Source organism: Juglans microcarpa x Juglans regia, chromosome 1D, assembly GCF_004785595.1.
Source record: "Juglans microcarpa x Juglans regia isolate MS1-56 chromosome 1D, Jm3101_v1.0, whole genome shotgun sequence".
Taxonomy (NCBI): Eukaryota; Viridiplantae; Streptophyta; class Magnoliopsida; order Fagales; family Juglandaceae; genus Juglans; species Juglans microcarpa x Juglans regia.
The window spans coordinates 19,047,313-19,117,359 of record NC_054594.1 but is presented as its reverse complement, the minus strand read 5'-3'; the positions used below and the strand labels follow the sequence as shown (position 1 = coordinate 19,117,359).

General features: G+C 38.3%; 6 protein-coding genes across 10 annotated transcripts; 4 read left to right on the top strand and 2 right to left on the bottom strand.

The window, feature by feature from the left end:
• The first annotated feature begins 2,517 nt into the window (after positions 1–2,517).
• On the top strand, positions 2,518–6,195 carry LOC121238611. The gene is made up of 13 exons (XM_041135566.1): positions 2,518–2,593; positions 2,673–2,818; positions 2,941–2,989; positions 3,088–3,234; positions 3,787–3,923; positions 4,020–4,089; positions 4,293–4,383; positions 4,726–4,795; positions 4,913–5,008; positions 5,357–5,456; positions 5,552–5,638; positions 5,736–5,827; positions 5,932–6,195. The coding sequence occupies exons 1-13, from the start codon at positions 2,545–2,547 to the stop codon at positions 6,079–6,081; spliced, it is 1,284 nt and encodes a 427-aa protein (XP_040991500.1). The 5' UTR covers positions 2,518–2,544; the 3' UTR covers positions 6,082–6,195.
• Positions 6,196–14,675: 8,480 nt separating this feature from the next.
• LOC121238581 (ATP-citrate synthase beta chain protein 2) lies at positions 14,676–20,965 on the top strand. 5 transcript variants are annotated; one of them, XM_041135522.1, is made up of 17 exons: positions 14,676–14,828; positions 15,645–15,763; positions 15,900–16,002; positions 16,550–16,615; positions 16,704–16,827; positions 16,915–17,049; positions 17,667–17,727; positions 17,833–17,909; positions 18,190–18,345; positions 18,465–18,593; positions 18,755–18,887; positions 18,969–19,096; positions 19,242–19,347; positions 19,467–19,543; positions 19,638–19,708; positions 19,843–20,127; positions 20,641–20,965. In XM_041135522.1, the coding sequence occupies exons 2-17, from the start codon at positions 15,664–15,666 to the stop codon at positions 20,714–20,716; spliced, it is 1,827 nt and encodes a 608-aa protein (XP_040991456.1). In that variant the 5' UTR covers positions 14,676–14,828; positions 15,645–15,663; the 3' UTR covers positions 20,717–20,965. The 5 variants fall into 5 exon arrangements, with proteins under 5 accessions (XP_040991456.1, XP_040991464.1, XP_040991489.1 ...); XM_041135530.1 differs by having other exon boundaries at positions 15,642–15,763; XM_041135546.1 differs by lacking the exon at positions 14,676–14,828 and adding an exon at positions 14,919–15,117.
• A 2,811-nt stretch (positions 20,966–23,776) lies between these two features.
• LOC121238143 lies at positions 23,777–24,989 on the bottom strand. The gene is made up of 2 exons (XM_041135000.1): positions 24,618–24,989; positions 23,777–24,118 (listed from the first exon to the last, which is right to left on the bottom strand). The coding sequence occupies exons 1-2, from the start codon at positions 24,987–24,989 to the stop codon at positions 23,777–23,779; spliced, it is 714 nt and encodes a 237-aa protein (XP_040990934.1).
• Positions 24,990–39,475: 14,486 nt separating this feature from the next.
• On the top strand, positions 39,476–47,546 carry LOC121238574 (phytochrome B). Its single transcript, XM_041135511.1, has 4 exons — positions 39,476–42,171; positions 42,936–43,743; positions 45,213–45,512; positions 46,753–47,546. The coding sequence occupies exons 1-4, from the start codon at positions 40,095–40,097 to the stop codon at positions 46,970–46,972; spliced, it is 3,405 nt and encodes a 1,134-aa protein (XP_040991445.1). The 5' UTR covers positions 39,476–40,094; the 3' UTR covers positions 46,973–47,546.
• A 2,561-nt stretch (positions 47,547–50,107) lies between these two features.
• On the top strand, positions 50,108–58,038 carry LOC121238521 (probable serine/threonine-protein kinase roco5). The gene is made up of 13 exons (XM_041135436.1): positions 50,108–50,865; positions 51,393–51,813; positions 51,891–52,554; positions 52,738–52,778; positions 53,275–53,343; positions 55,750–55,850; positions 56,017–56,095; positions 56,282–56,380; positions 56,465–56,533; positions 56,653–56,702; positions 56,816–56,897; positions 57,114–57,208; positions 57,785–58,038. Exons 1-13 carry the CDS (start codon positions 50,468–50,470, stop codon positions 57,909–57,911), a joined length of 2,295 nt encoding a protein of 764 aa, XP_040991370.1. The 5' UTR covers positions 50,108–50,467; the 3' UTR covers positions 57,912–58,038.
• Positions 58,039–59,000: 962 nt separating this feature from the next.
• On the bottom strand, positions 59,001–61,284 carry LOC121238568 (huntingtin-interacting protein K-like). Its single transcript, XM_041135497.1, has 4 exons — positions 61,029–61,284; positions 60,788–60,843; positions 59,401–59,467; positions 59,001–59,311 (listed from the first exon to the last, which is right to left on the bottom strand). Exons 1-4 carry the CDS (start codon positions 61,158–61,160, stop codon positions 59,231–59,233), a joined length of 336 nt encoding a protein of 111 aa, XP_040991431.1. The 5' UTR covers positions 61,161–61,284; the 3' UTR covers positions 59,001–59,230.
• Between the last annotated feature and the right edge of the window lie 8,763 nt (positions 61,285–70,047).

Sequence of the window (70,047 nt, the reverse complement as noted above, 5' to 3'; positions counted from 1 at the left end):
AACGATCGTGGGTTTCCCCCAATGCGCTCGGAGTTCGAACGAATTGCGTTAAAATCCCCTACCACCAACCATGGAAACTCATCAACATGAACATTTTCGATCTCCTCCCACAAGCCTCGGCACTCTAACTGAGTGCATTTTGCATACATGAAGGTCACCAGAATGCGAAAAGAATCCAAATCAGCCAACTCGTAAGCGCTTAATTAGACATATGCACTACTCCAACGTCATAAGCATCCTTAAAAAAAATCCAGACTTTCCCACCCGAGGACTCATTACGGCAATACTTAGAGAAACTCAAATAAGAAGCCAATCGAGGCATTTTCCTAGCATCTTGAAAAGGTTCCAAGATGCCCAAAATACCCACACAGTATTTCCTGAGTAAACTCTTGAGGCGCCTCCTAGAACTTCCCAAACCCCTTAGGTTCCACATTAAAATCGTATCAATCATAAATTAAGTTTAGAGGTGCGGGTTGCAACCTGTTGTGATTGTCGAACACTTTGCAAACATTGATCTTTAGGATTGAATTTAGAACTATGAAGATTTGGATCAGAGTCATAGGCTTTTTCTTTCATCAATGCTCCCACGGTATCATCCTATTCCCCATCTGACGTAGACTCTCTAAAATTTGCAAGTTGTAAACCCCTTTCAGAAATCCCACCACGACTCTCCATTTCCAAAACCTCCGAAACCACATCACATTGACCACTATCAACCACCCCCTCCACAGAAAATCCTAGTGGGAGAAATTTTGATTCGAGCATATTTGGAACAAGAATTCCATCTGTCTGTTTTAGAGCACCACATTGACCAACTCTCAGATTAACTTCACATTCGATCTCCTCGCAAACCTCCTCATCCTCCAGATCATTTACAGTCAATATTGTTTTATTAAGCAAGGCCTCTGCATTCTTACACCCCTCCTCCACAACATCAACAGATGATGAAGTACCACCCTGCTCCTGCACAGTAATCATCTCAACCTTGTCATTTGCAGACACCGCACATTCCCCTTCCTTCAATGTGTCTTCCGCATTCTTATTTTTCTCCTGCCATACTTGCTTTGACAAAGGTTTCGAAATCTGCTCCCCCTCTAATTTCCTCACACTAGTCCTGCAAACCACCGAAGTATGACTCTGTCGATGACACTTAGAACAAAAGAAACTATGTTTCTCATACTTAACCTTTTGCCAAATCTTCTATAATAGGAAACCCCTGCACCGGTTCCTCTGATAAATCCACCTCTACACACATTCGTCCCCCAGATGCCTTGGTTTTATGAAGAGTGGCATTATCAGTCCCCAAATAACGACCAAATCGAGAAGCCAATATTTGTAAACAATTCGTACGATACAGATAAAGTGGCAGCCCTGGAAGAAAAATCCACTAAGGACCAAAAGGAGATTCCTTCGACAAATCAAAATCCTTTTGTCCATCTGAATAACCAAAAGGTAGTTCCGCACATTGTACGTCGTTCACGAGCCCAAGCATGCAAGAAATCACGTTCACATCATCTTAACAAGGATATGCAACTCATCCATAAAGCTAACAATAGGAACCTCATTCAATCGCCATGATTTCGCAAGATTGGAACGTATAACATCAATGGACAGTTGCGAACATGAGAATTTCAAAACCAATGCATATTTGAAATCATCTACAGCCTTTGACATTTCATCCTCAGAGAAAACAAACCCCTATTCACATCAATCTCCACTGGATATCTCCTCGGAAGTCTAAAAGAAGACTGCCCTGTTGAATTAGATATGACTTGTGCAAACACTTGCACGCCCTGAACCGCCTCTACAGCCCCCGCCAAGGGAAGGGGAGGGGAGGCCTCCATGACCTCGCTCTAGCAAACTTACCAAAGTTAACCAAAATTGGCAATTTCGTAAATCACAAACTCACCAAAAAGGGCTTCAAAACATAATTTGAAAAAACGCCAAAACCAGAGTTATAAGGTACTAAATATAACAAGGACTTGAACTTTGTAACCCATAATTAAGTAGTCTTGAAGCACGGTCACACGCCATTTTAAGAGAAATGATATTTGTTGTCGTGGAATGCGCAAGCGCTACACAATTTTTTCGAAAAAAGTGAATAAATACGGAATAAAAAAAATTATTCTTTAATAATGGACCATATTTTTTTCCAAATCGATTGTACAGCATTTGTGTACTTTACGACTATATGTAACATTACTCTTATTTTAATCTTATTATAGAATATTATGTTATTGAAAATTATTTTTTATCTAAATAATATTTATATTATAATATTTTAAAATATACGAAAATATTACATCTTTCATATTTTAAGAATTAGTAAACTCTTTAAAATATCAAAATTCCAGCAGAGAAATTCTTTTATAAGACTGAGTTTGCAGCCCAATGTAGAGAGAAGCCCACAATCAATGGCAGAGCAACAAGCAAAGCCCAATTGACTGACCGCCGAATTCGCTAAAAATAAAACCGTTAATCGGATAAAAATATCACACTCTTGCCTACTCTTGCCTCTCGAGAGTTTTTACAGAGAACTTTAGGATGGCTTTCAGCTTTTCCTGCAGTTTTACAAGCTTCCCTCGACATCAGGGTCTGTTCTCCTTCTCCTTCTCCTTCTTCGTGTTCATTGTTTCATTCATTCTGTGTCTAACATCTCTTTGTTTTGATAGTGAGAGCGAATCCTAGGAGCAACAAATGCCTTGATAATGTTAGAAACCTTGTCAAAACGGTTGCGATTCCTTCTGTTACGTCCTCTCCGCTTGAATCTCTCCGAAAGGGAAACTGGGTCAAGCTCATATGTGGTGCAAGTTTCGAGGTACTTATCTACACAACCCCCAAACCCCGTGTGTGTGTGAGCGCGCGCTTCAAATTTGTGATTTTTTTGCACTTGTAGGCAAATAAAAACAATGAATGTAACCAAGTTTCCCCTCTCTATAGGATGTTGTTGATATCAGGAATCTATCCCTGGTTTACACTCTTGCTGGAGGTGAAAGCTCTGCAAAACTAGAATCTTGCTTTGAGCATGCCCTCCAACTATTTGTCTGCTTGCGCTTGCGTATCAAACAGTAAATTTGAATTTTGCAGTTGACTGCATTGACTGTGCTGCTGATGGGGCGGTGGTGAGTGCGGTGAATGATGGAATTGAGGCGGCTAAAGAGATCGCGGGCCTTAGAAGGCCTTGGGTAATGGTCAGTATCAATGACGACGAAGATCTTCACTTCCGAAAGGCTGGTATACATTCCTCTTTGCTTTGGTTTGATTAGCACTTAGTTTTATCAGCATTCCCCAATATAGTAGCCCATACGATATAATTTGATTAGTATATAGAGTGCTATCTGCCGTTAATTGTTATTGGTTAAGATTTGCATTTGTTTTTACAAGGTATTCTCAATCATCGTCATCATCAATTTAAACAATCAGAAGTGGCTTGATACGTTTTTATGACTATTGGATTAGCAGATTTGTTGAGAATGAGTTAATTCTAGTCAGCAGAATCATAATGAAGAAAATTCTCTTGATTTTGTTTTCCTTGACGAGCAAAACATTGGGGCTAATGAACCTTTGGATATGTACAGATAAGAGGGACCTCATATAGTTTAGTTTGTGAATACAGTTTGGATGAAGGCAACCCTAATCCATGAGGTTCAGCCCAGGTGTTAAGGGGGTGGGATAAATTAGGGTGGCTCTTGGTCGGTGGGTTTAAATCTTACCAATATGTAGAAAGGCCGATTCTATGATTTCTTTTGCAACTTTGTTGAAGCTGACCCCTGGCCATCCTAACAGAGTTTGATCCAGAGGACTGTCCGCTTGACTGTTCTAGGCCTTGTGAGGTCGTTTGTCCAGCTAGTGCAATAGCACTCAAAAAAGGAAACTCATCAGCAGAAGTTTCCCTTGGTACCAGTACATCTGGAGTTTTAAAGGTATGCTTACTCAATTTCTTTCATTAGTTTGTAACCACACATCCTATTGTTCATCATGGATCCTATTTGGCATTTCTAATCAACAAAAATGTTCAGGGTGGAGTTATAACTGAACGCTGTTATGGCTGCGGCCGTTGCTTTCCAGTTTGCCCCTATGATAAAATAAGTGGGTGTTATATTACCTTGTTATAGTTCTTCTTTTCCTCTATGATATATTTTCTTTTTCAATCTTATTCTTTTTGAAGCCTCGGTGAAGCCCCAAGCCTAATTCCATTTCAAATCTTAAATGCATATATGCTCCATCTTCTATGGTATTTAAATTCAGATCTCCATATCTCTTTTCACATTCAGTCTAATACATGTGTGTAGGGGCGGTCGCATATAAAAGAGATACTACTGCAACTGCGGAGCTTATTACAAGAAATGATGTCGATGCTTTGGAGATACATACAAGTGGAAGGTACTGTTTCATGATTATACTAAAGAAATTATAGTACAAAAAATAAATAAAATCTGATTTTGTGAGTCAAGAATGGGTATGGACTGTACCCTTTTTGTTTCTTAATACTTTTGGCCCCAATCTGTATCCTCTTTACTCGCTCAGCAAAATAATGGAATATTACCCTCTCAACTGTAGCCACTACAGAAGCTAATGGGAAATAAATATTCTGCCTTGTGCAGCACAAGAACTTTTTACCCCTCGATGTCTTGTGCAGTATCCAAATGTGGCTATTTGTAATTGAATTTTATTCAAAATCCAGGCATTGACACCATCCTTGAACTAACTCCTGTTTCCCCGCAGGCAGACTTCTCTCTTTAAGGAACTTTGGGATGGCTTGGGAGATTCAATTTCATATCTGAGACTAGTAGCAGTAAGCAAGGGACCTGTCCTCCGTTGTGTTCAGTTATATAAATGTTAGATACTGAGCTCTAAAGCAGTTTTGGGTTGAGTATCGTGAGGATTGTGATACAATACTTTCTGGTTCCAGGTTAGCTTACCTAATACTGGGGATTCGACTATATCATCAATGAACACAATGTACTCTATTATGCAACCGAAGCTTCGTTGCTTCAATTTATGGCAGGTGCACTCTCTTGTTACCCAAAACCCATTTGAACTGCTTGAATAAATTTTGACTGATATTTAAAAAAATAAAAAAAATAAAAATCCAAAATTTAGCAGTGCAGCTAGGTTTTTAGAACTTCCTATTTTGGTACTCATGGGAATAAGGAAGGACGTTTTCTTCCTTGCCTGAATAAATGTTTTTTTCTTCCTCAAAAAAATCTATTCACTGTACTTATGTTTCTTTCCTCTGCTGTTTGAACCTCCTATTAATTGGAGTTTTACTTAAAATGGAAAAAAAAAAAACCCCATTTATAGTTTCTCTTTTAATCAGTCCATCTAAATATCTAATATAGTTCGTGAACTGAAGCTGGATGGTCGCCCCATGAGTGGCGATATTGGACGAGGTGCAACAAGGGAATCAATTGCTTTTGCAGTCCAACTGGCTGCTGTGAAAGATAAGCCTCCTGGTTTGTAAAAGAAATATCTCTGTTGCTAGAGAATGTGTAAAGTTTGTATTTTACCATCAGTATGACGATACCTCTTTACTCTTTTCAAATGCTAGGTTTTCTTCAATTGGCGGGTGGCACCAATATTCACACAGTTGATGGGTTGAAGAAAATGGGACTTTTTCGAACGACATCCATTACTAGTAATCTTATCATTCTATGTCATATATACTTTTGTCTGGTTGGAGATATGTTACTTGTTTCTCTTTCTTTATTTTAACGATTTCATTCTAATCCTAGATAATTCAAATGATGAAAGAATGATGGCCACTTCGCCTAGCTCACTGCATGCCTTAGTCGGTGGCATAGCTTATGGTGGATATGCAAGGAAGGTTGGTCAATATATACACAGAAATGTATCATCTCTTTATTTCAATCCATTTTCTAAGTTTTCTCATAAGCTTCTGCTCAATCATTGTTTCATATCATCATTCAGATCGTTGGGAGGGTCTTGAGATCCTTGCAATCACAGCATGGTGTTGCTCGTATTGAGGATTATCCGGATCAACTCTTGGAGGCACTTAGAGAAGCCCTTGCTTTAGTTGGAACTGCCAAATGTTACGATCCACTTCTAATGATGTCGTAGGACTACTAATTTTTCATGTTATTCTTAACCACAGATGCCCTGGTCCTTCTCAGTTGCCGTGTTTGGTTGTCTGCAAACTCATGAGGCTGAGAAAGGTACCATTTTGAATTGTTTCAAACACAGTTCTAATACAGTAGCCCACTGGGGGGCCCTGGGGCAAGGGATTTATGATCTGAGTTCAAGAATATACAGAATAAAAGGCCAAAATTTTCAACCTTGAGTGTTATTTTACCCAGATGTGAAGTATGAAAAGGGACTCTTATAATATGACATGGTGGGACTGATGGATACACGCCAAAAAATTTTGAATTAGGGGATGAAAAAGGTCTACTATGGCAAGCAGTAGACCAAACTTGTCCCAGAATATCTAATGCAATAGTATATTGTCTTTAGTCTACTTGATGCCATTCAAATTATAGGCGCAGTCTTGAGTTGAAAATGAGAATCTCACTCCCATCAGCAACTTGGGTGGACAATCCTGTTAAGCGTACTGAATAAACCGGGTGAAAAGGTTGACATCAGTGATGGATTGAAGCAGGGCAGCCATATACCTGCGTCAGCATTCACAACGGGTCAAATAATGATATAATTTTGATTAAGTCAGAAACTCGAGCTGTATGAGGTAGAGGCTGCTTTCAGATGTTGAGATGATTTCACATGATCTGAATTCATCTATGAACAATAATAATTTAGGCTGCTTCCGGATGTTGAGATGGTTTTAGATGATCTGAATTGATCTGTGAACAGTAATAATTTGTGGGTCCTATTGAGATATGTTTGAATGTAAATAGGTTGAAATATATGTTTGAATATATGAAATAGATTAAGATGAGTTTAAATTTTTAGTTTAAAAAGTAGTGGGTCCCATTACACTGAAAGGCTGCGTTTGGATGTTGAACTGAACTTAGCTGAGTTGAGTTCTTTATGAATAATAGTGAGTTGAGTAGTGGAGGGAGTTATGCGGGGTTCATCTAAACTAAGTTTAAAGTGTGTTTGGATGTTAAGATGAGTTTAGTACTTTTTATGAAAAATTGAAAAAGGTTATGGATCTCATGTATAAAGATGTCTTAAGTTGAAAAAGATTATAGATTTCACGTGTAAAAAAGTTTTGAGTTAGGATGAATTTAGTAATTTAAGAGTTAAGTATTTGAATGTTAGATTGAATTTAACTGAATTTGATAATCAAATGCAACCAAAAAGGATTTTGGAGTACCTTGTGAAATTGACATTTTCTCTCTGCATATTTCTGACAAGCTTTCTTTCCCCCTATACATAAGAAGTTTTCGCTTTTCCTAAAACAAAGTGCCAATCGTAAGAGAATGCTTGATCAGTTCATTAACATGAACAAATACACGTCGTGCAAGCAACCCTGTTGTCTTACCCCCCGCCCCCAAAAACCAACATATATGGTTAAAACTGACGTGTCCATCCTACATAAGATTGCACATGAATCTCGGTTCATACCCTTACGTGATCTATTTCACATAATCCATCCGAGATATGGTTAAACATGGTTGTAGAATGTCATGTCCTAGCTGTTGGTTCTTGGAAATGATGAAAACATAATTTCTTTTGGTGTGAACAATTCAGCCGCACGTATTGAGTATAGCGTGTAGTTATATGATATAGAGAAGTGTTTTTTTGCATCTTAAATTTTATCATCTTCAATCACATCTTCTGATCCGATGCATTTATATTTACAGTTACTTTATATCTACCATTCAAATAGACAATTATTTAAAATATGTCGCATCAGTAGCCATTAAAAATGATAACATCTTTCTATGAAAAACAAGATTTCTAGGTATATTCACAACCCCACTTAATTAATTAATGCAATTCCAATCGAGATGAGTTGTGAGCATGAGCTTCCTTGACCTGTTGATGTGGACTGTCACCAGCCAACTTACAATCTGTTAACCCATCTGTTAATTAAACTCCAGATTTTGATTTGACATTTCGCCTTAAACACTCCCCATTTAAGCTTTGTTTATTTAATTAGGTCATTTTCCAACCCATTTTCACAAGCACCAACAAGCCAGTCCATGACAAAGCTTGCTTTCGTACCCTGAAAAATTGCAATAACGAAGATGGATTTTACCACGTCTTTCTTCTCTTTTTCTTCGTCAAGATGGATTACCATATGGAGATGACCCTTTTGCTGCTCCAATTTGATCAAATTACTATTTGTTTTAAGTGTCGTTTGGATAGTGAGGTGAGATGAAATAAATTGAAATAAAAGTTGAATAAAATATTATTAAAATATTATTTTTTAATATTATTATTATTTTAAAATTTAAAAAAATTGAATTGTTTATTATATTTTATTTGAAAATTTGAAAAAATTATAATGATGAGATGAGATGAGATGAGTTGAGATTACTTCTTAGTTTTTCTTTTCTTTTCTTTTTATTATTTTATATCAATTTGATAGTGGTTTGGATTTAAATATGAGTTGAGATGGTTTGTAAATAATAGAATAAAAGTTGAATTATTTATTATATTTTGTGTGAGAATTTAAAAAAATTGTTTTGGGATTTGAAAAAGTTAAATTATTTATTATATTTTGTGTGAGAATTTGAAAAATCTGTAATGACGAGATTAGATGAATTAAAATAAGTTTTAAATGTAAACGAGATCATTGACATTGGGTTTTGTATTTTCAGAAAATATAATAAAATGAAAATTCTTTACACGTGGCCAGTCCTAGGCCCAAAAAATATGTAGTCAATTCTGAGGGGCTCCAAGATTCTATTGTATATGAGAAGTAGTAGACTTTAAGGTTGTAGGTGTGATGAAATGTTTGAATACTTTGTGGTGAGTGAGTTTGCGTATAGAAGTGGGTACAATGATTTCACTTTCTCGAGAAAACTTCAAAGCTTCGACCGACCCAACAACAGGGAGATTGATTTCCTTAATTAATTCTCAATGTTAGCCCGTTTACATCCTAAATAAAAATATTAACAATTGGTTCAACTTCTCAAGATTTGATAGTTTTATTGCTAATTACTAATTTGGGGGTGAGGACAAGTTAATTAATTAATTAATTAATAAATAAATAAATAATGATACTTTGTGGGTACAAAACATTATTTTTTGTAAAATTTATTATATGTGCATTAAAAACAGGACTTACTTATACGTGGTTTAAGTTTTAAAACATTCTAACACAAACCTTTTGAGTTATTTTATTTTTAAATTGGAATACATTATTTAATTTGTTTTTTACATTAAATTATGACACTTAAATCTTGTGATATAAAGATATTAAAATATGAAATACTCAAACCTCTTTCCAAATCTGAAATTTGACATTTTTTATGAAAAAATTTAAGAAAAATTTTATTTATCATCTTCATCCCGTACATCATACTTATTTTTTAATTTTTAATTTTTTTTTCTTATTAAATATGTAAAGTATGAATGATAAGTAAAAGAAAAACTTAATTAATTTAAGAAAAATAAAACCAAAGCTCAAAAATTAAATAATGGGAAAAGTCAAACGTGTATGGTGTATGAGAATCATAAATAACAAAGTTCAAAACTTAATAATGGCCAAACGTGTTTGGTACGTACGATGCCCCTATAACTTATAGGCTATAAGGTGAGTTAGCCCGGAATCAGACCAATATGCCCTTCGACTTAAGGCAATGACAACATGGAAAATGCGAACAATAAACGGTGAATTAGGTTGTGTTTGAATATTGAAGTGAGTTAAATTAAGTTGAGTTGAGATGAGATGATATTGTTAGAATATTATTTTTTAATATTATTATTATTTTAAAATTTAAAAAAGTTAAATTATTTATTATATTTTATATTAGAATTTAAAAAAATTATAATAATAAGTTGAATTGAAATGAGTTGAGTTAAAGATCCAAACGAAATCTCGTACCTTGACGGCTTGACTTATTTGCCTTTCTTTTTGTTTTTTTGACTTTTCTTTTAAATTTTTCTAATTAGTATTTCAAGAAAGTTATTCATTAATTATTATTTATTCAGACACTTCATATTTATAATTTTTTTTATAAGGTATAAGATAGTGAATAGTAATTGATAAAAAAATATTTTTTAATTATTACACAACACGTGCTTGTACTTTCAATTAAGATGATTTAAAATAATTACCAACTATTTTTAATAATATTATGTTTGGAAGTATTACAAATTTTGGGGATATTGACCTTTTTTTTTTTAATCTATACCACGACCATTTCTGAAGTCTCGTGCGATTTTTTTGTTTTTTTTGATTATTTTATTTTTCTTTTCTAATGTTTTATGATTGTTTATTGGGAATCCACCCCTTCCACTTTTGTTTATTTTTGCTACAGTAATAATATGATCTTGCTAAATTAATTAATTAATAAATAAACAAATCGATCCCATCCATTCAATTTTTTAATGTTTTTTTAAAGGAGGTCGTGTACAACTATGTGAAGCAATTCTACCAACTTAGATCTTGTTTAGTTTTGCAGTAGGAGATGAAATATTTTATTATAAATTAAATAAAATATTATTTTTACTTTAACATTTAAAAAAATTAAATTATTTATTATATTTTATGTATGAATTTAAAAAAATTATAATAATTATATGAGACGAGATGATATATTTAATTTTGTATAATCAAACCAGACCAATGCAAAGTAAATAAGTTAAAAAAAAAATTCAAAGACGTTATGTACACTTGGACGTGATGAAAACGGGGAATTTTGGGTAGAGAAATACTTTGGGTCTCGAATGATTTTTTTTTATTTATTTAGTGTCTAAGAAAGTATTTTTTTAATAATATTGTAAATTTTTTATTTTTTAAAAATGTTTATGATGATTAAAAAATACATAAAAAATTAAAAAAAAATAAAAAAATGAAATATACTATTTGAGACACTTCTTCAAGCCACTTTTTCGGTAACTATAGTGCCACTCTTTTGGGCATTGTTTTACGGATGTTGCTATGTCCACATAGAATTTCTTTATAGATCACTTCAAAATTTTTTTTTTATTTTTACTTTCACCATTTTTCTAAACTATTTAGATATTTTTTAAATATAAAAAAATACATATTCATTTAAAAACACTTATTTAATCATTAAAAAAAATTAAAAAAAAAATTCGGTGGCCACCCTCCGTGAGTCGTGACCACTTTCAAAAGCATTTCCCTTGTTTTACACGTTTTGTCTGTTTTTCCAGGGCGGTTTAGAGATTGCCCGAGTCTTTGAGAAATCTTTTGCCACCTTTTGAATTTTACTTGAAAAAAAAAAAAAAAAATCCTTAGATATTACAAGGTTATATAAACTCTCAATTTTTATTTTATTTTTGCTCTTGTGACCCATTTGGAAATTTAGAATATTTTAGTATATCTGTGAATAATTTTAAAATAATTTTAATTAAGATATTTTATCGGATTTAAAAAACTAAGAGAGAAAAAATTAAATAAAAATATTATAAAATTAAAAAATTATTTGAATATAACTTTTTAATATTATTTTTGTTTTGAAATTTGAAAAAAGTAGTATTATTTTTTGTGTTTTGTTTAAGAATTTGAAAAAATTATAATTAGTAGATGAAAATGTTAAAAATTTAATATTAAAAAATGTTTTGTATTTAGGTGATGTCTAAGAAAGAAATATTTGAAAACAATTATATTGCCAAAGAGACACTTAAGGCTACGTTTGGGTAGTGAGAATACTTGAGAAGTGTTGAGAATGTTTGTGAATAGTAGTGAAAAAGTAATGAAAAAGTAATAATAAAATATTAAAAAGTAAGTGAAAAGTAATGAATAGTAGAAAAATAGGTAAAAAATAATAATAAAGTAAAAAATAGTAGTGAGGTACTTGCCAAACACACCCTTAAAAGTAGGTGATGTCTAAGGCTTCCTTTAGAAGCCAAACTCATCTCAACTCATTATTACAACCTTTTTAAATTTCAACACAAAATATAATAAATAATTTAACTTTTTCAAATCTCAAAATAATAATAATATTAAAAAATAATATTTTAACAATATTTTATCATCTCAACTCAACTCAACTCAATTCAATTCAATATCTAAATACAATCTTAATATCTTCAGTTTCTGTTTATTCATTGGCTTAATAAAATAAATATAGTTTTGGTGTTTTGTTGACTGCTAGCTGTAGCAGTTGAGTCAGAAGTAATATAGTCTATTGCAGCACATCATTTTCTTCTATTTCTTTCGTGGAGGGATGTGTATGAACAGGCCACTTACCTTGACTTGGCACTACTAACAAACAATATCAATGAATATATATGCACTTTGCTCTCATTAATTTACATATTTTTACAATAACAAAGACTTGTTCAATTTCACCACGTCATAATGCATTAAGCATGTATGATTTGTGATATCTCACACTAATTGATAAAGATAAGTAGTATATAAAATCTCATATTACTTAAGAAGAAAAAATTCTTGTTCCATATTATAGCTCCAACGAGATTCCACTTATAACATTCACTAGGCTTTGGACTGGCACAATGAAAACGTCGAGTTTCAATAGAGTTCTAATTATATCATTGATTAATTTTTTTAAATACAAGCTCATATATGACTGTGACCTCCATTGAAATGTTATCTGATTACATTCAAAATTCTTGACAATTTAGTAAATTATTCGGAAATTATTTTTTCTTTTAAATAATCGATGAAGTGAAATTCTTGTAATTTGAGTTGTTATTATTCTTAATTGCATTTTGTACCTTAAAGCAAAGTGTAAAATTGTACAAAAAGAACAACATAGACTTCGCAGAAGAGTTGCCCTAATATTTAATAATCCATAGCATAGCAGCTAGCGCTGATCTTAAAAGCTATTCACATTCCATGGACCATATAAGGAAGTTGTTACTCAATATTACATCCGTTGTATGAAAGATACATTTATAAAGTTTAGGTTTTATTTTCACTAACCGTACCAATTTGAGGCGCAACTGACTTTATATTTTAGGTCTGGTTTGGATAGTGAAATCATTTTAACTCATCTTTATAACTTTTTAAAACTTTTAAACAAAATATAATAATTAATTCAGTTTTTTTAAATCTCCGAACAAAAATAATTTTAAAAAATAATATTTTAATAATATTTTATTTAACTTTTAACATTCATCTTATTTCATTCTATCTCACAATCTAAACGAAATCTAATCTACGTGCGGTATTTTTCAATCAACAGAATAAGAATAAATGAAAGAAAACGAAACATTTATAAATAGATAACAAGTAGAAGTGTGATGCTCGGTTTTGATTGAGAGTCTCAACCCATCTCATCTCATATCATTTTATCTCATCATTATAATTTTCACACAAAATATAATAAATAATTTAACTTTTTCAAATTCTAAAGCAATAATAATATTAAAAAATAATATTTTAATAATATTTTATTCAATTTTTAATTTTTATCTAAACTCATTTCATCTCAACTCACTATCCAAACTTAATCTTAAACGTTTAAAATTCTGTAGTGAATGTACGGTGTACCAAATTAGGAACATTTTAATGAAAGAGTAGACGACGTGGTTTATTAATAAGAACAAAATTTCTACTTCGGAGTTTTTCTATGTTATTGATTTTTTATTTTTTGGATTTTCTAAAGAATAACTATATTTTCAGATTTTTACATCACATATAATTTACGTGACATAATTTAATTTAAAAGATAATTTTTAATATTTAGATCTTATAAATCAAATTATATATACATTATAAAGATTTTAGAATAACATTACTTTTTTCTAAAAAGTTTTTATGAAAAGAATTAGAGATATAAAGATTATCATCAAAGATTTCTAAAATATTAAAAATAATACCATGAAGTTACATATGTATGGGAGGAGTCCATTTTTTAGTTGACCAAAATTGTAAAGTGGGTGTGGGGGTTATTTATTTATTTATTTATTTTGAATTTATAAATTTCTTTAAAATCTTTGTGTCTTGTTCAAGTCAGCCTCAGAGGCTGAGTCTCTGGATCCACCTACCACCAAACTGAACTGACCAACCAACCCATTTCTTCTCTGTTTCTCACTACAAGATCTTAACAAAAAAAACAAAAACGAATTTGTAGATTTTATGTATAATATTCAAATTATTATTAATAATATTATAATTTTGAAAAAAAAGTGTTTTCACTGTTTTGTGTATAATAATAATATTATTATTAAGAATAATGCTAGGCTCCCGTTGAGTTTTAGCATGTGTTTTTTTATGTGTTTTTTTTATATATATATTTTAATAATTTTAAATATTTAAAAAAAATCATAATATTATTAAAAAATATTTCCTTAATTAAAGAAGTATTTTACTTTCTTGATTAAAGAATTATTTTTTAATTTTTTTTACTTTCTGATTAATGAAATATTTTTTAATGATGTTTTAAATTTATGTAAAAAATAATTTTAAAAAAATATATAAAAAACCACGTACTAGAGCCAACAAAAGTCCCAAGCGGTGCATTGTCCTATTATTAATAATAATATTAGAATTTTGAATAAAGTGTTTTGCGTTAGAAGTAAATATCAATCATAGCCATGAGCTAACTACCAAGTGCCACGTGCGCAGCTCACCCCCTTCCCCTGTGCATCTCGTGGGTAGCTCTTCTCCATTGTGTTCTTATATAAACCGACTACCCATTCCCCCGATTTTTATCAGCATTCCATTTTCCGTTCTCCTTTCGCCATTTTCACCGTTCTTTCTATCTTGGCGGCTCCGTGCGATCCTTCTCCGCTCACAGGTAGATTCCATTTCCCATCTTTTGCAACTCTCTCTCTGTCTCTCTCTCTATCGTTTACCGTTGACTGAGCTCTTCTGTGTCCCTATCTACTCGAATCACGAGGATCTTGGATCTGGAATTTGTTATATTTCTTTCTGTTGGGATTCGAATTCCTGTCTGGGTCTGTATTCCGCTGTCTTCTCGGATGCTACGGTTTGTCGATGTCTTCGAAGTGGAGCGAAATGCTCTGTTTTGTTAGTTAGTGAGCTGATTTGGAGCTTCCGGATGTAGTGAGATACATATAAAAGTAGTGAGAGACCTGCTTCTTATTTATGATTCGTAGCAAGCGCTGCTTGATCGGAATTAAGGCTGTCGGATACCTCGCATTCCGTTATTTTGGGTTTAACTTTTTGAATCGGAATTGAGATCTGGTAGACTGTAGATTCAGGTTAGGTGCACTTTGGTACAACTTTATCCTTTTTTATTCTAATGTTTGGTGCAACAAATTCTTCTGTTACCCGTGTGGATCTGCCTCGTAAGTTCTGTTCTTCATTTTAATTACAAAACTTGTTGGAATCTGCTTGCTGGCCATTATTCGAGAATTTACTTAATGGTTTAGAGTTGGATCATAAGGTGCCAGCCCGGTAATATCTTAGAACCGTTTAGATAAGAGTTTCATTCACCAACGGAAAGTTTCACTGAGAATAGTTGTTTCATGTGACTCCAGATATTATGAAAGTACCGATTAAAAAAACACATATTTTGAAACTTGTAATATTTCTTCTATATTCAAGTAGACCTTCCTAAAGTTTTATCTTGTTCTTGTATGTGTAGCAGGTCGCTTTGAGTCGTCACCATGGCCACCGGACAACTATTCTCGCGCACTACACAAGCCTTATTTTACAACTACAAACAACTCCCTATTCAGCGGATGCTTGATTTTGACTTCCTTTGCGGTGGGTATCAAATCCCTCCTTTAGTTAATTCAAAAGCGATGTAGTGATATTGTATTATAATGGCTAAATTGGATGAGAAGTTTTTGCCTTTGTTATATTGGCGTTTACGGGGGTATGTTCATACTTGTATCTGTAGGGAGGGAAACACCGTCAGTTGCCGGAATCATTAACCCTGGTGGCGATGGATTTCAGAAACTCTTTTTCGGTCAAGAAGAGATTGCTATCCCTGTGCACTCAGCGTATGTCATGTGTCTCGCTTTTTGTTTAGATATTATATTCATATATTTATGATTTAAATTTGGACTAAGGATAGGAAAATCTTATGTGGCCAGACCATGGATAACTTTGATTGGTTTGACTGTTACCCCTTTGTAGTATTATTTTTCTAAAAATATAATTCCTTAAAATAAATAATTTTGCTATCATTCAACAGTGACTGCTTATGATTTGTTTTATTTTCTCACATAAACTGGTCGATCTAAGGAACCTCTTGGTCTTGAAAAAATTTATGCATAGACGAATTATGGCTTGTTATAAATAGTGGAATACAGTTTTACGTACACATATGTGACACAGAGTTTTTGTTCATTACTAGTCCTGAATATTGATGTTGAATTGCTCTATGCTCACTAAACAATAGTAAAAACATACATCTTATGCTGTTTATATCCATTACATCAACGGTACATGTTAGAAAACACAAAAGAAGCTTACTTGTGGATTCTGAACAATGGACTTGAATTTCTTAGTAAAATTTTCTGACTTTCATGTCAATTTATTTTGCAGCATTGAGGCAGCTTGTGCTGCCCATCCTACTGCTGACGTCTTTATCAACTTTGCGTCATTTAGAAGGTCTGAACTCATCAAACTAACTGCATCTTGAATTTCTGTACTTCATTAGTGTATAGTTGTAATTAATTATATTTTGATAACCATGCAGTGCTGCTGCTTCATCCATGGCTGCTCTGAAGCAACCAACCATTCGAGTTGTTGCTATTATTGCTGAAGGTGTTCCAGAGTCAGACACAAAGCAATTGATTGCATATGCTCGGGCAAATAATAAGGTAAGAGAAAGGCTGCATACTTGTTTAAAGTGACTTAACCAGGCAAGAGACTAACCAAGTGGTGCTAATTTATTAATGATGCTGTAGGTTGTTATTGGCCCAGCTACTGTTGGAGGCATTCAAGCTGGGGCTTTCAAGATTGGTGACACTGCTGGAACTATTGATAATATAATTCATTGCAAGCTATACAGGCCTGGATCTGTTGGTTTTGTCTCCAAATCTGTACGTAGTTGCTCCAGCGATTTTTGTCTCTTCATTGCATCTATATTTCTCAATAAGTAGAATTTTGGCTCATAAGAGATCTAGAATATTATCATAATGTGCTATATATGTTAAACCAACTGCGTCATGCATGAAATCATTAACAAGCTTGTTCTTCACCTTCCAAACATTGTTTGATTAGAGATTTTGTCTTTTCGTATCTGTGATGTACCCATAAACTTAAAATGTGCTAGTTGAACTTCATTTACACTGCATATCCTCTTAATACGGAAGCAACTAGTGAGTTGAAAAATAGACTAAAGCAAGGATTCTGTAGAGAGTATAGGAGTGAGCCATTTTTATCTAGAACTTCAAAAGTGCAAACAGTTCTAAGCTTTTCAAGCACAAGTTGCCACCCCTAGTTTGGCTGGTGGACGTGTGTAATCTTTAAGTTAATTCAGGAGTCAAATTTAACATCTTTTGGGAGGACTTGCCTAACTTTGGGCCTCTGCCTCAATGATACGACTGGACCTTCCTTCAGGACTTGGCTTAATTTTTTTTCTAGCTTTTAACATTATCGTCTTTGGTAAGAATGTTGAATGTGTTGATGATTAAAAAAAAACTTCTTACGATTGCAGGGTGGGATGTCTAATGAATTATACAATACGGTTGCCCGTGTTACCGACGGAATTTATGAAGGTACCTACATTCTGGCGGCATTGCTTCGTTTTATCTTCATGATAGCCTTATTTGAATGGATTTAGGCTATAATTTAAATTTTGATGTGTTTTGGAACTGCTTTAGGTATTGCAATTGGAGGAGACGTTTTCCCTGGATCCACTCTTTCTGATCATGTTTTGCGGTTTAACAACATCCCACAGGTATATTATTGCTTTGCTCTTTTTAGGTGACAAAGTCATATCTGCATCATCTTACTTTTAACTTTCTGTCCGAGCAAGTCCCAATTTCTGCGAGGGCCCAAAAAAGATGTTCTTAATACATAACTGCACATTTTTTGGGGGTTAAGTTGCAGAGCTCCTATACTTTGAAAAGCATGAAATCTAACATTTTTTATAAAACGTTCACTGAGCATTCTTGTGTTGGACTCTATATATTTGTTGTTTACAGTCAATTCAGAGTTTTTTTTTTTAAAATCCTCAGGTTAAAATGATTGTTGTACTTGGGGAACTTGGTGGGCGAGATGAGTATTCGCTAGTGGAAGCCCTGAAGCAGGGCAAAGTATCCAAACCAGTGGTTGCTTGGGTTAGTGGAACCTGTGCACGGCTCTTCAAATCTGAAGTACAGTTTGGACATGCTGTAAGCAACCACCTCAATTGCCTTTTACTGTTCTGTTTATAATGCTGTTTTTTGTAGTGATATATTACAAAAGGCGCCACATTCGTGAATAATTATGTATCTTGGTATTGTCTAATCAGGGGGCTAAAAGTGGTGGTGAGATGGAGTCTGCTCAAGCCAAAAATCAAGCACTAAGAGAAGCTGGAGCTGTTGTACCCACATCATATGAAGCCTTAGAAGTTGCAATTAAGGAAACTTTTGAGAAACTGGTTAGTTCTGTGTATCATGAACATCAGCCTATAAATAACCTCCTCCACACCCCTCCAAACCCACAAAAAAAAAAAAAAAAAAAAAAAAACATTCTGTCAGTTCCCTTAGGCTCTGTGCATTTGGATATAATTATATATTTCATATTTTAATTTACTGTTAGGTTGAAGAGGGAAAGACTACACCGGTAAAGGAAGTTCATCCTCCACAAATACCGGAGGATCTTAACACTGCCATCAAGAGTGGAAAAGTTCGCGCTCCAACTCATATTATTTCCACCATCTCTGATGACAGGGGTACCTTTCGAACCTATAGAATTTTAATTTAGTATTCATGTAATTTATGGGTTAATATCATTTGCCTTAATTGCTTTGTAGGTGAGGAGCCATGCTATGCTGGTGTACCAATGTCTTCCATTGTTGAGTCAGGTTATGGTGTTGGTGATGTTATTTCTCTTTTGTGGTTCAAACGCAGCCTTCCACGTTACTGCACACAATTTATTGAGGTAGGTTGCTCATGACTGTAGAGTTTGGTCGTGCTTAAAAGTCTCTCTTGATTTAGCTTTTTGTCCTATTTGTTTTCCCTTAAACTCCTGATTCTGAAAGCAAACTTGTATTCATGTCCTGTCACTAATATATGACATTGATCAGATATGTATCATGTTGTGTGCCGACCATGGTCCTTGTGTCTCTGGTGCTCACAACACTATAGTAACAGCAAGAGCTGGAAAGGACCTTGTTTCCAGTCTAGTCTCAGGTAAAGAGTTGCCTCTCAATTTTTTCTTGTTCAGAATTTATTACTTCAAATTGCTAGGAGGAGTGGCTCCTGTGAGCGGATTTTGTAATGGAAGGGTGAATGATGGACTTCTTTAACAGGTTTGCTTACAATTGGTCCCCGATTTGGTGGTGCCATTGATGATGCTGCTCGATACTTCAAGGATGCTTATGACCGGGTGAGACTGGATGGGCGTTACTGGAGAAACTTTGTTAGTAGGTGTCCACTGGTCTAAACATTCTAACAGCCTATCTCTTTCCTGTGTTTTTCAGGGTTTGACACCTTATGAGTTTGTTGAAAGCATGAAAAAGAAGGGCATTCGTGTACCCGGAATTGGGCACAGGTAATAGAGAGTTTTGAACCTTCACCATCTTTCAACTTACGAGGGCTAAACCATGAAATTTAAAAATCATGCTTCTAGTGGCTGTGCCACAAATCTTGAGTATGTGAAATTCTTGTTTCTTTGCTGTTGAAAAGGATCAAGAGAGGCGACAACAGAGACAAGAGAGTGGAGCTGCTTCAACGCTTTGCACGCACGCATTTCCCTTCTGTAAAGTACATGGAATACGCTGTGCAAGTTGAAACCTACACCCTCTCAAAGGCAAATAACCTGGTGCTCAATGTGGATGGAGCAATTGGGTCCCTTTTCTTGGATCTCCTTGCTGGCAGTGGAATGTTCACCAAGCAAGAGATTGATGAGATTGTTGAGATTGGTTATCTGAATGGACTCTTCGTGCTGGCCCGCTCCATTGGTCTGATTGGGTAAGTAAATTACTCTAAAACTTTACTTCTCCAGATTTTCGGCTTATACTTTGCCTTGGCTATTAAGGTAAAATTTTGAATTAAATCCTTGTTATTGATACCTTTAGCGGTTTGAGTTCTGAACATATAAAGCCTTCTTTTTTCTCGAGGATGATACAGTAGAAATCTATGGTCCTCTTTAACTGATTAGATGCTCCCATGTTGACTGACACGGATTACGATCTTCTATACTCTCTTGGATAATCTACTTGGGTGGATTTCTCTAAATTCTAACCATTGCTTTCAAGTTTAAAAAATTTCAGATATGACTGACTGATACGACTTGTTAGTGACAAATGTTTGTACTTCCATAAACATGGATATCTTGTTTACATTACATATCACGTGAGTGTACTAGGACAATTAGAAATGATGGGAAGAAAACGATGATACGAACTATGGTGATCGTTATGAGCATTTTTCAGTGAAATCTCATAGTTCAATCTTAACCGAGTTCTCCTTATTGAAAAACAGGCACACCTTTGACCAGAAGAGATTGAAGCAGCCACTATACCGCCACCCATGGGAAGATGTTCTCTACACCAAGTGAGAGGCATTTCAGTTTGTGGGGGGACTAGCGGCATTGACTTGCTTTCAACTAGCATTTTTCTTTCCAAGTTTCTGCATTCTGCTGAAATGATTCTCCGGTTATTAGACTAGCGTTGGTACTTCTAATGTCAAGTTGAGTATCTTCATTTTGTAAGCTGTATCAAAATCCAAAAGAGTGTACGCTCAGATAAATTGTTAAACAAAGTTACGTTTTAATTAAATATTATATCCTCCTGATTTGTGTCTGGTACCAAGTTGTAAAACACCTCTACTGTTTGATAATATTTCCAAGTAACCTACTCAATTCGAGGGGAGTAATCCTCCAGAAAAGGGATAGAGAGAGAGAGATAAAAGGAAATAACTGTTTGGATTATGATTTTGCATGCCTTTCTTATCTCACGGTTCCCCTATATATCGTGCCACTGACAGCAACTATATTTCATGGGCCAGAGGCCACTACAGATGTCTATTACAAACATGAAGGCTAAAATGAAATGGGCTAAATGGATTGAGGCCCGACTCAACAAATAAATGGGCTAAATGGACTGAGGCCCAACTCAACACTAACAACATAACATAAGGCCATAGGTTGAGACAAGTCCAACCTTATTACTAACTGAGCCTATGCCTGTAGAACTAACTAGGTTGACTTTAAAGTAACTCTCTACTTCACTTATGTCTTACGCTTCCTAGCCTTCACCCCGCTGGCGGCTACCATGCTTGACAAAACCCTACGGCCACTGACTGGCGTGTTACACTGACCCCCTCCATCAAAACACCTTGCCTGCAAGGTGTGGAAAGTTGTCCTTCAAGTATGAATACCCTTCCCACGTAGCTTCTTCAAAATCACGACCTTGCCAACGAACTAAAAAGTTTGATCTTGGCTCGATTTCCAGCCTTAACCATTCTCCTGCCAAGAATCTCCTTAGGTTCAGGTCGTAAGATCTCATGCTCGTCGACTAGTGGGAGATTTGGGATGACTGTGAATCTGGAGCCCAACTTTTTCTTCAACTACATGACGTGCACCGTGGGGTGGATGCGGGCAGTAAAGGGCAGATCCAGAGTGTAGGCAACACTTCCCACCCTCTCCAAGATCTGAAACGGTCCATAGTACTTGGGCGCTAGTTTTAGGTCTCACCGGTGGCTCACAAAGGTTTGCCTGTAAAGTTGCAGGTGCAGGTATACCCATTCGTCCCTTTCAAACTCCTGTTCTTTCCTCTTGATGTCTGCATACTTTTTCATTCGGTGTTGGGCTCGTTGTAAGTTGTGGCATAGTAGATTTGAAACCTGGTCTCTAGATCTGAGTGTCTAGTCAACTTCTTCAAGTTTAGTGGTGCTAGGGACGCAATATAATAATCTTAGGGTGGGTACTCGTAAAGTGCCTCGAATAGGGTCATCTTTTTAGAGACATGGGGGGTGGTGTTGTACCACCACTTTGCTAAAGCTACCCACTTTGACCAGTCTGTAGGTTTGTGGCTTGAAAAGCACCTTAAGTATCCCTCCAGTGTTTTGTTAACCACCTTTGTCTAGCCATTCATTTGAGGATGGTAGGAGGAACTAAGGTTCAAGTGCACTCTTTGCAGACAGAATAACTCCTGCCAAAATTGACTAGTAAATGTTCTATCACGATCAGACACTATTGATTTTGGTAACCCATGAAGTTTGAGGAAGTTTTTAAGGAATGGTTCAGCAATACTTTTAGTCGTGTAGGGATGTTTTAAAGGGGTAAAATGGCTGTATTTTGTGAATTTGTTTACCACTACCCAAAGGCAATTGAAACTTTTAGAGTTAGGGAGGCCGTCAATAAAATCCATAGAGATGTGGACTCATGGCTTAAATGGTATGGGTAAAGGTTGGAGAAGACCACTAGGGTAAGTGTTTTCCACCTTCATTCTTTGACACACATCACACTCTCTAATGAATGTTTTGACATCCCTCTTTAGCCTAGACCAATAAAAGTCCCTTTTGGCCCTCTGTATCGACTTGTCATATCCTCAATGCCCACCCCAAGGGCTACTATGAGTCAACTCCAGAAGCTTCTTTCTGAACTTCTCACTCTGTGAAATGTATAATCTCTATTTGTACAGTGACAACCATTACTTCATACTGTAATCTTGGTTAAGTTTTTGGTCTTGAAACTGTTGCACCAAGCCTTGAATGTGGTCATCATGTGCACAAGCAGCCTTTAGTTCTTCCACTTACCCCATGGAAGGAAAAGTCAATAGCATGAGTGTCCCTTCCATCTCAATATCCTTTCTCGATAGAGCATCAACAACCCTATTTTGTATTCTACTAAGAAATCGTATCCCAGCAACTTGGTAACCCATTTTTGCTGCATGGGGGTCCCTACTTTCTGGTCCAAAAGATATTTAAGACTATGTTGGTCAGTCCTCACCACAAAGGCCCTACCCAGCAAGTATGGCTTCCACTTTTGGACAGTTGAGACCAGACAAACAATTCTTTTTCATATGTAGATAGAAGTAAGGCCCTTCCCTTAAGTGCCTGGCTGTGGAAGGCTATTGGTCTCCCCATTTGCATCAAAACTGCCCCAATAGTAGTCCTAAATGTGTCACACTCTATAGTGAAAGGTTGTGTGAAGTCTATGAGAGCTAATACAGGGAGCTATATGATAGCCTCTTTTAACTTGTGAAAGGCTAGTTTGGACTCTTCACTCCATTGAAACTGGTCCTTCTTCAGCATTCTAGTCAATGGCCCTGCAATCCTACCATAACCCTTGATAAACTTGTGATAGTATCCTGTTAGCCCAAGAAAGCCTCTTAAGGCCTTGATCAAGTTAGGTAGGGGCTAGCTTTTCATGATCTGTAACTTCTTAGGATCTACCCTTACATCCTATCCATAAATTAGATGGCCCAAGTAGGAGATCTCCCTACACCCAAAATGACATTTTGCCCGCTTGGCATAGAGCTGGTTCTTTCTCAAGTCATCTTCAAGTGTTGCACATGTTCCTCTTCTGTTTTGCTATACGCCAAAATGCCGTAAAAAAATACTAGTATAAAATGAAATACCTCATTCATGAGGATTTGGAAAGTAGATGGGGGCATTAGTTAAGCCGAAAGGCAATACTAGAAATTTTGTAATTTCTTCGTGTCCTAAATGATGTCTTAGGCACATCAAATGGCTTAACTCTGATCTGGTGGTATCCAAATCGAAGACATAGCTTAGAAAAAATCACAGCATCATGCAATTCATTCATAAGTTCCTCTACCACTGGTATTGGAAACTTGTTCTTAGCAGTCACACCATTTAAGCCACTGTAGTGAACACAAAGCTTCCAAGATCCATCTGCCTTTCTCACTAGCAAGACAGGTGAAGAATATAGACTTTGACTAGGTTGGATAACCCCGAATTTCAACAACTCCTGCACTATGAGTTCAATTTCATCCTGTTGATAGTAAGAGTATCTATAGGGTCGAATGGAAACTGGGTTGGTTCGTGGTATCAAATTGATAGCATGGGATCCCCGCTGGGGGGTGGGCTTCTAAAAAATATCCAAAAACTAAAAGACTAGTTCTTGAATTCCCTTAGGAATTTCCGCCTTCTAAGTATGATTATTAACTGTTTCAGCTTTCTATCATTTGCAACAATTTCCTCTAGTCTCCAATTTATTCATTGTGTTTAAGGATCCCTTCTCTATGAATTGGGATGGGGCCAAGCCTTGAAATTTCACGGTCTTATCTCTAAGGCTAAACCGCATACAAAGACTTTTAAAATTCAAAGAAATAGTCCCCAACTCCCTCAACCACAGGATGTCAAGCACCATATTATATCATGTTAGTACCACTACATGAACATCAATTGTAATTAACACTCCTTAGATTTTTCAGTTTAAGTCCGATACATCTTCCCTCACTGGGTAGTAGCTCCCCATTAGCCACCTTCACCTTAACTTTTTCACTGCAATCAACAGTTAACCTTCCCCTTTCCACCACAGGGTGCAAAAAATTATGGGTGGAGCCAGTGTCAACCAAAATAGTCAGCCACTGGTTCCCTAATATGCCTTTGAGCCTCATTATTTTTGGGTTGTGGGATCCAGTGAGTGCATGCAAGGATATTTCTGGATTTTCTGTTTGGTTGTCTAACTCTAACACTTCCACTGCACACTCCTCTTCCCTTTCTTCAGTCACTACCTCCCTGCCCTCATTTTCTACCAGAACTTCTTCCAAAAGGTATAGTTTAAGGTTTTGGCATTTGTGTCCAGGGCCCCATTTAGCATCACGGTAGTAATAGAGCCCTTTCTCCCTTCTCTCCTTCATTTTCTATTGATTTATCTTTTGAATGGGAAATTGTTTTTTTTAAGGTGTTTCTGTTTGGGTCTGTGGGGTTGGGATTTGGGGTTTTGAAGATGCCTGGTCAGGTGAGTATGAAACACTGGATCTGAAATTTTTTCAGGCTAGGTAGACATTTTCTTCTTGTAGTTTGGCTAAGCTATAGGCATCAGTTAAGTTGGTAGTGTTAAACATCCTTATTGGTACTCTCACTTCATCTTTCAATCCACTTAAGAAATAGCTAAGTTTGTAATTATCTGATAGGACTCTCAGCCTGTTTGACAGTGCTTTAAACTTAGCCTTGTATTCCTCTACTAAACCCATTTGTCTCAATCTTGTTAGAGATTCCATAGGGTCATCGTATGCATTAGGCCCAAATCTAATCAACAGGGCTTTAATAAATGAGTCCAAGTCAGTACTTCATCTTTCAATCCACTTAAGAAATAGCTAAGTTTGTAATTATCTGATAGGACTCTCAGCCTGTTTGACAGTGCTTTAAACTTAGCCTTGTATTCCTCTACTAAACCCATTTGTCTCAATCTTGTTAGAGATTCCATAGGGTCATCGTATGCATTAGGCCCAAATCTAATCAACAGGGCTTTAATAAATGAGTCCAAGTCAGTAAGCTGACCTGACTCCTCCAGATCTTGAAACCACACTAGAGCTTTTCCCTGGCCTCCATATGGAAAGAGGCCAATCTGATACGATGTTGGGGTAGTGTGTGATGAAATGTAAAAGATTGGTTCACCTTGTAGATCCAGCTTGCAAGATCCTCTCCATGGAAGTTGGGAAACTCGAGGTTCACTGTACGAGCTTGGATATCTCCCAAAGACTGTTGATTTTTAGCTCCTTCATCTCTTAGTCCACGAGCTGAAGATTCTCCTAGAGAGCTGTTATGGTGGTGCTTTTGTAGCTCCACTGTCAACTTTGCTAGCTGTTGGACGATGGAATCATTTTGTCTCTTCAATGCCAGCATTTCTATTTCTAGATTTTGGTATTGGGAATCTGTGGATGTTTTAGGGCAATGAGCCCATCTTGTAATTGATCAAGACTTATACCTTTAGCCATACTTGTATTCTTCTTTTGTATACAGAGATTGGTGTCTCTAATACCAAAATTGTATCACACCTCTACTGTTTGATAATATTTTTCAGTAAGCTACTCACTTCGAGAGGAGTAATCCTCCAGAAAAGGGATATATAGAGAGAAAGAGAGAGATAAAAGGAAATAACTATTTGGATTATGATTATGCATGCTTTTCCCATTACATGGTTCCACTATATATCGTGCCACTAACAACAACTATACTTCATGGGCCAGAGGCCAATACAGATGTCTATTACAAACATAAAGGCTAAAACAAAATGGGGTAAATGGACTAAGGCCCGACTCAACACTAACAACATAACATAAGGCTATAGGCCAAGGGACTGAAGTTGAGACAAGCCCAACCTTATTACCAACTAAGCCCACGCCCGTAAAACTAACTAGGTTGACTTCGAAGTAACTCCCCACTTCACTTTTGTCTTCCATTTTCAGGTGCTTCCTTCCTTTCACCCCGCCGTCATGCTTGACCAAACCCTACGGCCACTGACCGACGTGTTACACAAGCAGATTAGATGATTCGATGTTTCAATAATTCTTCTTCCATATAAATTCCCACTTATGCTTTTGTTGGGGATTGCAAATTCATCAAACGTTCAAGGTGATTAAAAGGCTCTTGTTCATGGTCCTGATTCCTTGATACCTACCTCCCATATTTGCTTCAGACAATATCAAGGGTTTAGATGCTTTGACAGGGTTCCTATCTTCCTACTTTGGTCCGCATGGGAAATACATACCAAAATATGATTCGCCAGATTATTAGATCCTTTTGCTTCTTGCATATTACTAGTCCTGAATTGTAGCAAGACTTTTTGATAGAATTTGCTTACATTTCCCACCAAATAAAACTTTATTTTCAACAATCAACTAGAAATCGCTTTAGACATATCTTCACTAAGTTTCTAAGGCCCCGTTTGGATAAGCAATTGGTCTCATTTCATCTCATATCATTCCATCTCAACGTACAAACACTACTCAAACAAAAACACTTTTTAGTTATTCTTTCATACTTTTTCATCTAATTTTACAACTTTTTCAAACTTCCATATAAAACACAAAAATAATTCAAAATTTTTAAATTCCAAAACAAAAATTATATTAAAAAATTATATTCTAACAATATTTTAACTTTATAATATTTTTATTCAACTTTCTATCTCTTATTTCCCAAAACCTAATAAAAATCTTAACTCAAACTATTTCACTATTATTCACAAACCATCTCACTACTATTAACAGATTTCTCATCTTATATCTTCTCATTTGACAATCCAAACCAAGCCTAAAAGTTATGGTAAATTGGTTAAGCAGCATGGGAGATGTCCCATGGTCAATCAGAGAGCTATGAGATCAAATCACTCTGGTAAGACAATCATGTATTTTTAGAGAGAGAATCAAGTTGTAGATTCACTAGCTAAAATAACAGCTAAAGGAGTCGCTATGCAAGAAGTAAGGTTTATTGGCAATAGATAGAATGGGTTTACCACATATAAGATATAGGTGAGAAGGTAAGAAATTTTGGAACGAGTTTTAGCTATGGTTTTTGCACTTTATTGACATGTGTAACTCTTGCGGTGTCAAGAGTATCAAACCACGGTATTCCTACCTTATAAGTGATGCTTTTTTTTAATATAATTGGGATATCATCCTATTCTTTAAAAAAAAAATACAAGCTTTTCGTGAAAAAAAAAAAAAAAACTATCAATTGGTAGTTATTTTAGTGAGTCATTATCTCTATCTAACACCAACAAAATTACATTATTATGTGGTTTGTGCAGCTCATTTAAGGCCTAATTTGGATAGTAAAATTCTCTCAACTCATTTTATCTTATCTTATCTCAATATCAAAACACCATAAATACAAATATTTATCAATTTCAGATTTTCAATTTTTTCATTTAATCATTACCTAATCATCACAACTTTTTCATATTTCCAAACAAAACACAAAAAAAAAAAAAAAAAAATCAACTTTTTCAAATCCTAAAACAAAAATTATATTAAAAAAATTATATTTTAACAATATTTTAATTTATAATAATTTTATTCAAATTTTTCTATCAACTTTTCCAAAATCCCATAAAACATTTTAACTTAAATAATTTTACTACTATTCAAAACTATCTCACTACTATTAACAGATTTCTCATCTCATATATGTAACCAAAGGATGCCTATATAATTTCTTAGTGTCTAATTTGAGTTCTGTACACAACAACTTTCTCTGCTTGCATCATACCAATACTCCATCCAATATGGATTTGGCTTCACCTGTATTATGAGTTCCTTCTTGGTAGAATGCAGGAAAAGCCACACCAGCCATTTTTAACTTGGAAAATGCTTAAGTCACCGATAAATTCTTCTGAAAAATTCTACCGATTTAACTTTTTTTTTTTTACTTAATGGTTAACGAATTATTTTTTTAATGAGTTTGTGATTTTTTTAAATGATTAAAGTGATTTAAAAAATGCTTAAAAAATAAAAAATAAAAAAGTGCATTTTGTACTTATCAGTAGAAACTTTCGAGACACCTCTCGGTGGCCTATCAGTTCCCTTTTACCTTTTATATCTCTTACTACCCCTCCACCTCAAATTAGACACGAGTTTCATAAACAACATCCATCAACATTTAGTTTAACCCTTATTTCCTTAGATCTATGCCATTTTAAGTGCCTCAATTTAGGTAATCAAACCTCTACAAATTTTATTCATCTGCAACGAGATATCTACGAGCAATGATTTTACTCTACTGCAAACTGCCTCTTTCCCCTCTTTGGTATCTGCCATTCTTTCTAAAAGCTTGTATCTTCTGTCTATAATGAGCTAATAAAGTTGTATAGGGTATGTTAATGCTGAAAACATTGCACAATAGGTCGGAAGGGGAGAAAAAATCATTTCCGGCCCGTTCTGACGACTCAGGTTTCGATCGGTGTGGTCTAGAGCTCCCAACAGTGGTCCAATACAACTGTACAACGTTGGTGCATACATCCATGGCGGTGAATAAGAAGTAAATGTAGGAAAAATAAAGATAGTGAGACATAAATTTATGTGGTTTGGTGTAATGCTTACATCCACAAGTGTTTGGAGGAGAGAAAATCCACTATAATATACTTTTTTTTTAGTCTCTCGCAGTTACTCATTTCTCACTGTATAATAGAAGTCGGAGATCTATTTGCTGGATGAGACATTCACGCTGGAGCTCTAGTCGTGAGGTTGAAGAAGCTGAAGAAGGAGAAGCCCCCTAGAGTCATCTGGTGGTTTCTTTTTATTTGACCCCTTTTTTCGCATGCCCCTTGGTAGTGGTGAGGAACAAACACTTTTTCCTTACGTGTCTGACATCCTCTTTTATTTCCAGTTTTTTCTTTTATGTATTATCCTTACTTTCCTCCTAACACATTCTCTTTCCTTGTCCCCTCCTTGTCTCTCATTTTTCTCTCCTTATTTTGTCTTCTAGTGGGGACTCTTTGATAGGCTGGGCCTGGTTATCTAGGCTTGGAATATTTTATCTCCTTTAGTTGTCAGTGATTCTTAAAGTTGATTTGTTTCAAAAAAGACCTTAAGAATCTTCAAAGATAAAATATGTAATCAAAATAATCTACCGAAGTCCGTAGAGAAATAAATCTTGGGAGTGGGTTTCTGGTTATCCGTTTCACTTGCGTTAAGCAATAAATATTTTCGAGCGCCGAGTTAGATGGGAGGTGTATTCGACCACATAAGATGTGAGCGCGAAACTTAGACATGGTGTGAGATATACACGACAGCGTAAAGTGCGAGGGTGAAGCTTGGATGTGGCAGGAGATGGTCTCAATCGCGTAAAGTGCGAATATGGAGCTCGGCTTTGGCGGGAGATGTACTCAACCGCATAAGATGCAAGCGTGGAGCTTGAACGTAGCGGGAGATATACTCGATTGCTTAAAGTTCGAGCGTAGAGCTCTTCTTGGCAAGATAAGCAGAAGGTTGGCTCGACCGCGTCAAGTGCGAGCGGAGCTCATCTTGGCGAGATAAGCGGGAGGCTGGCTCGACCGTGTTAGGTGCGAGTGTGGAGCTTGTCATGGAGTGTGAAGACCGGGTAGTCAAATGACCTGCCCGCCTATTGGGTGCCTGGGAGCCGGGCGGTCCCTAGCCTTTCCCGTTTGTTGACTTGTTGTCAAAGATGACTCGGGAGAGGTAGTTGTGGCACGAGTGTAACATTTGGCATTTGCTGAAGGAGATGCTGGCTTAGGAGTAATGTCGGGTAGCTGAAAGACTGTATCCGCACTTCATTGTGAGGCAGGCCAGGTCCCCATAAGGCTAGACCTACCTATTGACCCTCGATAGGAAGGTAAGTAGGAGATGTTTGACAGAGCTGCAAAAGTCAAACCGATTAGCGTAAATAATCTCCAATCACAAGTGTGAAATTTGCAAACCTGAATTGTGTTGCAAGAGTGTTGTGAAGGTTTGAGGCGATTGTTGTGGCACAAGTGTAACACTCGGCGTTTGTTGGGGAAGATGTTGTGTCGGTGTTGCTGTCCAGGGGTGAGTCAAGAGACTCAACTAGATGACGCGAAATTCGAAAAGTCAAGAGACTTGTATTCGATTGGCCGTCTGGGAAAGTATGGGGACTGGTGCCCAGCCTAAACTTCGTAGTGAATCAAGGGATTCAGCTTATAGCACGAAGGTCAGAAAGTCAAGGGACTTGTGTCCAACAGGCCGTCTAGGAAAGTCTTGGGACTTGTGCCCAACCTAACCTTGTGGCGAATCAAATGACTCGACTTGTAGCATGAAGGTCGGCAAGTCAAAGGACTTGTATTTGACGGGCCATCTGGACAAGTCCTGGGACTTATGCCCTACCTAACTTCGTGGTGAATTAAGGGATTCGACTTATAGCACAAAGGTCGGCAAGTCAAGGAATTTGTGTCCGATGGGCCGTCTAGGCAAGTCTGAGACTTGTGTTCGGCCTGAGTTCATGGCGAATCAAGGGACTCGGTTTGTAGCATGAAGGTCGGCAAATCAAGAGACTTGTGTCCAACTGGTTGTCTAAGACTAGTGCCCATCCTAAATTTCATGGTGAATCAAGGGACTCTGCTTGTGGCACGAAGTTCTGCAAGTCAAGGGATTTATTTTCGACGAGCCATCTGGACAAGTCTTTTACTTGTGCTCGGCCTGACTTCATGGCGAATCAAGGGATTCAACTTGGTTGGCATGAGGGTTAACAAATGAAGGGACTTGTGTTCGACTTTTGCATCGCAGTGAGTCAAGGGACTCAACTTTGTTGAAGAAGATGTTTGTCCATGCTAAAAAAGCCAACATGGTTAGCGTAAATAACCCAAATCACAAATGTGAGGTTTGCAAACCTGAATCACTCTGCTAGAGTGTGGCGAAGGTTGGAGGCGTGTCAGCGAGACCTATGGGTAGTCGTGTTTCGGCTGTGAAGAAGATCCGAGTGCCCGCGATGCTACGCAATTTATTCTAATGGAGACATATTAATACACTCGAGCGACGCCCGGATGGGGCTTATGTGGCTAGTGTTCTACACCACAGAAGCCAATTATGTTAGTAAAAATGAAATTCACACAAATTTTGAGAGAGAGAAACCAAGATGTTTTAGCCGTCCTAGCCGATTTTTCATTAACTGAAATTGTCTGCTGTTAGTTGTCGTCTTTGTTTTATTTATTTATTTACTAAGTCAGTTTACTGCTGGGGAAGTCGTCCGTCTTTAAGTATCTTCGAAGCAATTTGGACTTAATAATCTCTTAGAAAATTTTATGTTCATTTTCTCACGGGTCGTGTACTATGGGTGAGTAGATCACTGGGTGGTTCCTTGTTCTCCATCACTTGTACCATGCATGGTTCATGCAGGGCGCACGTTACACATGCGCAACACATGTATAAATACCAGTTGTTAATTAGTCAAGATGTTGCCCTCTTAGTGAGGTAGCAACGTGCTCGCCAGGCATGTGGCCAAGCAGTTGAGTCTGTGATGGGTTGGCCGACACGTTTCTATCTGTGCTGTTTGTGGATGGGCAACCTGTAGGGTGGCTGAGCAAAGTGGTGGCTAAGATGTTCTTGTCCTTTTGTGATGCATGTGACTGAGGTGCTCTTATGACTCATCCGTGTAACGCCCCGCACCCGGAAGGGTGGGAGAATTACTACCTGTCACTTACAAACCTGTCTCTCCAAGCACTTAAAACTCTAAGGACTTCATGATTAGCACACAAACTCATATTTTCCAAATAACCATAATACAAACTCCATAAGTCATCATTACAAAAACATAAACCAAAGGGAGGTCCACAATCTCCCAATACCTTAACAAAATTAAACGATACATCTTTAGGTCTCAATAGGTCTAAACAACATAAAGTACTTCAAATACTCAAGTTAAATCCATCTACTAACAATGGTACTCTTAGGTACCCAACCTTCCATCCATATCTAGCCAGCTTCAATTCTATTCCTGACCCCCAGCTGGGTAATCAATGTCATCTGAAAATATATGAAGATAAGGGGATAAGTTATCCACAACTCAGTAAGCAGAGAACATATACTAGTATGTAAACATGAGCCATTTTTAGAAAGTTTGGTATGCAAAAATAAAACATTTCGTTTTCACATGCACATCTCAAAACGTGTTATCAGAAAAATCAGAGCGACTTTTAAATCTTTTTATACTCATAAACCATTTTTATATTCGAAAATCGCTTTGGCACAACGTAACTGCACATCTTCGTCTTATTATATCATATCATGTCATATACCTTGTTTAACCGCCGTGGTAGGGTTGTGCTATCCCTGGTGGCCAAACCAGGCAGTATCATGTTGTGAAACTTCCCCTTTTTCAATCTCGGAGTCCTGAGTGTGCACACAGGAAAGAACACATAAAAGACCACTTTGTTTCCAAAGTGGGTGCACTCATATCATATCATATCATGGTGGTACCAACCATATCACGTGAACCAGTATCATCTTATCCGAACCATATTCAAAATCAGATTCAGAACAGATAAGTATGCCAAAGGTTTATCATATCCATATCATATCAAAACACGTGTGAAATATATTCATATCATTTCCATTTGATCAAAAACATATCCAAATCATTTCATATCACATGTATAAAATCTCAATGATATCGTATTCGCTCTTTTGCATATTTCAGAAGCATGTCAAATATTGCTCATGTCTACGCTTTTCATGTCAAAAGCATTTATTTTCTCTTTTATACATATCTCATGAGTAAATGCAAAATATATACTGAGGTTGTTTTCAACTTTTCTTTTTAAAACAATATGCACATTTTTACAAATCAACCTCAATTCATTTCTTTTTATGCAAATCTAACATAGGAACCTCGCTTACCTGGATTTCTTAGCTTTTCCCAAAAAATTTCCTCCCAATGCCGAACAATTATTGATCGTCACCTATAAGGTATTCACGTAATTCTCGTAAATTTCAATTGAACATGTATTTCAATATTTAAGCCTAAGCTTCTAGAATAACTTATTTTTTAATTCCTCAAGACTTAAAATTCTCATAACATCAGAATATATCATCGCTTCCTAAAATCATCGATGTCCCTTTAATACCTCGACTAAACAATCAAAAAAATCTAACTTACTTACTATTGAAGTGTAACTATAAAATCTCCTACTAGATAAAAAAAAAAAAGAATTTGAGTCCAACTACTCATATCTATAACATTGAAATTTTAGCTTGCAAAAAAAATAAATCTCAGTCCAATAAGGTTACTAAAACAGTTTATCAAACATAATGAAAATCACGTCCAATAAAAATAGACGGGTTTATCAAAATGATGAATATCAAATAAATCTTAAGTCCAGACTACTAATAAATAACTCACTAGATTTAAACACCAATAAAAATAAAACTGAGCCTATTGGTATAAGTTTTGTAGTTCATTCACAGCCTCTCCAGAAAAATTAAAGTATGCCTAAAAAAAATAGAAAGGTCAACACCCAAAACACACTCTTCTTTCCACTGGGTTCACCGATATATATATACATATCTATCGTCTGTTTCCCTTTTCAAACAATTAACCACAACTACCAAAAACAACTTGCAGGGGCTCAAACGGGTGTTGCGACAGAAACTCACCCAAGACCAACCGAGGTAGTGGCACCGTGGGAGTGCGACGGAGGCTGGGCTGAGGTGGTGGTGATGACCTTGACGGCGTCGTATGGGGAGAGACAGAGAGATAGAGCTGAAACCGAGAGAGAGAGAGAGCAAAAGTGAGAGAAGAGCTGGAGGGGGAGATATGGCGAGGGAGTGGCCGTGGCTTACTGAGGGCAGAGGTGGCGCGCGGTGGACTGAGGGTGGTGCGACGATGGCTGGCGGTGAGGATTGACAGGTTGGTGGCACATGGAGGGAGGAAAACTCCTCTGTTTCTAGGCTTGAAAACAGGGGAGGGGAAGTCTTAATCGGCAGCTGAGAAGCCGGTCGTGGAACTCAGAGAGACGGTGGCGCACGGCTGGGGGAATGAACTCCGAACGACTGAGGTACCGGCGTGGGTTGCGCTTGGTGGGACAGCGGCACGTGGATCAGCTTGATGGAGGTAGTTCACTGCTTGCTAACCGAGCTACACAGTTTGGTGTTTAATAGGGAGTGATGGCTGGTGCGTGATGCGGCCTGGCTGAGGTTCACAATGAGAGGTGGAGACTCTCGGTTGATTTTCTGTAAAGAGGAGAATGAGCGGCACAAAATCTAGGTCAAGGATGCATAACATATATAATTATATATATATAAGTTATAAGAAGTAAAGGGTAAAAACCTAGAGAGAAGAGGGATGAACGGCATGCATGAAAATAGAAGGTGGACGTGATTCTACACAACGTCAAAACTGGAGGTGTTTCACCAGCCTGGGCCTGACAATGGGCTGGGTCTTACAATCCGCGTGCGTGACGGGTTGATGCCCGCTAGTTTGGACGGTGAGTCCTTCTATGTGCATGGCAAGATGGTCGTGACCAAGGAACTCTGTTGTCGAGCCCAAGGGGTGGGTCTAAGATGGTGAGGCTGAGATGCAGTGGGCGAGGAGTAACCTATCATCTTTGGCTGGGATGCAGATAGGTGAGACTGCTGTGGGCAAGATGTAGATGGCCGAGATGCAGATGGGTGCCCGCCATTGGGCTGTTGAGGAACACGTGCGAGGAGCAGGTGGCGAGGAAGTTGTGTGCATGGTCGAAGAGCATTTGGCCGAGCGAGGAACGGGTGCCCACTGTGTGGCCTAGGTGCATGTGGTCGGAGAACTTGGTTTCTCGCCATTATGTGGCCAAAGCATGTGGCTGGGCGAGGAATGGGTGCCCGCCATTGTGTGGCCGGGCAACTTGGTTTCTTGCCACTATGTGGCCGAGAAGCATGTGGCTGGGTGAGAAACAGATGCCCGTCGGGCTGCTATTGTACGGTCGAGGAGCATGTGGCCACCATTGTATGGCAAAGGATGGGTGGCCACCACTATATGGCCGAGGAGGGGCGGCCGAGAAAAACATCCAAGGAATTGCGTCCAAGATGCATGTGAGGCCGTGATAGAGGCGTTTGCCACTGGGTAGTCAGGCAACGCACGTTGTGGTCGAGGGGTACCCACTGGCTATAAAGATTGCCGGCAATCTTGATGGTGGCAGGGCTTGTGGGAGCCACATGAAGTGGGGATCCCTTCAGGGCGCACAGGGCAACGTGCACTCGTTGCCCACCATGCATGGCCTTCATCATTGAGGACCACCTTTGCCGTGGCACAAAATTCCAGCAGCCCTCGTGGTGGCCACCGGTCTCCTCCATTAGTCCCACAGAGTGAGCTTGAGATGTATCTCGGGTGCACATCCGAGTACCCCCTATTGGGCTGCATGCACATGGCCATTGTGGGCGAGGGCCACTCAGGTGAAGACAGAGGACACCAGCCGTCCATCTGATGGCCGCTGGTGTCCCTGCTGTGCCAAGATGGCGCCAAGTCGAGTGGTTCTTACCATGTGCGAGCCTGTGCATGTGGTTCTCATGGTGGAGCCACCTCCGTGAGGTGGTGTTCGAGGACCACCCCGGAGGAAATAGGTGATGCCGACGGTCCATATGGTGGTCTTCGGTGCTGGCCTTCATTTGTGTCACGGCAGGATCGTGGCTCTTATGGGTGCACATCGTGCACCTGTTGGGTTGGCATGCATGGCGTGCATCTATGCGGAGTGGTGGTCGGGGACCACCCTGAAGAAAATAGACGAGGCTGATGGTCTATATGGTGGCTGCTGATGCTGCCCCTCAATTGTGCTATGGCGGGGCCGTGGCACTTCTGGGTGCACGTCGTGCAGCCGTCGGGTTCCCAATGCCCATGCATGGTAATGTGCATGCCATGCATGCCTAGGATGTGCACGGCAGTGTGCACTAAAGTGCACAGTACTAAGCCACGTACTCCCCCCTCTTTCTACACAGTACTAACCCACGTACTCACCACTGTGCATTTGCAGCTTAAGTGGTGAGTAGCTTGGGTTCCTGCTTGGGCGAGAAAGGGTTCACTCACCTATTTTTTGCAACAGTGTTGTTCATAAAATAAAATTTGAAAAGCCAAAAATAATTATCTGGAAAACTTTTATCTACTCGTTCGGTGATCATTTGGCGCACTGGAAAATCTTCCTTCTCCCGCATCAAGTGTAGATATTAAATCAGATCCAACAGACGGCGTCAATTGTTAATGCCTAAAAAATCGCACAATAGACTGAAAGGGGAGAAAGAGTCATTTCCGGCCTGTTGTGATGACTCGGGTTTCGATCGATGTGGTCTAGTACTGATGTACGATGTCGGTGCGTACATGCATAGTGATGAATAAAAAGTACATGTAAGAAAAATAAAGAGAGTGGAACACACAAATTCACATGGTTCGGCATAATGCCTATGTCCACGGACGTTTGGGGAGAGAAAATTCACTATAATATGCTTGTTTTATAGTCTCTTGTACTCACTCATTTCTCACTGTACAATAGAAGTCGGAGATCTATTTGCTAGAGGAGACATTCACGTTGGAGCTCTCATCGTGAGGTTGAAGAAGCTGAAGAAGAAGAAGCCCCCTGGAGTCATTTGGCCGTTTCTTTTTATCTAACCCCTATTTCCGCGTGCACCTCAATAGTGGTGAGGAAATGTCACTTTTTCTCTTGCGTGTCTAACATCCTCCATTTTTTTCACTTTTTTCCTTTCCATCTCTTCTTTTCTTTCCTCTTAACACTTTCTCTTCTCATGTCACCTCTTTCTCTCTCATTCTTTGATCTTCTAGTGGGGATCCTTTGATGGATTGGGACTGGTTGTCTGGGCTTGAGATATTTTATCCCTTGAGGGTAATAGAAGAATCATTTTCAAACTTGAGTTCTTTTCTGCTCAAGATTTATACCATTTGAATTAAACAATATATATGGTTGAAGGTATGCGTTATTATTCTTCAATGCTGCATGAGCATCATTGCATTTACGTTTCTTACATAACTTGCTTTTGGAGGCTAGCTTGACAGAAGATCTAAAGCACAGTTTGTTGAGAATAGTGCTTCTTCTGTGAATCATGTCGAAGATTATGAAGGTCGGAGGTTGAGTTTTTCTCAAACATGTTAGTTTGATTTACCGGTTTACCCAAAAGAAAATGTATGCAGCTAGCAATCTAAAGATTCTAACATGCTATCTCTTTGCTGTGTTTGTCAGGGCATAAAAAAGATTATCATGTTTTCTCAACAATTTGAGACTAGTAACCATAAGAAATTCAAAACATTTTTTTTTTTTTAGTAAGAGGCCAAGCCTCATATGTATATTAGTAAACTCTCACTTTAGGCGGAGAAAAACTGTAGTTACAAAGATCAAACCATAAGGAGCAACCAAAGATAAGAAACACAAACTACAACCAATAGCAAAACAGGACCAAAAAAGCACCAAGATATTAACAATATCGTAGCATAGGAAAACCCCATTTGTTCATGCGAAAATGACCATAAGCCTCCTTATCCAAACCAGCCGAAGAGAGAAAAAAAATTTTGATTTCCTGTAGCTCCCATTATCATGCTTGTAATGGCTACATCACAAATCCGAGTGTTTGAAACTCTTGTGTTATTTGCAGTGCAAAGGATCAAGAGAGGCGGCAACAGAGAGAAGACATTAGAGTTGATAGCTAAAACTGTTTGCACACACGCATGCTTTTCCCTGCTTCGATGTGCATTGAGCAGGCTATGCAAGTTGAAACAACGGACAGCCTCTCTACAAGGCAAATGACCAGGTGCATGCTCAACGTGGATGGTGCAATTGGGGTCCCTTTCTTTTCTCTGCCGGCAGAGGAATGTTCACCAAGCAAGATCAGATTGACATGTTATTCAGAGATTGTCGAGATTTGCTATCCGAATGGAGTCTTGCTGCTGGCACAGTCCATTGGTCTGATTGGCTTAGTTGGATTGCACTTATAAATATTCTTATCCGGACCTATGGGTTATGTTTTGTGTTGCTTATTAAGGTATACAATACATCAAATCTGGGAAACTGACACATTAGCGATGGGAGTTTTGAATGGCCCTTTTTATCCAAGGGTGATGCCGTAGAGTTGCATGGTCCCCTCTCAGATATAAAACGGTCCTATGTTCACTGCCACTGATATGACTTGTTAGTGACAAAAATTTATACTTTCATTAACTGGATGTTATTATATCTTGGATCAAGCATGTTGCATTTTCCTTGAAGTAATACAGAATTCGAACTGATTGCTCCTTAAAAAGCAGGCACAACCTCTGACCACAAGAGGTTGAAACAACTTCTATTATGCCACCCATGGGAGAATAATGTTCTCTACACCAGAGTGAGAGCATTTCAATCGGCTCAAATCACGAAGTTTCGGTTATGGTGATGTATCGGTCCGTATCGAATCTTAAATTTTTTTAAGATCGGATCAAACCGGAATGGTTACACCTAGATGTCTTGAAATTCTACAAAAATGAAGAATTACTATTTCTGTACACAGAATGGGGATGGATATATGAATGAGACCAATAATGCCAGAGAGAAGATGAGAGCAATAATGTCAGAGAGAAGATGCTTGAAAGTACCCTAGTGTTGTGTGAAAATAACACATCACTTTTAGTTATTCTACAATACAAAAGTGATAAATAAAATATAATTAAATAAAACCGAACATGTGCCAAGCAAATCCATATTGTGGTGGGCAGACGTCCATTTGGCAAAAAAAAAAAAAACTAGCAATCTGCGATTTCAACATCAAAGTACAGATGGGATATTCTGCATTCCATATGAAAATACTCCCACTTATCCTATTGTTGGGATAGGGTCCGAAAAATACAAACTTTAATTTAGCCCAGTCTCAAAAAAGACTACGATCTAACCAAACAGGGTATAGAACATATGCTTTCCTTTTCTTTTCTTTTTTTTTTTGAGGTAGGAGTTCACTCTGAAAAAATAAAAATGCTGCCCCTACAAACTTCAATGTTCCGTGAAGACAAACTCCGTCGAAGACAAGAAGACAGGAAATACTTACCACCGAAAAACCAGAGAAGGCGGAACACAGAAAAATAACCTAACAGCAGAGTAATTACTAATTTCCATCACGGAAGACGAAAAAGAAAGAAAAGGCAAGCAAGAGCGACAGAACAACAACAGAAGCAGAGGGTAGCAAAGAACCCAAAACCAAAAGTGTGTTGTTGACAAGACTCCAATAAAAACGCATACTTTTCTTTACCCACCATTGATCGAAGGGTGAAAAAACAATAACAACAAGACTTAAGAGCGAGTTCAGCTTCCTAACCGAAACATAATTGCAGCTTCCTTTGTGATCAACACCCAAAGTTTCCCATTTGATCTAAAGGATCAGCGGTGAGAATCTTCATGCTCATGTGGGCTTTCCCCATATTTACTCGATCTCTTACCCTCTCACCACCACCACCACCACCACTACCACTACCACCACCAATCCAGGCAAACACAGAACGCACTGAGGCAGTATTGTGAAAGAACAATACCCAACACCTCCCAAACCCCAGCAATGGCTTCAGGTAGCAGAAACGTACGCTCACAACACGACAATCAAGCTCAGTCCTCGAACACAGCGAGCAGCATGAGACCCCACCATGCGGAGTCTTCCATCCCCAAAGCCATTGAACAGTTTACCGTCGATGCTCGCCTCCACGCAGTCTTTGAACAGTCCGGCGAGTCGGGTAAGTCCTTCGACTACTCCCAGTCCGTTAGAGCAACCACACAGTCCGTTCCTGAGCAACAAATCACAGCGTACCTGTCCAGAATCCAAAGGGGTGGCCATATCCAACCCTTTGGCTGCATGATTGCCGTGGACGAAGCCACCAACAGCGTAATCGCGTACAGCGAGAACGCCCGCGAGTTGCTGGGTCTTTTGCCTCAGTCGGTCCCGAGTCTGGAGAAGCAAGAGATTTTGGCAGTTGGGACTGACGTGAGGACGCTCTTCATGCCCTCGAGCTCGGTTTTGCTCGAGAAGGCGTTTGGAGCTAGGGAAATTACCCTGTTGAACCCGGTTTGGATTCATTCCAAGAATTCAGGGAAGCCCTTTTATGCGATTTTGCATAGGGTAGATGTAGGTATTGTGATTGATTTGGAGCCTGCGAGGACGGAGGATCCAGCTTTGTCTATTGCTGGGGCGGTGCAGTCACAGAAGCTGGCAGTGCGGGCGATTTCACAGCTGCAGTCGCTGCCCGGTGGGGATATCAAGCTCTTGTGTGATACTGTGGTGGAGAGCGTGAGGAAGCTTACTGGGTATGATAGGGTAATGGTGTATAAGTTTCATGAGGATGAGCATGGTGAGGTTGTCGCGGAGAGCAAGAGGCCTGATTTGGATCCGTATATTGGGTTGCATTATCCTTCCACGGATATTCCTCAGGCATCAAGGTTTTTATTTAAGCAGAACAGGGTTAGGATGATTGTGGATTGCAATGCCACGCCTGTTCAGGTGGTTCAGGATGAAGGGCTTATGCAGCCTTTGTGCTTGGTTGGTTCCACACTCCGTGCTCCTCATGGTTGTCATGCGCAGTATATGGCCAATATGGGATCAATTGCCTCGTTAGCAATGGCAGTTATCATCAATGGGAATGATGGGGAAGCTGTTGGTGGGAGGACTGCAATGAGGTTGTGGGGCTTGGTTGTTTGCCATCATACTTCTGCTCGCTGCATTCCATTCCCTCTCCGCTATGCTTGTGAGTTCCTAATGCAGGCTTTTGGACTTCAATTGAATATGGAGTTGCAATTGGCATCACAATTGTTGGAGAAGCATGTTTTAAGGACTCAGACCCTCTTGTGTGATATGCTTCTTCGTGCCTCACCCACTGGAATTGTTACTCAAAGCCCTAGTATTATGGACCTTGTGAAGTGTGATGGTGCCGCCCTCTACTATCAAGGGAAGTACTACCCGCTAGGTGTGACCCCGACTGAGGCCCAGATCAAGGACATAGTGGAGTGGTTGTTGGCTTTCCATGGAGATTCCACAGGTTTAAGCACAGACAGTTTGGCTGATGCTGGGTACCCTGGAGCAGCCTTGCTTGGAGATGCAGTTTGTGGGATGGCTGTTGCTTTTATCACTAAAAGGGATTTTCTATTCTGGTTTCGTTCCCACACTGCAAAAGAGATCAAATGGGGTGGTGCAAAGCATCACCCTCAGGACAAGGATGATGGGCAGAGGATGCATCCACGTTCATCATTCAAGGCATTTTTGGAAGTGGTAAAAAGCCGCAGCTTGCCATGGGAGAATGCAGAAATGGACGCAATCCACTCTTTGCAGCTAATTCTGCGAGACTCATTCAAAGATGACGAGGCAAACAATTCTAAGGCTGTTATACATGCCCAGCTTGGGGATCTAGAGTTGCAAGGGATAGATGAGCTTAGCTCAGTGGCGAGAGAAATGGTCAGGTTAATAGAGACTGCAACTGCTCCTATATTTGCTGTAGATGTTGATGGCTGTATAAATGGGTGGAATGCAAAGGTTGCAGAGTTGACAGGGCTCTCAGTTGAAGAAGCTATGGGGAAGTCTTTGGCTCATGATCTTGTTTATAAAGAATCTAAAGAAGCAGTAGAGAAGCTTCTTTCTTGCGCTTTAAGAGGTAGTCAGTTTACATCTACTCTCTTTGTGCCTGTCAATCCAAGAAGTTTAATAGGATAATATATTGGTGTCCAATTTATGTTGAATTAAATCAAAAGACGTAAGAGAACCCTTGAAATTAAAGCAACTAAAATGATTTCTTTAGCATGGAAAGTAGTTATTAGTATGTTGCATTAAATTGTGTTCGTTCCAGATGACAGGACAAATTTGTGATTTGCCAAAATATAGGTATTGCTTATGTTGTAATGATATAATTTGAATTGTATATGTAAGCGATAGGTTATTCAATATTGTCCCCTTTTTTTGCTTTTCAAAAAAGGGACAATATTGTCCCTTATGATGAACTGTTAGTATTTTTGGCCCAAAGGTTCAAGAATTTGCACTGTGTTCTCCATAATGAACTTAATGGATGCCCCATTGTGGTTGCTGCTCATGCTGTTAGCATCTGGAGATGGACAGTGGCATGGGTGTTAATGTCCAATCCGGGGTATGCAGTGTCACTGCAGTGACTTAAAAATCATAGACCTGAGCATGTTGTTGGTGTTCAGAAATGGTTCCCATGCCACAAAAGAGAGGCTATTAATCTCTTGTTACATGGATTGGAAGGTCATAATCTTATTCTTATGATTGGTTAGCACTACATTCATTTGTATTTCGAGCTTGAAAGGAACCTTCCATCAATTGACATATAGTATTTAGTATTGGCTTTGAAAGGGAGCTGGTTTTGGTAACCTTGTTTATATTACTTTAATTTAACTAATGCAGGTGAAGAAGAAAAGAATGTAGAGATACAAATGAGGACATTTGGCCCTGAGCATCAGAAGAAGGCTGTATTTGTGGTGGTCAATGCTTGCTCCAGCAAGGATTACACAAATAACATAGTTGGAGTTTGTTTTGTCGGTCAGGATGTTACTGGTCAAAAAGTGGTGATGGACAAGTTCATCAACATTCAAAGTGATTACAAGGCTATTGTTCACAGTCCCAATCCTTTGATCCCTCCCATATTTGCTTCAGATGATAACACATGTTGTTCAGAGTGGAACACTGCCATGGAAAAACTCACTGGGTGGGCCCGAGGGGAGATAATTGGAAAAATGTTGGTTGGAGAGGTTTTTGGCAGTTGCTGTCGACTCAAGGGTTCCGATACTTTGACAAAATTCATGATTGTCTTGCATAATGCAATTGGAGGGCAGGACACAGACAAGTTTCCATTTTCCTTCTTTGATCGAAAGGGAAAATACGTACAAGCTCTCTTGACAGCAAACAAGAGGGCAAATATGGATGGCCAGATTATCGGAGCCTTCTGTTTCTTGCAGATAGCTAGTCCTGAATTGCAGCAAGCCCTTAAAGTTCAGCGGCAACAAGAGAATAAATGCATTGCAAGAATGAAAGAGTTAGCTTACATTTGCCAGGAAATAAAGAATCCTTTAAGTGGTATTCGCTTTACAAACTCTCTTTTGGAAGCTACAGAATTGACTGAAGATCAAAAGCAGTTTCTTGAGACTAGTGCTGCTTGTGAGAATCAGATGTTGAAGATTATAAAGGACGTTGATGTGGAGAGAATTGAAGATGGGTAAGTTTCTCAAACAAATTATTTATTTACAGTTTTACCCAAAAGAAAATGTACTGCATGTAGTAATCTTTATTGTCATTTGGCTGCTAAACATTTTACAAAACATATAATTTCTATGCTTTGCTCTCATAAAACCATATCATAAACTATCCCACTATTTTATTTGATAAATAACTAGTACTACAAAGCCACAACATCCACTCCACATTAGTGTTAGAATTTCATAATATATATCATTAAGTCCCATTAGTGTTAGAATTTCATAATATATATCATTAAGTCCGACTAATACATACAAATTTTATTTAAAGTTTTATACTATATAATTTCCAAAGCATGGGATTTGCTCATATAAATCACATCATCAACTGACTCATTGTAAATCATTAAGTCAAATTTATAAAATAAAAAATAATATGTCTGAGTGCAATCATTAAATGAAAATGATATATTTAACTATATAAATTTGTATTCTTTTAGATTTCCTAACACATGCTTTTTTATTTTTATAATTAATAAGAGAATTTTATTCCAAGTAAATAGGCAAAGCCCAAGTACATAGGAAGTATACAAGAGAATACACCTAAATACAAGCTCGAACAAGAAACAACTAAAGCAAATCATGAAAATTATCTCCATTCAATACAAGAGCCTTAGCCCAAAAACACAAAGTACTAAAGAAAAATTCCCTAAGGGATGGTTGGGATAGTAAGTTGAGATGACATGAAAATTGAAAGTTGAATAAAATATTGTTAGAATATTATTTTTTAATTATTTTTGTTTTGGAATTTGAAAAAAGTTGAATTGTCTATTGTATTTTGTTTGGGAATTTAGGAAAGTTGTAATGATTAGTAGATGAGATGAGATGAGATGAGTTGAGATCAACTCATTATCCAAACCAGGTAGTTCTACCATAGAGTGTTCTCTATCTTCAATTTATTGTAGTGTAAACTAGTCATAATTTATCGTCATCTCTGTATTGCCACTAAATCTAATGCATCCAATTATGTACCATGATATAGTATTATCAGCTTCATATTAGGCAGTTCCCTACAATAGTTTCTTCACTGATGCGATAGCGTACTATGATGAAATTTAAATCTATTGACTGCAAGTATCATTAGATTGCAGTTAACTCATCAAAATATTCTAAATATATATGGCTGGCTACATGGACTCTGAGTTATCATTCAACTTTACAGTGCTACCAATACATAATATGTATACAGTTGTAAAATTCTCTGCTACGATTTGTCAAAATGGGGAAAGAAATAGAAATGTTCTTGCTCAGAATAATTATAACTGTCTCCTCTACTCTAAATTTTCCTTGTATTTTCATTCCATTCCATATTATTCTTATCTTGTGTTCAGTCCTTCCTACCTTGTTCAAGTTTCACGCTTGTATTGATATCTATGCCTCAGCAATAATTTTGTTGACACAACCTGACTTAGTTTCTAATTTCGTTCAGAATCAGTTCATTGGAACTTGAGAAGGAGGAATTTTTACTCGGGAGTGTCATAAATGCTGTTGTTAGCCAAGTAATGATATTGCTGAGGGAAAGAAATTTACAATTGATTAGGGATATTCCGGAAGAAATCAAATCATTGGCTGTTTATGGTGATCAAGTGAGGATACAGCAGGTCCTTGCTGATTTCTTGCTAAATATGGTGCGTTATGCACCATCTCCAGAAGGTTGGGTTGAGATTCACGTTCATCCAAGCTTGAAGAAAACTTCTGATGGATTGACTCTTGTACATACAGAATTCAGGTATATTAGACTTGCATTCATTTTTCATTTTCCTAACTATATGTGGCATACTATTAGGAATCATGTAAGTTATCTTACTCTTGAGTCTTTACTTCTTTTTTTTTTCATATTCTTCTCTTAATTTGTTCACTCCTCTTGTCCTTCAGCACTTCTTAGGATAAACATAGTGTCAATTTTTGAATTCTCGATCATTCGTTGTATTATTTCTAGTAAATTATGCTGCCAGGCCTGTTGCTTTATCTTTCTTTTAAACCTAAAAGAAGTTGACTCTGATTCGGCCAAGTTAAGCATTCAATCAGATTTGAAGTGGTTGACTTATCTAATTTAAGACAATCATTTGACTCCCACTTAGATGTAAGTGGTTGATGTATCCTAGACAGATCTTTCGTGGTTGCAACCATTACTCATAGGATGAGTTTTTGCATGTACCATGCTATAACATTACAGGACTTGATGATTTACAGTTGCAAGAATTCCTCTTACCTAATGCGGAGGCTTTACCCACTTCGACGGTGCGAAAGAGGCCTGCACTAGTGTCCGGAATCTGTAGGAATATTAGATATCCATTGCAGTACTCTTGTATTCCAGAAGGTTGTCTATGCTTAACTAATTTCCAATCCCCCTGGCCCTCCTGTCCAAATCTTATTTTTGTTGCGGTTTGTTTTCCATAATCTTGAGGGTCCAATAAGCTAATAGGTCCTCTGAGACTTGCTTTCATCATCACTCTGTTTTAGATCTATGCCATCTGTTAACCTTGTCGTCATGGATTCTTAGGGCAGCCAATCAAGATGTGGATGTTTTGGTGGAATATTTAACCTGGTTTCAATTATCATGATTTTATATTGCTAGTTTTGCAATGCCTATATATTTTCCATGACTTTTAGAAGTGGGTTTCGGAGTTGCCTATTGCCTGCACTAGGGTTAGCCTCAATTTGTCCTAACCATCCAGAGTTACGTCTCTATTTTATATATATATATATATATATAATTTATCATGTGGACTTGTCAAGAAACAATTTGACAATAATGAGCTTTAAGCATAAATTAAGCTAGTCACATGATACTGGGAGAAAAGTTGCTTTGGCCAAATTCATTTGTAAGAACAGATTATATATGGAAGTAATTGATGATTACTTGAAACTTCTTTTCCCTCCTAAGATGCTATAAATATGTGTGAAGATATGAATCTTATTAATGTCTTTTGATTTTCTTGTGACTAATATTGATTTTATCTATGAAGGATGGTATGCCCTGGCGAAGGTCTTCCTCCTGAATTGGTTCAGGACATGTTCCATAGCAGTCGATGGATGACTCAGGAAGGCCTTGGGCTGAGCATGTGCAGGAAGATTTTAAAGCACATGAATGGTGAGGTCCAATATATCAGAGAGTCTGAAAGATGCTATTTCTTGGTTATTCTTGAACTTCCCATACCTCAGAGAGGCTCAAAAAGTGTCGAGTAGGTCGTCAGCTTTGCAGAGGCCCCAAACTTTAAAGCTTTCTCAGCTCTAACCCGAGATACTCCTTCAGGCATACACCCTTGGACGGTTTGCTTTGTATAACCCAGATACAGTAATTACACTTGAACCGGAGGCACTTGACTCAGCTGATTCAGTAAGATTAAGAGCATTTCCTTCTACCCGTTTGGAATGTTATTCTCTTTGCTGTTGGGCAAGACTAGTCCCAGACACCCACCTATCTTATAAGGAAGCTGATTAATTTCTAGCTTGATGTAGTCTTAAGATCATACTAATGTAGTTGTGTACCGACGACCTTCTTGCATGGTGTGCCACCATACGTTTTCATCGACGAGCAAGAGTGCCATTTGAAATTGTTGTTGTTGAGGGTTCCCATGATGAGAAGCAGTTGGATTGACTTTAAGCATGTGTTTTAATTATTGTTTGTACGATACCGTCAAGTTCCCAAAATAAATGTAAAATGTCATGCTTCAGGGTTTACTCCCTCTAAAGCTAGTTTGCTGTATATCCGTTACTTTGATGTAATAGAGCCAACAGCCACTGCTGCAGTTGATTTTCATGCCTCATGTTCTGTCATATGACCAATATATGCATTTTTCTCACTTTTTGGATGTGCATCACCAATTCATTCAGGATTCTCCACTGTCCTTAACAATGTTGCATGAAAATTTGGTACCTCTATTGGATTAAGTTTGACCATTTTAAAAGATAGTAGTAGCTGAGATGGTTTGCAATTAGTTTTTGGACTGTTCCTCCTAGCCGCCAAAAAAGGTGGCTCATTGGGATAAAAAAAAAAAAAAAAAAAAATACACCTAGATATTTAGAAATTTTCTAATGTGTATGTATTATTAAATCAGGATAATGCACCTTTTTTTTTTTTTTAATATATTGGATGTCATTGCCATATCCATTTTATTGTATATTTTTCTTGTGGGTGGAGATAAGGATGCATGCCATGTTAGAGCTCAGGGCTTTTGAGCCTTTTCTTATGGGAGTGTCACTTGTTTCCCTTACTGATATTATTTCATTAAAATATATTTAATTATTATATATATATATATATATATTTCTAAACCTTCAGAAATTTTTTTATTATCTGTCGTTAAAACTGTATAATAAAATAATTAAGATTGAAATACTGGGTGGAATGGATATGCAACCAGTAATTAAAGGTATAGATGAATTAAACTTTGGTGTCCCGAGGAAGGGTGGCAACAAAAGGTTGTCTTCCATATAAGGTACATTTCTCAAGGGTTTACTTTTGTCTAAAATGCATATAAATCCAGAAGAGATAGATGATTAGACAGCTCCTAGCTGCTATGTAACAAATTTACAATTTATTTTCGACATTCCGGAACCCAACCTTTCACACATGTCAACTTCTTACAAAGAAGAAAAGTTAAAAGACTGCCTTCGTTCGTTTTCTAGAAAAAGAAGCTCCTTATTCTCTTTAAAAAAGTTACTCATCCTTTGGAGTGTTTTTACCGAGACGAAGGTGGAGCTTAGCTCTCATTTTATTTTATTTTTTTTATTTTTTTTTGTGTATATGTTTCTATGCTGGTACTTTTTTATATTTTATTTCCACCGATTTGGTTTTGGCATGATCTATAGCTATCGACTATCAACACAGGCCCCACCACGCAACTCTCCAATTGTCAATTTACTGAGACAAAGTAGAATCACGACGAAAGTCTCAGCGCGTGATGCTTACACATGCCTTGTTTCGCGCGTGGCTATCACGGGCCGTCGTCCCATAATGCGTCTGTCGGCCACGCGTCACATAAGTAGATTCTCCATCTCAAGATCTTTCAGGTCTACCCTACCCCATCTCACAATCACCAGTGAGTGAAGAAACTTGGTTCGCAGCAATCCAATCAATCCGATGTCAGTCTTCCTACTATATTTATGTTTTCCCTAATTGATGACCTTGAGAAATGAAATATGGATATCTTCAAAAAACATCTCAAGACAACACACCGTTGTGTACCTTCAGTTTTTACTGCCTCCAGCGGTGGCTACATAGTTCGCAGTGTGAACTGTAAAAAATCGTCATTTAAGACAGCGTCCTCTTTATAAGGTATGGGTGGGGACCAAGTATTTGGTCCTAAAATCTGTTATTTTTCTTTTTCTTTTTCGTTGTGGTTATTATAATGAGGTGTTTGTTGGGGAATCCTACCCCTCTTCATATATCTCATTTTCTTTATTTGAATAATATATTTGTTTGCTTAGGGGGAAAAAAAAAAACCTTATTACAAAATCATTGGACATTATTAAAAAATAAATGGGTAAAATTACTTTTACAAAACAAAATTAAGTAGATTTCTTCTCTATTCTCATGTTTATTTTTTACCAGAAAATATTTTTAATGAATATTTATTTTATGTAAATTAAATACCTTTTCCACCCTCACCTAAAATTAATTTAATTCAACCCAGAAGTCAGTCTAATGAATGTCTAGCTGTAAATAATTTAATCCACAGAGCAAAACAAAAATTAAAGCAATATATGCTTGAAATTAAATTAAGAAATAAAGAGAGATGTAATCTCGAATTTTGTCATCCAGTTATACCATGCGACATATTTTAAATATTTTTTATTTTTTATTTTATAAGTGAAGGTATACCATTGAATTGATAAAATTAAAAATGATAAATTAAAGTTAAAATGTAATATTCTTAAAAAAAAAAAAAAGGATTCAATCAAGATCACTAATTTCGGAGAGTGAGAAGAAAAAATAATAATTTATTTTCAGAAAATAGCATTTTGCATGGAGTCGGAGAGAGAAATATGGAGTTGGTCAATGGCGGCGATAGGGAGAGGAAAATGGGCCAATTGGGGAGAGCCTCTTCAAAGAAAGAGGCAAAACCATGCTAATTTCCCAACAATGCGCGTGTGATCACTGTGATGATTGGCTAAAATTAAACACGCGCTAGAAGCGAGCGTGGGTAAAATCCTTTTTTTTTTTTTAAGGGTGTGTATATAATTAATGGCATTCTGGGTATAATAAATGAAATGAAGAAATGAAATAAATAGTTAAAGTCTTATTTGATTTGAAAATGAGTTGGAATGAATTGTAAATAATAAATAGCAACGAGATAGTTAAAATGAGTTGGGAAGTCGGACCGAGATGAAAATAATGAGATAGGAGCTGGAGCGAGACTAGAGAGGCTTTGAAGAAGCAGAGCAGAAGCAGAGCCTAAAAAAGAGAAGCTCGGAGAGAGAGAGAGATTCATAAATCTCCAGGTCTTATCAATTTCAAACCCATACTTGTTCTTATCCCTTAACTGGACCTTCTTCAATTACTCAAACAGTGTTTTGGAGAGACATTGGATATATGCGCGCGCGCGCACACTCAGAGAGTGAGAGAGGAGAGACAGAGAGAGAGAGTGTGCGTGTTTAGTCTTCTGGATATGCAGCTATCATTTCCAAGTAGGTAATTGCTGAGAGTGTGAGAACGGGCGAGAGTCCCAGAAATCCCGAATGAGTACCCCGACAGCGGAGGAGCTGCTAAGGAAGATCCAGGAGCTGGAGGCTGGTCAAGCCCACCTCAAGCAAGAGATGTCAAAACTCTCCGGCAACGCCAAATCCGAACAACCTGCCAACCACAATCACCACCAGAGGTCCCACTCCGTATCTCCTCAGCGCTCGGCCCTGCCGCGGAGAAGAGGCGGCTTGGAAGCCGGAACAGCCGCGTGGAAGAAGGGTTCGGCGTCGTTTCGGTATTCGTCGCCGCTACAGAGAGAGAGCCGGAGCCGCGAGCCTGTTAATGCTGGGGGGCCCCCGGCCGTGAGTTTTACTGATAGACAGTATTTGAATATCTTGCAGTCCATGGGGCAGGCTGTGCATATATTTGATGTTGATGGACGTATAATTTACTGGTCAGTAGTTTGATTAAGTTCATAAATGTTTTTATAAAGATTTTGATGCGTCTTTTGTTTTATGCATTCGGGTATTGTTTAATATCGGTTTTTTTTTCATGGTTCCTACAAGACTAGTGAGTAGCTCACTTGATAGGCTTGTTTTACATATTTTTTATTGGTCTGTTCATTTGTCATTTTTTTTCCAAGAATATTGTGAATATATTTGTATACATGTGTATGTATGTGTCACGCGGTATTGATTTGTTTGTGTTGGGATTTTGGATGGTTGTTTGATTAAATGCTTGTTGCGACTGTAGATTGATGGTCTTTTTTTGCAATTGAGAATTCAAGATTGACTCTGCGAGGTGATTCTGAAATTGGGTTGCTACGGTGTCAATGATAGACCCTGGACTTGCATTTGTAGTTTATATACTTACTGAATGTGTTCTTCTTTCTTCTTTCTTTCTTTTTTCTTTTCTAAGAGGAAATAAGTGATCTTTCGTATTAATTACATAGCAGCTTTCTTTTGCTGTCACTTCTTGCAGGAACCGAACTGCTGAGAACCTATACGGCTATTCTGCTGCTGAAGCCCTTGGTCAGGACGCCATTGAGCTTCTGATAGAACCGCAGAACTTTTCTGTAGCAAATAATGTGGTACATCGCGTCATCAGTGGAGAGAGCTGGACTGGGCAGATTCCAGTCAAGAATAAGATGGGGGAAAGGTTTTCAGCTGTTACTACCAATACTCCGTTCTATGATGACGATGGTAGTTTGATTGGGATTATTTGTGTATCAAGCGATTCACGGCCCTTTCAAGAAGTGAGAGTTGAGTTATCAGTTATACAGAATTCAGAACCAGATTCAAGTTTTAGTCGGCCTAGAAGTGGCCTCACAATCGCAAATAAACTTGGTCTTGATTCTCAGCAGCCTCTGCAAGTTGCCATTGCTTCCAAAATTTCTAATTTGGTTAGTCTTTTAGTATTTTCAAGTTTCTTTAATTTCTCATCGTCTTGCATATCTTAATTTTTAAATCATCCAAACAGGCATCCAAGGTGAGCAGCAAAGTTAAGTCAAGAATTAGGACAGGAGAGAATAGCACAGATCATGAAGGTGGGAGTGGAGATAGTAACCATACTGATCACAGTATATCAGATGCAGTTCTCTCAGACCATAGGGAGGATGCAACTTCTAGTGGAGCTAGCACACCTATTGGAGATATAGCTCCATCTCCTTTCGGTGCATTTTCTCATGACGAGGAGTACCCTGTAAAAGGCTCCAGAGATTCTTGTGATGAGAATGAAGGGAAACCTGCAATTCACAAGATCATAACCTCTAAGGCAGAAGCATGGATTGTTAAGAAAGGGTTATCATGGCCATGGAAAGTGAATGAGCAAGAAGGTTCAGATGCAAGGACTGGCCGATTCATCTGGCCCTGGTTGCAAAATGATCGAGAGAATGAACCAGTTCATAGTCAGAAGAGTCCCTCTGCTGGGCCGATACCAGAGATCCAAGTGAGTGAAGTTAATCGGGCTGGCAATAATGAGGCACTGGGGTCGTGGTCATCATTTAATGTTAACAGCACAAGCAGTGTCAGCAGCTGCGGAAGTACCGGCAGTAGTGCGGTTAATAAGGTGGACTTGGATATCGACTGCTTGGATTATGAAATATCATGGGAGGACTTGACAATTGGAGAACAAATTGGGCAAGGTAATCATCCTTTAAGCTAACAGTCTATTCTAGTGATTTTCTCAAATGCTGTAATTTTGGTTAATGCTTGTAAAGTGTGTGATTGAATGAACAGCATGTTAATGTGTATACGTCTATCCTGTTATGTATTGCTTGGTCCTCTACCAATCTCACATTGTTTTGCTGTGCTTTCCCCTTCTGCAGGTTCTTGTGGAACTGTATATCATGGTCTTTGGTATGGATCAGTATGTTTCTTGTACTCTTGCTTTAATGAACTTCAGTTTTTATTTAAAAAAAAAAAAAAAAAAAAAAAAAAAAAAACAGTTAAAACTTCCCCTTGGGTAATTCAAGGGGAAGTTCCTCCAATCCGATGGCCCCTAGAAATTGTTTGCACCCAAGAGGATTATAAAAAATGAAAAAAAGAACTTTCAGTTTTTGTGCGTGCACATAAATACAGGACATGAATCCAGGTTATATTATTTGGGAGTAGATGCTGTAGTGTTGACTTCCAACTAGCCGAGTCAAGGCTTGTGAATCCATAGATTATGCATAAACTTTCCTGGTCTGCATGTTATGCACAATTGGATAGTGTGCTACACAAATTAACTAAATCCGTTTTAATGTGCATTATTAGACACTTCTTTTGTACTCGTATAAAATGATGATGCAAACAAGAATCACATAAAGGTTGTGCTGTTATTCTCTTCGTTTGTGATTGAGATTGTATTTTTATTATTGCAGGATGTTGCTGTAAAGGTATTCTCCAAGCAAGAATATTCAGATGATGTAATCCATTCCTTCAGAAAAGAGGTTTGCCTTCTAGTTATCTTGTTATTGTAGTTGTTGCCGATGTATTTGGGACATGAATAATGTTGAATCTTATTCACGTTACTCGTGAACCTGTGTGATGTGGTGGAATAATTAAGTGAAAAATACTCTATGTAACTAAGATAGCATGCTTGAGGCATTATACAATAAATAGAAACTTTATAAAATTTTCAACCTTAGTATATTAATTTTCAAAATTTTGGCTGACGCTATTCAAACGTCACAACTTTGCTTGAGTGAAGAGGTGCCAAAAGCTATTCATAAAGCGCGCCAAACTAAAATGACATAAGTTGAGAAAACAAAAAACCATGTGTTAGGTGTATTCTCTTGTATGCCTATTAATGACATCAAACAAAAAAGCTTGATGTGGTGTTTGTGGTTGGAGAGGAATGGACAGTGCTTTGAAGATAGAGAACACTCTATGGTAGAACTACCTGGTTTGGATAATGAGTTGATCTCAACTCATCTCATCTCATCTACTAATCATTACAACTTTCCTAAATTTCCAAACAAAATACAATAAACAATTTAACTTTTTTCAAATTCCAAAACAAAAATAATTAAAAAATAATATTCTAACAATATTTTATTCAAATTTCAATTTCATGTCATCTCAACTTACTATCTAAACCATCCCTTAGGGAATTTTTCTTTAGTACTTTGTGTTTTTGGGCTAAGGCTCTTGTATTGAATGGAGATAATTTTCATGATTTGCTTTAGTTGTTTCTTGTTCTAGCTTGTATTTAGGTGTATTCTCTTGTATACTTCTTGTGTACTTGGGCTATGCCTATTTACTTGGAATAAAATTCTCCTATTAATTATAAAAATAAAAATGCATGTGTTAGGAAATCTAAAAGAATACTAATTTATGTAGTTAAATATATCATTTTCATTTAATGATTGCACTCGGACATATTATTTTTTATTTTATAAATTTGACTTAATGATTTACAATGAGTCAGTTGATGATGTGATTTATATGAGCAAATCCCATGCTTTGGAAATTATATAGTATAAAACTTTAAATAAAATTTGTATGTATTAGTCTGACTTAATGATATATATTATGAAATTCTAACACTAATGTGGAGCGGATGTTGTGGCTTTGTAGTACTAGTTATTTATCAAATAAAATAGTGGGATAGTTTATGATTTGGTTTTATGAGAGCAAAGCATAAGAAATTATATGACACTAGTTGTAGACCTGTGCGATATGCAGGAATAGCTAAACTACTTCAATGCTATATATAATTTGCTTAGCATACTTTGAGCAATTAAACCATAAATAAAACTTTTAAAAGAGTCTCAATAGTAGCACATTGATTTCAAAAATTTTTATGAGCATCTTCGGCCTTGTACAGTTTCCTATTTTTTCAAAATGTTTTAAACAATTTTCAACTTCAAACCAAACATTTTCTATTTCAACTTATCATCCGATCATTACCCAAACACAAAAATCAAAACAACTTTTTCAAAAATAAACATAAAAACTACTGCTTAATTTTAAAAAAAATATTTATTCAAAATTTTCTCTCTTCGTTCACAAACCCTATAAACAATACATATAGAAATTTGCGAACCAATTAGGCCTTCAGCTTTACTCCTTTTCTCTCCTTCATTTCTATGTTAGTTATGGAAAACCTCATAACTTTGCCTGAGTGGAGAGAGGACAAAGAGCTCTTAATATAATGTAAATGTCTTTAGTCATCAAGAACAATAACTTATAGGCCCTTTAAACTTTCTCATAACTTCAATAATTTATAAATATTCATTTGTTATGAAACTAAATAAGCATGAGCTGAGAGAGTAAAAAAGATATTGTAGGAAAACTAGAACTCTAAAATGAAAATTACCATGTAATTGGATATATTATCGTCATTTAATGATGATGTGACTAAACAGGAGAAAGCTCTCCAGGAGAACTGAATTGCCTTTTTTTTTTTTTTTTTTTTGGATAGAAAGCTTCCTTAATGAGAACTGAATGATTTTTTTGTGAGTGGGAAGTGTACTGAAGGTTTTTTTCCTTTTTTTTGGTGGGATAGAGAATTGATTGGTCTTTCTTGGATTAGACAGAGAATTGAAGCATCTTTTTTTGGGTAAATAAAATAAAATAAACAAACAATAAATGGTTTCAAACCTTTAGCTTCATTAAGTTTCATTTTTTAAAATTTATGAGGGAAATGTGATAATGTGGCTCAACATGAACGAAGCCAAAACTTCAAGAATTATATATGTTATACATATAGATGTGAAGCGCAGTCCACACTTGGGATCTTTTTTATTTGTACCTTTCTATACACTGATCCATATGCAGATCATATTTTTCTACTTCTAATGAACATAAATTTGTTAAAACACTTGGTTTAAAATATATTATTGTTTTTGAAGGTATCCCTTATGAAAAGACTTCGACATCCAAATGTTTTGCTCTTTATGGGAGCTGTTACTTCATCCGAGCATCTCTGCATCGTTACAGAGTTCCTTCCACGGTTTATTCTCTACTTCCCTTTCAGAATTTTATAATGCAGACATTTCTGACATTTTTCTCATGTTTACATGTATAACAAAATTGATACTGATAGGGAACTTTCCAAGAAATGTAGTGTAACACCTGTGCTGATGTGTGTTTCTTGTATCTATGTTCAATTGATGCAGCGGAAGTTTGTTTCGCTTACTACAGAGGAACACAACCAAACTAGATTGGAGACGGCGGGTTCATATGGCGTTGGATATAGTGAGTATGAGTACTTGTATGGGTTTCATTGTTGCTTTAATTTTTCAATGTTTGTTCTTAAGTAAGCTGTCTTCTTTTTCACTTTTTTCTAGCTTTGGGCAGAATGAATTTGTTTGCATGTATGGGTCTTGTAATATCTTCCCCATATTGATTCATGTATTATTATATTGTTTATTTCTTCTACAGGCCCGGGGCATGAATTATCTTCATCGTTACAATCCACCAATCATTCATCGAGATTTGAAGTCATCAAATCTTCTAGTTGATAAGAATTGGACTGTGAAGGTTTGCCTTCTATTATGTGTATTTTTTTTCTGCTACCAATATAATTATATAAGGAATTAATCTTGTCAATTTTCATCTAAACAGGTTGGTGATTTTGGTCTCTCGCGTCTCAAGCTTGACACATACCTTAGAACGACGGCTGGGAAGGGAACGGTATTAAACTGCTACTGATTGATTTCTTCTTTATTAGTTATATCTACCCAATCTGTCTAGATTATATTACATGACACACAGAAATTCTCTATTGATACTACTTTTTTCATGTTGTTTAGCCTCAATGGATGGCACCAGAAGTTCTTCATAATGAGCCTTCAGATGAGAAGTATGTTGTGATCTTTAATGTCACTTGAAGTATTTTGATGCAAGTGTATGTTTTTTCCATTAAATTTCCAGATTTAAACATACATTTGTTGTTACCGCTTTGGATACATATAGGTCTGATGTATATAGCTATGGGGTGATATTGTGGGAGCTTGCCACCAAGAAGATCCCTTGGGATAATCTCAACTCAATGCAGGTATTGTTTTCATTTGAAAGAATATATCAGGTACTTTTAATTGAAGAAAGAAAACCATTGCGAGTAAATAAATTCCCTCAGTACTCAAAAGTAGATAGATACCTTGGCTGGCAATAAGAGAATGTGACAATCTCGGTGGTTTCTTTTTTAACATTTTAACATTTTTAGATAGAGGTAATTCTGCACATATGAACAATTTCTTTTGGATACGTGCAGGTGATCGGAGCAGTAGGTTTCATGCACCAACGGCTAGAGATACCTAAGGACACGGATCCACAGTGGGCTTCTATTATCGAAAGCTGCTGGCATGGGTGTGTTATCTTTATGATTTTCGTATAGTTTGATTTCCATTTTCTAGAGCCACAATGAACTTAAATTATAAGCAATGGTACCTTGCAAAATAACCATCTTGGTGTGCTCATGTGACTAGAAGCCACGCCACTTAGAGCTCAATACAAGTTGCCCAAATACTTGGGATTGCGATCCTATTACCGAGTTCACAGTGCTTGAGTCCCATAATACTTTAAAAGGTCATGTTATTTGTTTGGTTTATTTTAGCCTGGAATTCATCTTGTAAGATTTCTAGTCTGATCTTGTGGAAATATCACTTATTTATCTATTTATTAAAAAAAAAAAAAAATCTTGTGGATGGCTATCATTTAATTTTTAAAGGTAGTTTTTTTTTTTTGGGGGGGGGGGGGGGGGGGGGGGGGGGGGGGGGGTTTGTTGGATCAATATGCAATATGATGAACATTATAGCATCAGTGGTCAATTTAGTTGTTTTCTTCTTGACCTCGTATTTCTTTAGTTTTTAGTTAGATCTTCCATGATGGGTCAACTTGCAAAAATATATCTAATATGCCAATCTACAACTACATGAAAATCAGAGATCCTGCATGCCGACCAACATTCCAGGAATTGTTGCAAAGGCTTAAAGATTTACAGAGACAGTATGCCCTTCAAGCTCAGGCTTCCCGCTCTGCAGCTGGAGATTGCCCCCAGAAGGAACTGTAGGCCCAACTCATTGTGCTTTGGATTTCTCTTTAGATATTGCCTTCAAGTTCGGCCGGCTTTTTTTTTGTGGCCAACAGACCGCCATCATGATCAGTCTGTGAAAACTGGAACCACAAAGCTGAAATTTGAGAGATCCTTGGTCACCATTTGGTCAAATGAAGAGGGAAGGGAAAACTTAGGGAGAAACATGTGAGCAACCTAATTTTGGTAGTGATATGGGGTTGGTTAAAAACTTTGTGATGTTTGCTTATTTCAGGTGGGATCATAACCAAATCTTCATCATGATGCTCTGTGCTGGGTATCATGTCACACCCAATATTTTAGATGGGGGTATGAATATAAGAAGTCACTTAAAAACAAAACTTGTACAAAAGAAAATCCAAGCTCTACTTTCGAGAGAGCTAGAGCTAGCACTAGCACTCACTTTCTTCATTTGTATAAATGAATATGTTTTTACTCTTGTGGTTCTCTATTTTCCTGCTTGTTTTATGTATACTTTCTTTCTTTTACTATCTGATTCCCAATTAATAAATACAGAGAAAGTAAACTCTCTTAGTAATTACTTGCATCTCTATCATTAATGGAGTCAATCTGTGAAAATGAGTCGTTCTACTCATCATTCTTACATTACACATTATACTTCATTTTTATTTTTTATTTTTATTTTTGTTAAATTAAAGGAATTCTTTTATTCATCAATCATATATAACACATTTGGTAAGAGAAATAATTAAAAAAATCATGCCTAGTGTGTGGTCTTTCTTTAATATTTCTCTCCTTTTGGTTTTGGGAAAGATGTAGAAGCTTTCCATTCACCTTGGCTTGCTTGGTTTAATGTCAGTATCGTTGGTCATATTTCCGCCGGTTTTTTGCACCAAAAGCTTAAAATTACGAGCACAAATTGATGTATCAAAAATCAAACGTTAAGATCAAAATGCAAGTCAAAACTATATGAGTGATGTGGCACCAATTACAGCCAACTCAGTTTATAAGATTTTTGTAGCAAAACTTGTAACACGTTTGGCATTTTCCTAAACCTATGGGCTAAAAATCAATTTGATTTCAAAATCCAGGGGTGCACCGTACGCATCAAAGCAACCTGGAACGATGACTATTGTGTTATTCTGGTATTAATTGACTGAAAAGCATTAATCAGCATCCTAACTACTCGAGTCAATTCACATGATGCCAAATGCATATTTCATTAGCAAACATGTCTGTCATGAAGACAAGATAATATAGCTGCAAGTCCTCATCGTTCATATTTCCTTTTCTTGGTTAAGGTCATGATTCCTATTTCAATAACTCCAATGCCTTTTCTACCTAAGCAAATGTCGAATGGCAGCAACAGCGTCACCTTTGTGCTCCCGTAAGGTTCTCTCAGCCACCTTTGGGTCCAACTGTTCCCAATGTTGACCAAAAAACATAAGCCTTTGGCAGCAAAAGAGATATACGCTAAAGAGCATGGGAAATATATGAGGCAACAAACCTCGAGTTCATTTGCGATTATGTCAACATCAGCTGCCCTGATCATAACAGCAGCCAGTTCTTTCTCTCTGCATGAAAGAAAAAATCATCTTTGATTGAAATACAGTGAGAATAACAACAAAGAAATGCAGAAATATAGTAGTATAGGGTGAAATTATCCCCAACAAGCAAACTCAAAGAAAAAAAATAATTTGTTGATTTGATCTGCATCATGTAGTTACTAGTTTTTTTATTTTTTTAAGTAAAGCATCATGTAGTTACTAGTTAAGAAATTAATAGTAGCTAATACAGTTATGTTGCCAATAAGCCTGTGATTCTGGTCATTACTACTGTCATGGTTATAATAGCATAGCGGTGCGTTTAGTAAATTTAACTTCCACCCGTCAAGACCACATGCACCAAACGACTCTGATAGTGTTATAGTTCAAAATAGTCTGAATTGAATTACAACCTGTAAGAATTCCTATTTGCCTATAAGATGTTTAACAATATAAGACCTTTTATTAAAGCTTTTCTCCACTTTTTTCAATAAGAATATTTTTACAAGTTTTTTCAATAAGAAAATTTATTAGTAAAATATAAATAGTACCATAATAATTGAAGCATGTGAAGCTAAAGCAACATCAAGAATGCCACAACCTTGAGCACGCATAGGTGATGCTCTAGTATATGTCCCTTGTACTTGGGCTCTTGCCTATTATTATGATCGATAAAACTTTGTTTACTACTAAAAAAGAAAAGAAAAGAAAAAGAATGCCACGACCTTGCTATGATGGGGACCTGTTTTATGTATTTTAGAGACACAAACATGTAATCTTTCAAAGGAAAAGGATGACAGAATGCATACTTGCACAGTATGCATGAAAATGAATATGCAAGGCAAAGCAAAGATTCCAACGTATTCAACAGAAAAAACATCCATAAACGTGGTTAACCAAAAAAGTCCACTATTGCAGTCAAATACATACACACACAAGTAACAAGAAAACCACAGAACCAGGTTACATTAATCACAATATAAAGACAAAAGACATCAGGTATCAAACTCCAGCTACCAATATTTCCGATGGATTAAAAAAGGACATAAAATAATCATTAAAATTTAGTTTAATTCCGTTTTAAAATAGTTTTAGCTCTTCAGAAAGCACAATTTTACTATGACAAATACCGTTCAGAGCTTGTTGAGAATGAGTAAAAGCCACACTGATTTTCCACATTCAAAAGAAAAAAAAAAAAAAGAAAAAAAAATCAGAGAAGTATTTATACAAGTTCAACTATTAACTACAATATATACTTTACGACTATAAAACGTGACTTTATGATTTGATCAATCTCTTAGCTCGCGAAATCAAAAGCAAAAAATTCAAAATCATAGAATCCGTACTTACCTCATTTTTGTAGCTTTCCAATCCGCTTCTGCTGATGCAGCGATCGACGCCATCGCCTGACACGTCATCCAACAAAACCGTGAGGAAAAGTAAACACACAATCACAATGAACACTAAAATCTTTTCCATTTTTTGAAATGCCAGTGAGTGCGTCTCAAATTCGTTTATTTTCCTGCGTTTTATTAGCATCCAAACTGAGAATAAAGTCAAATTTCAGAGAGAGAGAGAGAGAGGATCGAACCTCTTGCACACGAGTGGAATCGAGCTGGCGATCTTCGACGCGGTCGGTGAGCTTGTCGAAGGCTTTGCTCTGTTGCTGCAAGTCCTTGGAGTCCACCACTCTCTCAATGCCTCCGTCGTCTGTTCCCTCCATTGTTTTGATCGATGGCTTTCTTTGCAAAAACAAAAAGCGAGAATCTATAACCCTAACTCTACTAGCTCTGCTGTGGAGTGTGGACGACTGAGGAGCCCGAAGAAGGAAGTCAAGTTTTCTGTATTATTCACTTACAGTCGGATACAATGTCGCACAATTATTTAAAAAAATTAAATAAATACGAAATTCATTTAAAAAAAATTAATTTTTTAATAATAAATTTTACTATTTTACAAAATAATTATATGACGTTTATACATTCCATAATTATATGTAGCATTACTTTTTTATTTTCTATTCGCTTAAGTTCCAAATACAAGAATATATCATTTTATTATTATAATTTTTTAAATTTTTATATAAAATATAATAAATAATTCGATTTTTTAAATTTTAAAATAATAATAATATTAAAATTTAATGCAGAAATCGAGTGTGTGGGGTGCAAATCGGTAAGACTTTATCGCCATAAATGCGGCATATAAGCGTCGGCACCATAAATGCAAGAACTTTTTCCATCCTATCCCATCATATGGGATATCCACTTCTAAAATGTTAATTGTCTTATTGATCTGCACTCCACACACTCAATTCATATATGCTAACAATGTGACTCTACGGCATCACCATAAATATGACATATAGCTCGATAGTGGCGCCATTAATGCGGCGTAGTTTCTTGGCCTTGTGTTTATCTCTTATGAGCTATAAATGGCTTGATGTTGATAGATTGAGGAACCTTCACATTTCCTGTCGTGTTCTGTGCTCTGTGCAAATCTCTAGGTCTGATCACAGTCGTGGGATGTCAGGCTGATCTGTCATATTGATTATTTGATTTTTTTCCAGGTAGATGCTTTGCCCCCTGCGCGGTCCTAGTGGCCCATTGGGCAGGTATTGGGTCGAGACCCAGTGGGCTTTGTGGAGTGGAGAAAATCCCTTACAGTTACCTCGCCAATTCCTCTCGGTCAGGTTACATTTCGCATTGAGTGGCATTCATTTGGTTCTTGCATCATGACTTCGTGTTACGCAGCCATTTATCTGCACATCGTATCAATAGATATGCTCTGTAGAAGTTGGCCAAGGTGGCTCCACCCCGAATGAATTCGTCAGATTTTTGTGGCGATCGATGATGACTACTATCGAACTGGAGGAGTTGAAGGTGACCTACAAGGTCCCTTTAAAAGTGGAGTTTGTGGTGCCTTCCCCCACCGAAGGGGTAGTGGATTCTGAGGGGTATGGCACCAAGGTCGTGGTGTACTCCACCATGTTCTCCTGTGGCCTTAGGTTGCCATTTTGCTGGCTAGTGCGAGAAGTTTTGGACTCCTTCGAGTTGGTGCCTACTCAACTTCCTCCCAGTGCGTAAAGGATTTTTGTTTTGTGCTACGTCATTTGGCACCGCATGTTGAAGGAGGCCGAGGCAGACTTCTAAACCTCACAGCTCGCGAGTTCTTCGTCACTCACAATATTGTGCAAAAGGGTCGGCAGCTCTATAGCTTCCAGTCGGTCCAAGAATTGGTTCGGTTGGAGGCACAACATATTGTCGTGAAGGGGTATAACTGCCGATTCTTCTTCTTGTCGGGTGATGGATGAGAGTACCTAGTCGGGCAGGCCCTTAAGTACCGGTTTCTCGTATTTGCAATATTTGATACCGTTGGTGGAGACACGGCTGCCGCCCAAACCAACCCCACAAGAGGCACTTAGGCTCAGGGTCGTTCGTGCCTAGGTGAAGGTGCATCCGGACGACGTTTCTTCCGAGGGTTTATTGACTGAGGACAACCTTCCCGATATCTGGCCCCCCCGGCCAACTTCCGTTCTGATGTGGGTTTCCCCATAAACCCTGTCATGTCGCCTGCTCGCAGCCGCTCCCCTAGCCCTCCAGTAGAGGGGAAAGGGAAGAAGCCCTGAGGATATCGTCCACTTGGTCTGATTGTAACAATGTCCCCATCCCTCCAGAGGGCCTGTCCATTTTGGCGCTTTTGATTCGGCCCAAACCAAGGGCGCCCAAGAAGATGGCAACAATAGCGAATCCTCCTCGTGTCGTGCCGCCAATCCAAGATGTTGCTGTCGGGCTTGCTCCTGTGGTTGAGGTCATTTCCTCCGATGATGACGAAGTGGCGGAGACTGCTGTTATGGCCGATAAGGTGATGGCACCTGGAGTTCCCAATGAGGGGAAAGGCAATGAGGTCGTCGAGGAAGTTTTGGCGTGCCTTCGGAGGACCGTTTTGCCTGGCCATGCCAATCGAGTCCATGAGATGGAGGGTAGACTCCAGAGGCTATTTGCAGGGGTAAGATTTTAACTTACTAACTCCTCAGATTCTTCGTTTATTTCTTTTCTTGATCTTGAATCTGAATTTTGTGATAGGGGTTGGAGCTCCTGGCAGCCTTCATCGTGGACGACCAAAAGGAGGTGAGGAAAGAGAACCGGGCTCTTTGTTCGCTCACACTGTTGGCCTTGGACTGTGCGGCTAAGGAGTGAAAGCAGAAAGAAGAAGCTAAGAAGGCCCTTGTTGACTTGATAAGGCCCTAGGGCAAAGTTGGTGAGCTTCGCATTGAGGCCTCACTTGCCTTCGAGGTGATGGAGACATTGCAACAGTCCCTTGACAAATGCCAGTTGGAGCTTGAGCGGTTGTAGGCTGACAACCGGAAGCTACGCCAATAGCAGGACTCCGATAGTTGGACGAATAAGTGGCTGACGAAGCAGGTCGAAGATGTCAACGAGTCTCTGACGAAGAAAAGGAAAGCCCTGGAGGAGGAAAGGAAGCAGAAGAGAGAAGCTGAGGTTGCCCTGGAAGAAGCCGGGCGGGTTCTAGGAGCTCGTAAGGCTACTATCCATAGCCTGCGAGAGGAGTTGTCTTATGTCCGTGGTATCCGTGACGAAGACTCACATTCTTCAGAACCCCCTTGCAACCTCAGGGTCATGAACGTGGGGGATTTTCCTTCACATTAGGAGTCTTTGAAGCAACGTGCTCTCCTCGGGAAGGGTCTAGTTCCGAGCGGCCTTGGTGAAGACCCTGTGGGGAACGATCCCACCCATTGAGGGTGGAATTTTCGTGTAGATCTTCTTACTCTTCAATGTTGTTGTTGTCCCAAGCCTCCGAGGCTTTTTCTTGGCAACTCTCATTGCCATTTCTCTGCTGTTGTTGTCCTTCCGCTCCCCCTTCTCGTTCTCGCCATTCTGCTTATGGGGTTTTGCTTGTTTTCACCCTTTTGCTCATGGAGCTCGCTCGTTCTCACTCTTTTACTTATGAGGGTCGTCTTCAAAGCCATTCCTATCCGCTATCTTCACTTTCTCCAACAGTTTCTCATACCTCTCCACAGCCAGTAGGAGGTTTCGGGCGGCTCCAGGGCGACAGCTATCACCATAAGACTCAATTAGTTGCCTCACTACATCCCTGTTGATTTTTTAAAGGTAACCTCGGGCGTATTGACACATCGTAATGGTGGAGATCTTTGTCTAACACTTTCATGGAACATTATTTGATCAAGCTCGATGGTGACGAGTCGCCTTCATAGTAACTTGTTCCTTATAACCCTACAACTTTACGTTGTAACCTGTCCCTTGTAGCTTTGCAGCTTTATGTTGTAACTTGTTCCTTGTAAGTTTGCAACTTTATGTTGTAATTTGTTCTTTATATCTCTACGGCTTTATGTTGTAACTTGTTTCTTGTAGCTCTGCGACCTTATGTTGTAACTTTCAACGATTAATAATATTACCTTTTATTGATTATATCCGCATCCCTTTTTCATTGTTCTCTTTCCTTTTTTTTTTGGTTGGCCGACCTGGGGGGGTTCGGCTGCTAGGATTTGCCACACAACTTTTGCAGCCCACCCCACCAGTGCTTGACCCATATCTGATGACCTTGCCAGCCGGCAGTCTTCCTGTTCGTGCCCTCTTTTTTTATCCATGTAGCTGTTTTCCTGGGGCCTTAACAATTTTGTTTAATGGGGTGGGTGGTCTTCACATTATCCTTTAGCATAGATTTGTTCTTCGGGCAGTCGTAGGGCTGATCCCGCTCTCCGTAATGGGGAGTCAAGTCGGCCTTGGACCCGACCTGTCTCTTCAGCCCACAAGGAGGTAAATAGCCTGGGGAGTTTGAAATTGTACTCGCCTTTCTCAATTAGCATAGATTTGTTCTTTATGCAGCCGTAGGGCTGATCTTGCTCTCCGCCACGGGGAGTCAAGTCGGCCTTGGGTCCGACCTGCTTCCTCAGCTTGTGAGGAGGTAAATAGCTTGGATAGTTTGAAACTATACCCACCTTCCTCCATTAGCATAGATTTGTCCTATTCGGGAAACAAGAATGTTATCATTATTTCACTTTTGTCTGCATAAACTAATGTCGCAAACCTGGCTTATCTGGTCTATGCCGCATAGTGCTTGTTCGTGATGTGCGTGTCGATGTTCTGTGTTGCTGATGTCCGCTTTGATGATGTCCACGCCTTTCGCTTCATTATTTGGGCAATCCATAGACTCGGCCTGCTCTCCATCAAGGAGATGTCGGAATGCCTCATGCTAAATCACTTTTTTCTCCCCTGGGGAGGTAATTCAGACAACGATGTGACTGGTCCACTCCTTCACTGTGGTGGGAGTCGGGGCAAGTATTTGGGCAGCCTCGGGGCTGAACCCGCTCTTCTTCGTGGGAGGAACAAGAAGACCTTTGGCTCATCTCATCCCTTTGTTCCCCGCGGAAGGTATGTTGTTCAAACAGTTTGTTCTAGACCCGCTCTCACTTGTTGACACCGTAGGAAAGAGTAAGTTTGATTCAGGCTAGAGTTGATCTCACACTTCGTTGTAGTGAGAGCCGGGGTAAGTTATTCGGGTAGCCGCGATGTTGATCCCGGTCTCCACTGTGGGAGGGATAAGACAACTTTTAGACTTACCTTTTCATATGATATCCCGCAGGGAGGTAAGTTGTTCAGGAAGTCTGTTACTGAACTCACTCCCGCCCGTTGACGCTTAAGAAAGAAGGTAAGAGCTTTTTCCTTCGGGTAGCTGAGGAGTGACACACACTCCACCACAGGAAGGATAAGGCAACCTTTGTTGTCCCACGGGGATGTAATTCAGACAACGATGTGACTGATCCGCTCCTTCGCTGTGATGAGGGTCGGGGTAAGTTATTCGAGACATCGTGGAGGTAGGTCCCACTCTCCCGGATGAGGAGGTTGAGCCACCTACTCACCTATCATCCTTCGTGGGGAGGTAGGTTGTTCAAGTAGTTTGCTTTGGACTTGTTCCCGCCTATTGACATCATAAGCAAGGGTAAGTTTGGGTCAGCCTGGTACTGATCTCACACTTCGTCGTAGTGAAGGATGGGATAATTCATTCGGGGAGTCGTGAGGCTGATCTCGCTCTCCACTGTAGAAAGGACAAGGCAACCTTTAGGCCTACATTTCCCTATAGTATCCTGCATGGAGGTAATTCGTTCGGAGGGTCTGTTACTGGACCAGCTCCTGCCTGTTGACACTTAACAAGGATGGTAAGTTTTTATCTTTGGGTGGCCAATGACTGATCCGCACTCATCCGAAGAGGGATAAGGCAACCTTTTAGACATACTTTTCCCTTTTTGCCTCTTGAGAATGTAAGTTGTTAATGGAGCTCTCGTTTAGTTGACTTTGCTGATGGAGATTGTTGATTTGGTCGGATGGGAGTTCGCTTGATGGGTTATGTTATGTTCTTGAAATTAACCATTGAAATACAAAACTTCTTTTATTAGGGCCCGGAACAGGTGCACGAAATGTATAAATTCATGACAATAAATCGTCTTAGCAATAATATTTTCGCAAATGCTCGGCGTTCCATGGGTGTGGCAGCTCATTTTCTTGGGAGTCTTTGAGGTGGTAAGAGCCTGGGCGGTTTATGGTGACGACCACGTAAGTTCTTGGATGCACACGCTTGTTGAAGCATCTCTCGGCTATTCTTTTGTTGGTCATGGTTCTTATTTCAGCTTCTAGTCAAACTTTTTCTAATAGGTCTAGCTGTTGTTCTAGCCACCTATCGTTAGATTCTTGTTCGAAGTGCTGAATTCTGTAGGTGGGAATTATGATTTCTATGGGTGGCATCGCCTCATGGCCGTTTGTGAGGGCAAAGAGGGCTTCCCTAGTTAGGGTTTTCACCGTGACCTGGTAGGCCCACAGAACGGCGGGGAGTTCTTCTGCCCACGCCCCATTTCTGTCTTTGAGCCACTTCTTGAGCATTCCCATCAGCGTTTTGTTGGTCGCATCAACTTGCCCGTTAGACTGGGGACGTCCCGGGGATGAGTACTAGAACTCGACCCCCAATTCCGACACCAATTGTGGTAGTGATCAGAATCGAATTGCCTCCCGTTATCCGATATGATGGTGCGCGGGATGCCAAACCAGCAAACTACCAACCTCCATAGAAACCGCGTGATGTTGTTCACTGTGATGGTTGCTAAGGCCTCAGTTTCGACCCACTTGGTGAAGTAGTCCCCAACCACTACTACAAACTTCACTCCTTCTTTGCCCAGGAGAAGTGGGCCTACCAAGTCGATTCCCCATTGGGCAAGAGGCCAAGGTGACGTGATCGACGTCAATTCCTTTAGCAAGCAATGGGGCATCCTGGCGTATTTTTGGCAGTTTCGACACTTCCGCGCTGCGGCTATTCGTCTAGCCAGCCTTTGTATTTCATTTATGTTTTGAGGTGGGGCCATGTTGAGGATGGCCTCCACCTTCTCGGGGTTGGCTTCGATTTCGCATTCTGACACCATGAATCCTAAGAACTTTCTTGACTCGACATGAAAATCACATTTTGCCGGGTTTAGCTTCATTTGATACTGTCGTAATATCGTGAAAGCCTCCTTTAAGTCGTTCAGGTGCTGTTCTAGGGTTCCACTCTTAACCAGCATGTCCTCCACGTAGACTTCCATGTTCCTTCCTATTTGGTCCTTGAACATATGATTGACCAACCGCTAGTAGGTGGCGCCCACGTTCTTAAGCCCAAAAGGTATCGTCGTGTAATAGTATAAGCATCGGTTAGTGATCAACGAAGTTTTCTCTTTGTCCTTAAGGTTCATACAAATTTGGTTGTACCCAGAGTATGCATCTATAAAGCTTAGCATACGATGACCCGCCATGGAGTTGACAATCAGGTCGATGCGAGGAAGCGGGAAACTGTCTTCGGGCAGGCTTTATTGAGGTCGGTGAAGTCAACACATATTCTCTATTTGCCGCTTGGCTTCTTTACAAGCATCACATTGGATACCCATTCCGGATAACGGGCTTTACAAACTTGTCCTTGTACTCAGCAAGAAGTTGTGTCATGGTGGTCGGGGCTTCAGTTGTCATTTCCATGCTAATCCTTGCCTTGACTTCTGGTCGGTCTGGGTTGAGAATGATAAGCTCCAATGGCCCGATTGGTTCCGCTTTCTGGAGCTCCTGCTTATATCGAACTTTGCTCATGACCTCCATGCAATTTGGAGTTGGCGGCAAGGCGCAGGCACCCTTCGTAGGATACACCTCGCTTACCCCGCCGTTTGTTGGTGCTTTTTGGCGATTGTGCGCACAACCTTCTTCTACTGCGCTCTTCTTACTTTCATGAATTCGGTTCTCTTGATGATTAGCCTCCATGTTGCTAGTAACACTGGTAAGTTTCTGAGTTGTCTGTAACGGACTACCTCATGTGCATGAAGTACACGTAAAACCCAATAGATATCTCACAGACGGTGCCACTGTTAACGTCGTGTTTTGCACACCTTTGGGCCAGACTTCAACAACTCAGATCTTTCGAAATGGGCCTGCAAAAGATGGGAGAGATGGTAACTAGGAGAGGGCGGCCTTGGGGCCGGGGAGTCTTTGATGCCAAAGTTAGTAAATATTCTTGAAAGTTTGTAAATAAGTGAAGGAATTCTAGGGATCAGAGAGTTTTCTCGTACCTGGAACTTGTTATTTGTACCATAGGTTGGGGGAGGTGTGGATTATCTTTGTCTCCACAGAGTTTGTACCTCTACTGTTGTTTCTGTTGTCAGGACTCTTTAATACAGCGTGGCTCTGCAGTGGCACCATAAATGTGGTGTATAGATTGATAGTGGTACCATTAATGTGGCGTGGTTTCCTAGCCTTGTGTTTATCCCTTGTGAGCCGCAGATGGTCTGCTGTTGATAGATCGAGGGCCCTCCGCATTTCCTAATGTGCTCTGTGCAAATCTTTGGGTTCTGTTTGCGGCTGTGGGATGTCAGGTTGATCTGTCTTATTGATTACTCGACTCTTTTCCTCGACTCTTTTCCAGGTAGATGCTTTGCCCCCTACGTGGTCTTGTGGCCCCTTGGGCTGAGTATTGGGCCGAGATCCAGTGGGCTTTGTGGTGTGGAGTGAAAAAAATCCCCTTACTCTCCGTATAGAAAATAATTAATTTTAATAATTATAATTGAATCAGATCTTGTGATTAGTTCTAGAAATTAAGAATTAGGCAATAATAATGATTTGTTTTGTTTGGATCCGATATATATACACGTGTGTAATTAAGATTGAAGATCAGTTAAATACACGTTGAAATGAATAGGACTCAATCCAATATACTTGATCTAATATTATCTTAGAGGAATGTGATATATTACCCTCGTGATTTCTCACTTTTATCTTATTTTGTAAATGTGACACTTCTATTATTCTTTAATTATCTCTTAATTTTTTTTTAAAAAAAAAATTACTCAAAGAGTTTATAAGCAATTTCACCGCATCATAATGAGATGGCGGAGGAGTACGTAGAATTTTTCTAATATAACTAAAAACTTATTATCATAACATGATTTATAAATCATACACGTGTACGCATCAAAATTCTTCATAACTAGTTCAGAACTGTCAAAGAGCCATGGCCGTCCCTCGATAACTTTCTCTTTATCCGCTACCGTTTCAAACGTGATGATAAAG

Bases quoted from the DNA above. Each gene is read 5' to 3' on its own strand.
- LOC121238581 (XM_041135522.1), top strand. From the start codon at position 15,664: ATGGCCACCGGACAACTATTCTCGCGCACTACACAAGCCTTATTTTAC. The intron at 17,728-17,832 runs GTACCTACATTC...GAACTGCTTTAG, and splicing joins TACCGACGGAATTTATGAAG to GTATTGCAATTGGAGGAGAC. The intron at 18,888-18,968 runs GTACCTTTCGAA...ATTGCTTTGTAG, and splicing joins CACCATCTCTGATGACAGGG to GTGAGGAGCCATGCTATGCT.
- LOC121238521 (XM_041135436.1), top strand. From the start codon at position 50,468: ATGAGTACCCCGACAGCGGAGGAGCTGCTAAGGAAGATCCAGGAGCTG. The intron at 56,381-56,464 runs GTTTGCCTTCTA...TCATCTAAACAG, and splicing joins ATAAGAATTGGACTGTGAAG to GTTGGTGATTTTGGTCTCTC. The intron at 57,209-57,784 runs GTGTGTTATCTT...CATGAAAATCAG, and splicing joins ATCGAAAGCTGCTGGCATGG to AGATCCTGCATGCCGACCAA.
- LOC121238568 (XM_041135497.1), bottom strand. From the start codon at position 61,160: ATGGAGGGAACAGACGACGGAGGCATTGAGAGAGTGGTGGACTCCAAG. The intron at 60,844-61,028 runs GTTCGATCCTCT...ATGACGTGTCAG, and splicing joins ATTCCACTCGTGTGCAAGAG to GCGATGGCGTCGATCGCTGC. The intron at 59,468-60,787 runs GTAAGTACGGAT...TCTTTCATGCAG, and splicing joins TGGAAAGCTACAAAAATGAG to AGAGAAAGAACTGGCTGCTG.
- LOC121238143 (XM_041135000.1), bottom strand. From the start codon at position 24,989: ATGAAGGAGAGAAGGGAGAAAGGGCTCTATTACTACCGTGATGCTAAA. The intron at 24,119-24,617 runs GTGAAGGTGGCT...TACTATCAACAG, and splicing joins ATTGCAGTGAAAAAGTTAAG to GATGAAATTGAACTCATAGT.
- LOC121238574 (XM_041135511.1), top strand. From the start codon at position 40,095: ATGGCTTCAGGTAGCAGAAACGTACGCTCACAACACGACAATCAAGCT. The intron at 42,172-42,935 runs GTAGTCAGTTTA...TAACTAATGCAG, and splicing joins TCTTTCTTGCGCTTTAAGAG to GTGAAGAAGAAAAGAATGTA. The intron at 45,513-46,752 runs GTATATTAGACT...TTATCTATGAAG, and splicing joins CTTGTACATACAGAATTCAG to GATGGTATGCCCTGGCGAAG.
- LOC121238611 (XM_041135566.1), top strand. From the start codon at position 2,545: ATGGCTTTCAGCTTTTCCTGCAGTTTTACAAGCTTCCCTCGACATCAG. The intron at 4,796-4,912 runs GTAAGCAAGGGA...TTCTGGTTCCAG, and splicing joins CATATCTGAGACTAGTAGCA to GTTAGCTTACCTAATACTGG. The intron at 5,828-5,931 runs GTTGGTCAATAT...ATCATCATTCAG, and splicing joins ATGGTGGATATGCAAGGAAG to ATCGTTGGGAGGGTCTTGAG.